Source organism: Puma concolor, chromosome C2 (genome assembly GCF_028749965.1).
Source record: "Puma concolor isolate L17-30 chromosome C2, mPumCon1.1.hap2, whole genome shotgun sequence".
In the NCBI taxonomy this organism is placed as follows: Eukaryota; Metazoa; Chordata; class Mammalia; order Carnivora; family Felidae; genus Puma; species Puma concolor.
In genome coordinates, this window is record NC_141675.1 from 61425674 (window position 1) to 61497762 (window position 72089).

General features: G+C 38.1%; 1 protein-coding gene across 3 annotated transcripts; it reads left to right on the forward strand.

Moving 5' to 3' along the window:
• The first annotated feature begins 16323 nt into the window (after positions 1–16323).
• Positions 16324–44127, forward strand: LOC147577282 (acidic leucine-rich nuclear phosphoprotein 32-related protein-like). 3 transcript variants are annotated; one of them, XM_086674670.1, is made up of 8 exons: positions 16324–16627; positions 24872–25013; positions 29242–29335; positions 34449–34567; positions 36842–36984; positions 40733–40930; positions 42744–42805; positions 43947–44127. In XM_086674670.1, exons 1-7 carry the CDS (start codon positions 16602–16604, stop codon positions 42790–42792), a joined length of 771 nt encoding a protein of 256 aa, XP_086530796.1. In that variant the 5' UTR covers positions 16324–16601; the 3' UTR covers positions 42793–42805; positions 43947–44127. The 3 variants fall into 3 exon arrangements, with proteins under 3 accessions (XP_086530796.1, XP_086530794.1, XP_086530795.1); XM_086674668.1 differs by lacking the exon at positions 42744–42805; XM_086674669.1 differs by lacking the exon at positions 42744–42805 and having other exon boundaries at positions 36863–36984.
• Positions 44128–72089: the final 27962 nt, after the last annotated feature.

Below are 72089 nucleotides of genomic sequence, written 5' to 3' on the forward strand. Positions count from 1 at the left end.
GTCTGGTATTCTGCATTCCAACAAGCTTTGGCTTTTTCTTTGTGGAAAACTTCCCAAACTCAGTCTTATCTTAGTCTCTGTACTTGCTGTTACCCCTGTCTGGGATACCTCTTCCCTTACTCAAACTTTACATTGTTCACTTTTTCAGGATGCAGCCAGAGCAAAGGCCCCAAGGCCAGATTATGTCTGGCACGTCAAAGAACAACAAACAGGTTAGTGGAGTGGGGACAGAGTGAGCTACGGGAAGACTAGGGATGGGTTCAGAGAAGTAATGGCACCAGATCCTCTAGGGATACTTTATGAAGGCATTAGTTTTACTCTGAGTGAAATAGGGAGACCTGGGGGTTTGAGCAGAGCAATAACATAGATGATCCACACTGTAAAAGAATCACTCTAGTGGCTGTGTTGAGAGTAGACTGTAATGGGAAAGGTTGGGATCAGGAAAACAGGAAAATATTGTGTATTCCAGGTAAGTGGGTAGCTTAGACCAGTGTGGTAGCTATGGAAGTGGTAAGAAGTGGCTGGAGTCTGGATATATTTTGAAATATAACCATCAGGAATTATGTATTGGAGGGAGAGGGGGCAACGATGACTCCATAGTTTTTATCTCCAATAACTATTAAGATGAACCTTTCATCAACAGCAACTGGGAAGGCTATAAGTTGACCACTTTTGAAGGAGAAAGGCCAAGAAATGTTCTGATATATTGTATTTAAAAGGAATTCAGACATCCAAAAGGAGACATCAAGTAGGCAACTAGATAAACATGCTTGGCGCTTGGGAAAGAGTTGGAACAGAGATATAATTATGTAAGTCTTCAGCATATATAGAGTAGTGAAAGATGAGACTTGATAATTTTAAGGGTAGAAAGAAATCATTTGGAGCACTTGAACATTAAAAGAGTAGAGAAGAAACCAAAAAAAGGAGACAGAAAGAGCGGGGGGAAAGTAACAAGCAAACCAGAAGAGAATGATGTTCTAGTAATGGTACTCAAGTATGCCCAAGTCCCGTGAAGTAAGGGTGGTTCAACATAAGGAAATCTGTTAATATAATCATATTAACAGGGTGCCGGGTGGCTCAGTCGGTTAAGCGTCTGATCTTGGCTCAGATCATGATCGACTCAGGTTATGATCTCGCAGTTCTTGGGTTCAAACCCATGTAGGGCTCTGTGCTGATAGCGCGGAGCCTAGAGCCTGCTTCAGATTCTGTCTCCCTCTCTCTCTGCCCCTCCCCTGCTCATGTTCAGTCTCTCTCTCTCTCTCTTTCTCTCAAAAATAAATATGCTTTGAAAAATTTTTTAAAAAATATATGATGTTAACATAATTATTTTGATATAATTAATAAAATACTAGTAAATTTAAAAAAGTTTCTCATTTTTTTCCATTCTCTATTCAAATATTATCTTCTCAGAGAGGAGTACCCTGGCTACCCTACCTAAAATAGCATCCTTCCCCTGCTCCCCAACTGTGCATACACCATACTATTGCCCTGCTTTATGTTTCTCAGAACACCTGCTTGTAATTGCACTCCTTACTCATTTGTTACTTGTTGCTGTCTGTCTCACCACTACAACATAAACTCGGAGCTCCTGGGTGGCTCAGTCAGTTGAATGTCCAAATCTGGCTCAAGCCATCATCTCTCAGTTCATGAGGTCAAACCCCACATCAGGCTTTCTGCTGTCAGCGCAGAGCCTGCTTCAGATCCTGTGTTCAGATCCCCACCCCCTTTGCTGCCCCCTCCCCCCACTCTCTCTCTCAAAAATAAAATAAACATTAAAAAAGATAGTATAAACTCTATAAGCACAGGAGCTTTGTCCATCAACTGCTGTGTCTCCAAGGCTTGAAACATTGCCTGGAACATAGAAGGTGCTGAATATCTGTGCAATGAATAAAGGGATGCTTTATCTTCATATTCCTGGAAACTAGCACAGTGCCATATTTTGTACAGTATAACTGCTCAATAAATATTGTGGGAGGACGGAAGAAATACATTGGAAGGAAGAATCATTATTTCCAAGTTTATTGGTTTATTAGTTCTATACAAAATAATAATGTATTTAATTCTATGTGATACTTTTAGTATCTAAAATATGATTTTAAAGTTAGATAAATTCTGCCAACATACTTACATTTATATTTTAAAATATATTACTTGTTATTTAATTAATATGGCTAGAAACTGTTTTTATTGGGTCATGAATGAGATTAAGGCTTAAATTGCAAGAATTTTTAAATCTTCTTTGTTCTTTTACTTTCAACTCTGATTTACCCTGCTAAAAAGGTACATAGACAAAATATTTAATTCTTTTCAGTTGTTATAATCTCTCAGGCAAAAGTCAAATTCAATTATGCTTTGTCAACAGATGACTGATTGCCCAATGAACACCTAAATGACATTTCATTGCCTTTGTTGATAAATATGACATCGTACTTTTATCTATCATGCATGAAAAGTGATAAAATATAATTGCTATAACTTTTGGAAAACAAGCACTTAGATCTCTTTAAGTGCAACAAAAGCAATGTTACATCTCAATAAGACTAGCCCTATTCTAATAGATGCTCAGTAAATATATATGCTTAGTAAATTTTTACATCTTTTATATTTGTAATTCAGAATACACACACTAATGAAGTAGCTGTTTTATTATGAATAAATTCACAGAGCCGGAAAGTAGATATAAGAACTCAAGGTAGATGAGTAACTTGGGAGATAGAGCTAAATGAGCATAGCTAAAGCAATATTCATTTTACCTGTTTGCAGTGTCTTTCTGAATCAGCGGTACATATTGAATTATACACCTTCAGAAATGGTCACTTCTCTTTGACTTAGGTTCAATAAATACTTATTAAACAGTTCACATCTGTACCAAGAACTATGCTAAGATTTAGGAATACAAGATGTATTTCTTGCTTTCTGAGGCTCCCAGTCGAGTGGGGAAATGAACAAATATATTCTTATTTCAAAAAAAACTACAATACCAAGATAGAACAAACATAGGCACAAAATTATAAGGGAGCAATGTGGACTAAAGTATCTTGAAAGACAAATAGGATAGAATTAGACAAAGCATTAAGGTCTGTGGAGAGTGCTACAAAAAGGGGAAACAATGAAACAAGACACCTGTGCCTTGGAAATATTCAGAGTGTTCAAAATAGGCAAGCGTGATAGTTAGGTACGTCACTGGGGGTGGGAGAGGAATAGGGGTAGCGTAAGAGATGAGGTTTTGAGGTAGACATTAGTCAAATCATGGAGATCTCTGGGTACCACACTAAAAGATCTTAGACATCAACCTATAAGCAACGGACAGCCACGAAAGGGTTTCAGGCAAGGAATAACATATAGGGCTGTGCTCTTCATACTTAAAAGCTTATACAGGGGCGCCTGGGTGGCGCAGTCGGATAAGCGTCCGACTTTAGCCAGGTCACGATCTTGCGGTCCGTGAGTTCGAGCCCCGCGTCGGGCTCTGGGCTGATGGCTCGGAGCCTGGAGCCTGTTTCCGATTCTGTGTCTCCCTCTCTCTCTGCCCCTCCCCCGTTCATGCTCTGTCTCTCTCTGTCCCAAAAATAAATAAACGTTGAAAAAAAAAAAATTAAAAAAAAAAAAGAAAAAAAAAAAAGCTTATACAAATTAGTTGGACCTTAATGTTCTTAACTTTGAACTCTGATTCAGTATGCCTGGTGAGGATGTGCATTTCTAAGTTCTCAGGTGATATGCTGGCTGCTTACTGGTCTGCTCTCTGATCACACTTTGCGGAGCAGTATTTTAGGAAGCTTTTCTTTGGGAGGATCCCACAGGGACAAACATCACGTCAAGATACCCAGGAGACTACTACAGCAGTTTAGATGAGGGCTGATGAGGGCCTAGGCCAAAGAAATGGCAGTCACTAAAGATATTTTGAGGGCAAAAGTGGTATGGGTTGTTTCTCAAGTTTATGCCTGATGACAAAGGATATAGAAATAAAAGCATATGGGGTGGACTGGGAGATGCTGGTGGGGTTTGACCCAATAACCCTGAATTCTAGATAGCAATTTAATGTGTGTTGTGCACGTATCGCTTTAGTTATATTTCACAGTTAGTGATCCAGACTGGGAATCACCAGCTGGTAGTTACGATAAAAGGAGTAGATGAGAGAGCTTCGACAGAGACTATAGAAAGGTAAGAGAAGAGAATAAAGGACCGTCTCCGGAGAAAAATGACAACGTAAGACAGGCACGGGGTAAAAAGATAAAATACAAAAGAGTAGGAAGAAATTAGGGAGGCAAGGGAGAATCAGCAGACTGGAGGATGACAGAAAACATTTCCTTGTAAATCTCTTCACTGCTTGGGAATTGTTGGTTTTGAAAATGCTGACACTTCATATTTATGATATAACATGCTACATATCCGTTTATGTTTTAAAATGCTGATGTTACACTTTGATAGTGATTGCCAACTTCACACTGCTGAATCTACACACCGATGGGAGTAAAGAGCTGTTCAAAGAAGATTATACTAAGCCACTTTCTCAGTTCTTACTGACTGAAATGTAACAATGTTCCTTCTTTTGCCCTGAGTGGGGACAGCATCTAACTGCCTTCCACCCCCACCCACTAACCATAGGCAAGTGTTTACAACACAGTGAGAAGTAATTTCCAATTAACTTGGACCCTTAGGACATTGGAGGTGGTGAGACTAAAGAAGATATAGTTTTCTTTAGATTCAAGAAGGAATCTAAAATTTCATTAAATTATTTTTAACTATTGTATTTTAGTTTCACGTGATAGCTATTTAAAGAAGAAAGAAAGAGTTAAAGAGTGGAAACATAGGAGAAAGAATCATGGATGATAGGAAGGAAAAATGAGATAAATCAAGCAAAAGAACCAGAGGAAAACATGGAAACAGGCAAAAATAAAGATCTTCACAAGAGGAATAAATTTGTGTTTCCCTGGAGAACTACATATTATATAGAGAGGTACAGTCAAGCTTTTCCTATCAAGGGTCAGACAGTCAATATTTTTGTTTTCCTTCTCTCACAACTACTTAATTATGTCATTGTAGCACAAAAGCGCTCACAGACGTTAGGTAAAAAATGCACATGGCTGTGTTTCAGTAAAACCTCACAAAAATCAGGCAGCCACCTGGATTGGCCCACTGGCATCTTTTGTTGACCCCTCCATTCGAGGAAGGGTCAACAAATGACAAAAAAACTCCTGTAAGGGCCACATATATCTCTGCTATTTACCCTTCTTTGTTGCTGTCAGGTGTGTGTGTGTGTGTGTGTGTGTGTGTGTATTTATTTTATAACCCTTTAAGAATATAAAAGCCATTTTTAGCTACAGGCTCTATAAAAAGTAACTATGGGCCAGATTTGGCCAGTGGGCAGTAGTTAGCCTGGCCTGTCTAGAGCACACCTTTCTGTGTTATCTGATTCTAATATGATGCAGGGTATTTTGCAACTCTGTAAATTGTAAGTAACTCACACAAAACAGAATAATTTTTGTCTGTAGAATGACATGCAAATTCTTTCCCATAGAGGTCCAATTGATTTCCCTTACTTACTGTGGAAGAAGCTAGTTTTGCCTCTATTTGCATGTTCATTTAAAATTCCCAATTATAAATATATCATTTTCCCTTTTAACTGATTATAGCATCTTGCCAATTTCATCATTGATGAGTTAAAAATACTTGACATATATTCCTTTTAAAATCTATATGAGAATCATGACTTTGCTTTTTTTTTAAAATTATCCTTTGAACACTGGTATGATCCTTATTTTCCACAATACCTACCAGGCTTCCCCAGAGACCTTAACAATGGAGTGGATTCTCCCAGCTACATTCAGTCTAATCTTTTATAGTCCCATCCATTCCCTGACACCTTCCTCCCTGATTAACAGCTGGCCACTCTTTCACAACCCTTCTTGATCCAAATTATTTGTCTGAAAAACCACCTCTCTCTAATCTTCCTTTTCATGTGGTTTTTTGTTTCACACACATGCATAATCTTACTCATAAATTTTAACTTTGGGAAGAAAAGATTATTGAGACAATTTTCAAAAATCATGGCAATGAAATCAATTGAAACTAAGAGCCCACTTTGACCTAAGAAGTGAATAATCCACCTCCTGTGTCACTGTAATGATTTAAATGTCCATTTGCTCATGGGCTATTACTCAAAAATGAAAAGGAACAAGTCCTGCTCATGTAGAAATATCCGTAAACCTCAAGTGCATTATAATGAAAGAAAGAATCCAAATTCAAAGGGCTACATGCTGTATGATTAGTTTTCATGGCATTCCAGAAAATGGAAAACTATAGGGACAGAAGACAAATTAGTGGTTGCCAGCAATGAATGTGGGGGAAGAGATCAACTAGAATGGTAGACAAAGGAAATTTTGGGACTAATAGAACTGCTTTCTTCTTAAGTATGGTAGTGATTACATGACCGTATATATTTTTCAAAGTTCATAGAACCAAACAGCCAAAATATATGAAATTATTATATATAAGCTATGCCTCAGTAAACATGAGTAAGCTTATTTATCAAATCATGACCTATATATTTATTTTGCTAAAAAATCTGAAGATCTAATGTCTTAAGTTGAAAAACAAAACCTAAACATACAACTTGCCATAAAAGTATAACACTATTTTAACTGATTTTAAAAATTTAAATTATAGCCAGAAAAAATACTTCACTTAGTTTGCTGAGAATTTGTGTGTGTGTGATGATGAACGGTGTTGGCTTTTGTCAAATGCTTTTTCTGTATCTATTGATTTGACTATGTGATTTTTATCCTTTATCCTATACATATGATGGATTACCTTAATTGATTTTTGAATGTTGAACTGGTTTTGCCTACCTGGGATAAATTCCACTTAGTCGTGGTGTATAATTATTTTTATACATTTGATTGTTGGATTAGATTTGCTAATACAGTTGACCCTTGAACAACATAGGTTTCAACTCTGTAGGTACACTTATATATGATTTTTTTTCAATAAATATAGTACAGTACTATAAATGTTTTTGTATTATGATTCTATTTTCTCTAGCTTTACTTTGAGAATAGAGTATATAATACATATAACATACAAAATACGTGTTAACCAATTGTCTATGTTGTCAGCAAGGCTTCTGGTCAACAGTAAGCTGTTAATAGTTAAGTTTCTGGGGAGTCAAAAGTTATACATGGATTTTTCAACTGGGCAGGGCACGGGGCTAGTCAGCACCCCGGTTCTTGCCTTTCTCAAGGGTCAACTGAACTTTGTTGAGAACTTTTGCATCTATGTTTGTGAGAGATACTGGTCTGTAGTTTTCTTGTATTTTCTTTGTCTTATGTAGCATTATGGTAATACTGTCTTCACAGAATAAATGAGGAGGCATTCCCCCTGCTTCTAATCTTCTGAAAGAGACTGTAAATAGCACATTTTTTTCCCCTAAAATGTTTGGTAGAATTCACTAGTGACGCCACCTGGAATGAGTACTTTCTGTTTGGGATGATTATTAATTATTGATTAAATTCCTTTAATAATAGATTTTGGCCTAGGCAAATGGTCTTTTCTTCTTGTTTGGCTTTTGGCATTTGGTGTCTTTTCAAAGACTTGGTCCATTTCATCTAGGTTATCAAATTTGAGAACATAAAGTTGTTCATAGTAATCCCTTATTATCCTTTTAATGTCCACAGGATCTTTAGTGATATCCTTTCTTAAATTTCTGATATTAGTAATTTGTTTCCCTTCTTTTTTTCTTTGCTAGCTTGGATAGACATTTTTTATTTTGTTGATTTTTTTCAAAGAACCAGCTATTGGCTTTCTTGGCTTTCTTGGTTTCCTGTTTTCAATTTCATTGATTTCTGCTCAATTTTTTCTTTTCTTTTTTTTTTTTTTTTTTTTTTTTTTTTTTTTTTTTTTTTTGGTGCAAAAAAAGCTGATTTTATTAAAGCACAGGGACAGGACCTGTGGGCAGAAAGAGCTGCTGATTTCTGCTCTAATTCTTATTGTTTCTTTTCTTCTGCTTACTTTAGATTATTTTGCTCTTCTTTTTCTACTTCTACTTAGATGACTGATTTTAGATCTTTCCTCTTTTTAAATATATGCACTCAATGCTGCAAATTTCCCCATAAGCACTGCTTTTGCTGTATTCCACAAATCTCAATAAGTTGTGCTTCCTTTTTCATTTAGTTCAGAACATTTTAAAATTTCTTTTGATATTTCTCTTTTGGCCCATGTACAGTTTAAAATTGTGTTGTTTAAACTCCAAGTATTCTGGAATTTTCCAGCTACCTTTCTGTTATTGATTTCTAGTTTAACACTACTGTGGTCTGAGAGCAGACATTATTTGACTTGTATTCTTTTAAATTTGTTAAAGTCTGGGGTGGCCCAGTTGGTTAAGCGTCTGACTTGATTTTGGCTCAGGTCATGATCTCACAGTTTGTGAGATCAAGCCCCACATCGGGCTCTGTACTGACAGCATGGAGCTTGTTTGGGATTCTCTCTCCATCTCTCCGCCCCTCCCCTGCTCATGCTCTCCTTCTCTTTCTCTCTCTCTCTCAAGATAAATAAATAAACATTTAAAAAAAATGTTAATGCCTGTTTTATGGTCCAGAATATGGGCTATTTTTGGTGAATGTTTCATGTGACCTTGAGAAGAATTATCATACTGTTAGATGAAGTGGTTTATAGATATCCATTACACCCAATTGATTGATGGTGTTGTTAAGTTCAACCGTGTTTTTACTAATTTTCTGCTTGCTGTTTACGTTCAGAGTCTTCAGTTCATCTTTTTCACTTGTTAATCTTTTCTCCATTTAAACCTTAGCCACACTAAACTACCAGTGATGCCCAAACCACAACACTCTCTCACCTCTAGTCTTCTGCTCATGCTGTCCCTTTCTCCAGAAGCATTCCCCTCCATTTCTTTTTCTACCCGACTCTTGCTTAACTCCAAGTGTCAGCCTAGGTGCTAATTCTTCCAGAAAGCCTTCTCTATCACGCCTCCATTCTAATGCATAAAGTGTTCCTTTTAAGTGATTCTGTAGTTTTACAGTTACTTTTATTGTAGCACTTTTCCTGCTAATGAATAATGTCCTACTTTTTTTACCTTCACAATAGAAGTGTCTTCTTTTAAAAAAATCTGACTTGTTTACTTTGTATTTCTGTCACCTCTAGCACAGTGCCTAGCATACATAGTAGGAGCTAAAATGCCTTTTAATCAACTATGATAGAATTTTTAACCAATCTGAAAAATAATTTAAGTACAGATGAAAGTTCTTTATAAAAATTGATTTATCCTATGATTTAATAAGCAATGACCATTCAGCAATTTTATTTCATTCACCAGAGCTAAGCCATCAAATTTTGCCACTGGAAAATGAACCCTGTTCATAAATGAAAACAAGAATAAAGGATTTAAAAAATATATATAATTTGATTTTTATTTGGTATCTGTCATAATAATTCTTTTTTTTTTTTTTAATTTTTTTTTTTCAACGTTTATTTATTTTTGGGACAGAGAGAGAGACAGAGCATGAATGGGGGAGGGGCAGAGAGAGAGGGAGACACAGAATAGGAAACAGGCTCCAGGCTCTGAGCCATCAGCCCAGAGCCCGATGCGGGGCTCGAACTCACGGACCGCGAGATCGTGACCTGGCTGAAGTCGGACGCTTAACCGACTGCGCCACCCAGGCGCCCCAATTCTTTTTAATCACTTCTCTAAGAGTTGCCAGGCTACATGGTGCTTTCAGTTAATTACAATGATTTCGGATTCAGGGTGCCTGGGTGGCTCAGCCAGTTGAGTGGCCGACTTGGGCCCGAGTCATGGTCTCACGGTTTGTGGGTTTGAGCCCCACGTGGGGCTCTGTGCTGACAGCTCAGAGCCTGGAGCCTGCTTTGGATTGTTTCCCTCTCTCTGTGCCCCTCCCCTGCTCATGCTTGCTCTCTCTGTCTCTCTCTCTCTCAAAAATAAATAAACATTAAAAATTATTTCAAATAAAATAAAATAATTTCAGATTTGATGAAATTACTTGATGCTTTTATATATTTCTAGATAACCAGACTAGACATCTCACATTAAAACATAAAGCAAGGTAGCAGTCTAAAAGGCATGCAACATAATAAAGTCAGAATTGCAGTCTTATTGCTAAGGATGGTCAATAAGCACTTAGCAGTGTTTTTACTGATAATGATAGGTTAATTGACTTCAAACAGGATAGTAAGAAAAACATTAAAAATTTCTAGGCATAAGCTACTTTTGCAAGTTGATGTGATATATGCCAACATCAGCATATTAACCAAAGTTTGGAGATAAAAACTAGAGTGCAATGAAAGAAGAAGTCATAGAGTATACAGTGGCTTCCTTAAATGTTGAACATTCATTAACCTCCTTTCACCAAAAGAAGCAACTTATTATGGTGAGGAAACATTAATAATTTTAACAGGCTCTGGCAAAATGAACTAGAACTCTTGGCACATATCATATTTTTTTTGCAAATGAAAATTCAAAAATGTGAATTTTCATTGGCATTTGGCTGGCTGCCATTTATACTGTAGAGAGAAAAATCTTTAGAACTCATCAGTTAACTTGTGTTGGGCTAAACATGATAATATCTATATGAGAAAAAATGTAATATTCCAAGAGTCAGCAGTGCTGTAACATCAGATTTGGGGCAACCCCAAATATAATTTAGTTTGATCTCTTGCACCTTTTATCAGAACCATTCTGTACCCGTATTTTTCTCCAGAGTTGAGATGTTAACTCATCCCATTATTTATCTGAAAGCAAGAAACCCTTCTTCATACTTCATATAAATCCCTCGTTTACACATGATGTTATCATACCACAACACATGAGTTATATTAGTATGACATGCCCTATGGCCTTCCGTGAGTTTCAGGATGATAAATCTGCTAAATAAATAGGATGTTTCTACTCTGTTGTGCACTCTCCAGCAGCCTATTTCCTTCTCTAAAATGAATTTCAAAGAGGGACTCCAAAGACCCAGAGACTGATCCACAAGTTAGTGTCAGCTAAGTCAAGGGCAAATGGGAAAAACAAAAGAAACATAGTAGAGTTTTATGAGGAGACGTTTTGTTAATGTAAAGGAATATTCTTTATTTAAAAATACTGTTTTTCCTATTTGAGTTACCTAATATATCTTTTCATTTTAGAAATGTTGATGAGAGTATATATAGTACTGTTGTTGTTGTGTTTTAGTTACATTAGTTGAAAAACAAATTGTCAATTCAAAGTCAGTTAATTAATTAGAAATTTGCTTGCGTACTTATAACATACTCAAATTGGAAACTACATTTTACAATATGACTTTGTAATAGGAGCTACTCTTACGTAAATTAAATTTTAGATGGAAAAATCTGTACTTTATAGATACACATATAAAATACACATGCAGCTAAATATATAGGTATATGTTCATACAACTGTGTTAGAAGATTCCATATTAAGCAAGGATTCAAAAAAAAAATCTAAACTGACAGGAACTTGAGCCATCTCATATTTTCTATCAGTTGTATTGTTGCCTAAAAACAATTTCTTCCAGTTTAAGTTTAGGGCTCTCTTTGGCTGCTTTTTAGTGGATACTGCTAAAGTCTTTGGTTTGCCCCATTTTCTTCGTAGGGGAGAACTTGTTCTCCCCTTGAAAAGTCAATCTTTTGAAGCACTTCCAACTCCTCGGTTTCCTTCTGCTGCTGAGTATCTATTATACGTCAGACCTGGGCCAGGTACTCAAAATTCTGTGAGACCAAGCACATAACTGCTCACCCCACAAGACAAAGAAAGAACAAAAGCTTAATTTGTCTTTAATTTACTCCTACAGGAAGAAAATGAAATCTTTTTATATGATTATTTTTTCCCCAAACAATGGAATGTGATGCTGCATCCATGTATTACAAATAGGCCATAGAATTTTTTTTCCAGAGTTTTGCCTGGTTTCCCCATCATGTATTCTTCATACTATTATTAGAAATATACACTTCTTGGGGTGCCTGGGTGGCTTGGTCAGTTAAGCATCCGACTTTGCTCAGGTCATGATCTCACAGTCTGTGAGTTCGAGCCCCGCGTCGGGCTCTGTGCTGACAGCTCAGAGCCTGGAGCCTGTTTCAGATTCTGTGTCTCCCTCTCTCTGTGACCCTCCCCCGTTCATGGTCTGTCTCTGTCTCAAAAATAAATAAACGTTAAAGAAAAAAAAAAAGAAATATACACTTCTTTTTTTTTTTTTAAAGCTTTCCAGGTCATTCTATTGGAAATTGATCTTCCACTGAAAGAAGCCTCTTGAAACCTTTTCCATAAGCAATAAACATGTAAACACACAAACATTTCCCCATAGTTACACTGTGACGTACTCCCCACCGTAATTGCCACCTCTCAGTTGTGAACTGTCTCCATCTTCCATATCAGCAGGATGACTTTAGACCCTGTACTTTCCCTCATTCATTTAACAAATACTTATTCCATGCCTATGATACTTAGTGACCAGCTCTGAGCTGTCAACACAGAGCCCGACGCGGGGCTCAATCTCATGAACCATGAGATCATGACTTGAGCCTCATGACCTGAGCTGAGATCAAGAGTCGGATGCTCAACTCACTGAGCCGCTCAGGCATCCCTGTACAGTCAGTTTTCTAACAGTATGTACCAACTGCTTAGTTGTCCTTAACTGATACAAACAACTTAGAGTTGTCAGAGAACTTTTGTCACTTTAAACCTTGATTGTTCAAAAGTACTTTCAGTCTGAGATAATACTTTTTTTCTTTTTTTGAATCAGATACATCAGTGCCATGCTGCTCATTGTAAGGATGCTAATCCTTTCTGAGATGGGTAACCATTGAAGTGTTTTGATCAGAACAATGACGTGTATATTAACAGAATGACTCTGGGTGCTGTTTGAGAATGGAATGTAGGGAGGTATGGCCTGAAGCAGAAGATCAGTAAAGGGTCTCTTGTAATGATACTGTTAAGAAATGTGGGGTCTCTGGAGTGCCTGTGGCTCAGTCAGTTAAGTGTCCAATATCAGCTCAGGTCATGATCTCACAGTTCATGAGTTCGAGCCCTGCATCAGGCTCACTGCTGTCAGCATAGAACCTCCTTTGGATCCTCTGTCTCCCTCTCTCTGTGCCCCTCTCCCGCTCCTTCTCTTTCTCTCTCTCCAAATAAACGTTAAAAAAAAAAAAAAGGAAATGTGGGGCCTCATGCCAGGCTAGTAGTTGTGGAATGGGTGAGCAGGAATCAGATTCTAGATATATTTTAAAGGTAGAGCTTACAGGATTTCTTCTGGGATTGGATGTGATGGTGGAGGAAAAGAGAATAGTTGAGGATGATTCCATGATTTTTTGGTGTGAATAAATTCAGGATATGAAAGGGACAGAGATAAATAGGAGATCCAGAAGTTTATTTTTGGACTACTAAGATTGAGATGACTGTAAAATACCCCAGAGGAACTTCAAGTAGGCAGGTGAATATATGAGTTTGAGATTCAAGACAGAGAGGTGGGTCTAGGATAAAGTTATATATTTTGGAGTCATTAGCATATAGATTGTTTTTAAAGCCATGAGACTGGATAAGATCATTAATGGAGTGAGTTAAGAGAGAAAGAAGTCTAAAGACTGAGCTCTGGGCATGAGGATGTCCAGAGACTGGGGGAAGGAGAAGAGAATAGCAAAAGAGATTATAAGTTACAAAGAAAATTGGTGGAGTGTGTGATCCTCAAAGCCAAATGAAGAATACTTCAGAAAAGAGAGAGAAACTCAGTGTTTCAAATGCAGTGGATGATCAAGGAAATGAGGACTAGGAGTTGGCTATTGAAGTTAGCTACTCGGAAGTCATTAGTGATGTTGCCAAATGTAGTTTCGGTGCAGCTGTGGCATGAAAACATGACTCAAATAAGCTCAAGAGAGGCCAGAAGGAGAACTGGATGCAGCAAGCATAGCACTTTCAACACTTTGTCCCATGCTGTGATGGATGTAAAGCAATAGGATAGAAATTGATTGGAGAAGTGGACCAAAGAGTGTTTTGTTTTATTTGTTTTAAATGGAGAACATTATAGCGTGTTTATACCTTTGTGGGAATTATTCAGGAGAGAGGACAAATTAGTGATGTAGAAGAATGTCTGATCAATGGCCTTGAGTAGAGATGAAGGGATAGGACCTCGTCCATGAAAGAAGACAGAAGCACTGATAAGTCATAACGTGGGAGAAAGCAGAAAAAATGGGCAGGTTAAGGTGAGTTGGTGGGTAAATGGATGATGGTACCCTCTGGAAATTCTTTTCTGATTGTTCCAGGGGGAATCAGAATGAGGTGGAGATCATGAGCTAGAAAAGAGAGGAGAAGGTATGAGAATCACCTGGGAGACTGAGGAGGAAAAAGCAACTGTGGATTCTTTTTTTTTTTTTTAACGTTTATTTATTTTTGAGACAGAGAGAGACAGAGCATGAACGGGGGAGGGTCAGAGAGAGGGAGACACAGAATCGGAAACAGGCTCCAGGCTCTGAGCAGTTAGCACAGAGCCCGACGCGGGGCTCGAACTCACAGACCGCGAGATCATGACCTGAGCCGAAGCTGGACGCTTAACCGACTGAGCCACCCAGGCGCCCCAAAGCATCTGTGGATTCTGACAAAGTCAGAAATGAACTGCTGGACTATTACACAGCTTTTGCCTGTGGCAGTGGAGCAACAGGTGAGTTGTTATGCTCTATAAAGCTAAAAAGATAAATTAAGACCACATGTGATTTATTTATCTTAATTAATTCGTTTTTGGGTAATATTGGTCTACAACATTTGGACTTGGGGAAATTCTGAGGAGGCTTCGAAAAGTCAACGGTATTTGTTCTCTTTATCCCCCTCATGGAAAAAAAAATGCAGAAGATTGAGGTGTAATATTTCAGATACTTGATAGCTTCTTAAAAACTATACTAACTTGGATAGAAACAAATTTCTGGATCTTTATCAAAATGTTAAATTAAACATTTTAACTTGGAAGGTTGTTATGTTAGGTTTGAGCCTAAAGCATTTTGGATGTAAAACTGAAGTTCTAACAGATACTTAATGTGGAGAAGAATATGTTTTCACTCTTTTGATATGAAACACATTCATAATATTACTGAAACATTTGCTGTCTATGAATGGCTTACCAATGCACGAAAAAAGGGAATAAAAAGGTGAACATGATGCTTTTTCCAAGATACGTCAAATATCTTGTTTTACTTTTTTTTGGAAAGTGTTACAAATTTTATTTTTGTGATTATTATTACTTGTATTTTAGTTAGCTAACATACAATGCCATCTTGGTTTCAGAAGTAAAATTCAGTAATTCACCACTCAGTGCTCGTCACAACAAGTACCCTCCTTAGTACCCATCACCCATCTAGCCCATCCCCACCCACCTCCCTCCATCAATGCTCAGTTTGTTCTCTATCATTAAGAATCTCTTGTGTTTTGCCAAATGTCTTGTTTTCAAACAAGGTTGTAAATAAAATCATTTCCTTAATGTCTTGTTCTCTGAAGCAGGGAAGACTATGGAAGTGTTTACTGTGCTTTTGGCAAACGATAAATTCTCAGCTCTCAGAAATGCAGCTAATATTTTTCTATTTTGGGAAAAGGAGACCCACCAGTTGCAGGTTTAGAGAACTTGTATTTTATCAGTGCATGCAGTAAACATTCACAGTGCTATTGATACACACAGTAGGTACTCTAAACAAACTTGTTGGACCAGGGCACCTGGGTGTCTCGGGTCGGGAAGTGTTGGACTCAGTTTCGGCTCAGGTCATGATCTCACAGTTCTCACAGTTCACGAGTTGGAGCCCCCGGTCAGGCTCTGCACTGACAGTGTGCAGCCTGCTTGGGATCCTCTCTCCTCCTCTCTCTCTGCCTTACCTCTGCTCACTCACTTTTTCTCTCCCTCTCTCCCTCCCTCTCTCTCTCTCTCTCTCTCAAAATAAATAAATTTTTAAAAACTTGTTGGACCAATAAAAGAATATACAATATAATATTCTCTGCTTTTTCTGTGAAAAGTTGTACACATTTGCTTTGAAATAAAAATCTATTATTCTTTCTCATGCTTAACAAGTCAGAATTCTCTGTCTTCAAAGTTTTATCTGAGCAGGTTTCAAGCAGGAGTTAGATAACTTCCCTTTTGCTCCTTCTGAAACTACAGAAGAGAAGCAAGAAAGCAAATACTGAGGGATATATTGCACAAGTACCACTTTGGCTAAACCCAAGCCCGATGCAAACAATTCAGGAAATAATGGAACGGAAGACCGCAAAGTTTTCAGGAATCTATGGTGGTTTGTTCCCTCTGCTGTCGTTTATGTTTTTGTAGTCAAGGTTCAGTTACACCGCAGTGTAGACAACTCCCTGGAAACAATGTTCACTGTTACCCTGCTCCAGCAGCACAAGAATTCCTTTGATGAGCTCTAAGAGATTGGTAACAATACCTCCTAAAAGGCCAGGTTGCTAGGTAACAGCTTGTGTCCTTGGTCACAGTGAATACATGGAAGACCCCCCAAAGAGGCAGCAGGTTCTTGGTGGACAGCTCTCATATCCCCTCCCCGGAACACGATGAGAAAGGTCTTTGGAAAAATAGCTTTATGAAGGCCAGAGGAAATTTATGCACCAGCAAGTCATGTCGGAAAGGTAAGAAAAACGAAATGTTAAAAGTAACTTTAGTCGTTACTTGAGAGAAAACAAACATAGATAGTGTTACTGGATTACATTTCATTTAAAAATATAAAGTCACGCAACCTGTGTTACCGATGATAGTTGCTTTGAGAGAGAAGAAAACCCTACCACCGCCCTCTCTCCCAACGCTGATGCAGCTGGCTACAAATGCAATTTATTTGATCATTGTAACGGAGAGAGGTGGCCTTACTGTTTTAGGAATAGTATGTCTCTAGATACACTGGGCTCTTTGGGAGGGCATGTGCGAATTTCCGTAGAAAGAGGAGAAAATAAAAAGGAAATAGCTATTAGCTGACATCTATTAGTTATTAGTTAATATTAGTTAATATCTATAAACTAATTAAATTTAAATGGAGAAAACAGAACTTTTACCAGCTCAATAGAGCCAAAGATCAGATTAAGAGGCCAAAACCCAATCCTTGTTACCTGACTCTTCTATTCTAAGATTCTAAATTTTTTTCTAAAGAGAGATTGAAAGCACGTGAGCAGGGGTGAGGGGCAGAGGGACAGAGAGAGAGAATCCCAAGCAGGCTCCACACTCAGTGCAGAGCCAATGTGAGGCTTAATCGCACAATTCTGGCATCATGACCTGAGCCAAAAACAAGAGTCAGACGCTCAACCGACTGAGCCACCCAGGCACCCCTCCTCACTTTTAAATTTCATAGCTGTTCCATAAATGTTTTCCAAACTATGCCAATTATTAGAAAATATACAATTACAGAGTTTTCAAGTTTCTTGAGCTTATTTGTCTTTCTATTGGTATGTAACTTGGCTCGCATCTTTCAAAAAGCGACATTTGCACCGTCAGTTTTCAGGATTATAAACACTGTGGTTTCGTAGGAGTGTGTGAAATTTATTGATAGCTTCTGTTTACTGCCTGTAGCTGAGAGAGGAATCTTGCTTAGGTGCAGGGTTTAGAGACTGAAGCAGCTCCCTTACCAAAGCTCTGCTTTTGTTAGCAAGCCGTGTATATCTCAAACAGTGCCTCGGTGTTGCTGATTTTTGTGTTAAAAACTGTCATAATTTGGAGAAATGGGCACATGAAGTAATAGTTTTTAAATGGGTAAGAAGTTCTGTGAGAAATTTTACACTTTATGTTTCCCAACTTGCTAACAACCTTTAATACACAATACCAGAGGAGATTTATTCGTGAGCCTGCCATGAAATGGTATTTATGACCAATATTATTATCTTTAAATGAGTAAATATGTACAGAATTATTTTAGAGACAGTGTAAAAAGTGATGAAGTGATGTCCAGCCTACAAGTTAAACTTTAATCTTTAAATTTTGAAGGAAGGAGGAAGCAAGGAGGCAAGGAAGCAAGGAAGGAAGGAAGCAAGGGAGGAAGGAAGGAAGGGAGGGAGAGAGGGAGGAATGATGATGGGAGGGACAGAGGAAAGAAAGGAAAGGGAAAAAAGGGAAAAAACTAAGTGTTTACTTAGTGCTAGTATTCATTCAATCACATTTCTGCACATCACAAAACAAGAGGCTTATTCATAGTACCTTCCTCTTATACAGTAAGTAAGTTTCATTTGGGATTTTACAGTTTTATCCCTGTTCACAAGATCTACTTCAATCACTTATTAACCTATAGTGTTTATATTCTTCTTCTCTCTTGTAGTGTTGTAGGTGGTTGAATTTTCTGCTACAACGCCATATAGAGTAGTAAAACATTCTCCAAGCATTGAAAACCTTCTAAGTGGAAGTTACATATGTGGTTACAATAAAGTTCTAACAATTTCTAAACATCCTCTCATAGAGGAAACATCGTGGTATTGCAATCTCTCTTCATTGCTTCTGGCGTTGAAATATATCTATGCTTCTATAAATGTCGGAACCCACTACTGTTTTTTGAAGTTTACAAGATTTCCCTCTGGAGAAGTTGGATTGATGTCTGTCCTTTTACTTTTGTTGTACCTTAATTTGGGGGCCTATTTGTGCTTATAAGAATGTTCACAGGGCTGGGGCGCCTGGGTGGCGCAGTCGGTTAAGCGTCCGACTTCAGCCAGGTCACGATCTCACGGTCCGTGAGTTCGAGCCCCGCGTCAGGCTCTGGGCTGATGGCTCGGAGCCTGGAGCCTGTTTCCGATTCTGTGTCTCCCTCTCTCTCTGCCCCTCCCCCGTTCATGCTCTGTCTCTCTCTGTCCCAAAAATAAATAAAAAACGTTGAAAAAAAATTAAAAAAAAAAAAAAAAAAAAAAAGAATGTTCACAGGGCTGAAGAACAGGATGAAAATGCATCCTGTAAAGAAATTCAAACTTTCGGGGCGCCTGGGTGGCTCAGTAGGTTAAGTGTCCAACTCTTGATTTTGGCTCAGATCATGATCTCATGGTTGTGAGCTCCTGCTTCGGGCTCTGCACTGAGTGTGGGGCCTGCTTAATATTCTCTCCCTCCCTCTCCCTTTACCCCTCCCCCGCTTGAGCTCGTGTGTGTGCACTCTCAAAAAAAAAAAAAAAAGAATAAAAAATGCAAAATGTAAAGAATACAAGTTCACATAAAATTTAAATCTGTCTCATTCAGAACAAGAAAAATGACAACTCTAGTTGTGCTTTTCTCAAGATATATTGTTATGTGGTTTTAGAATCAACAATCTAAGTAATTTAAGATATATCTGTTAAAATCTCAGGTTGTGGGTACTGACATACTTTGGGGATATCTGTAAAACACATAGTTTTTTGGAACAATACTCAAAGGGAAAAAAATATGGCACCCAAAATATGCTACTTTGGCATAATGATTACTTTGAATGAAGTTAGTTAGGAAACAGCCAGTACAAGAAAGTCACTCTGATCCTCCTCTGTCTCCCTGAAAGCAGGAAATAAATCTCCCATGTGAGGGACCCTCCCTGCACCGAGAGGGTAGAAGGCATTGTTATCACCAGAGAGAGGACTGTGTAAACAAATATTTACTACCCCAAGCCCAAACTTCTTTGACTTGTCAATTCTTCAAAAATTTATTATTTCTGCGGCACCTGGCTGGCTCAGTCAGTACAGCACACAACTTTTAATCTCAGGGTTATGAGTTCAAGTCCCATGTTGGGTGTGGGGCCTACAAAAAAAAAAATAGTTCTTAGTCTGGAAGAAATTTGGTCACGTTTTTGAGTCTCATATCTTCATGGGCTCCCGTATGTATGAAATTGAATCTTTCTCTCCTGTTAATCTATCTTATGTCAAATTGAACGATTAGACCAGCCAAAGAACCTAGAGTGGAAGAAGGAAAAAGTTTTCCACCCCTACATTTTATTGGTATATTATTATTTACTCAATTAATGGGTTTAGTTTTAGCAACTTCATTTAAAGCCATCAGAAATTTAAAAACCTGTATACCTAATTTGCCATTTTGGAAACAAACACACTATAGCATCAGATTTCTTCCTGATTTTATAAGAACTCCATTTAGAGTATTTCTGTTATCTCATTACCATCTCTACTATACAGAGATGCACAATCACTGTCATATTACAAATGAATAAAATACAGGCACAGACAGCACAGGGAGTCTGGATTAAAAAAAAAAAAGAAAATAAAAATAAAGGTCAAGGAAATAAGAAAGGCTAGAATAATATCTCCTTTCATCCAAAATTAATGCTCCAGAGTCCATGGAAGTTTTCTTCCAGGTCTTAGTTCAGAAGTGCCTGGTTTTAGCAAGATCCCACAAGATTTGAGAACCTAACAATACTTTTGGGAGAGACGGAGGGAGGTTGAGGATTTGGGAAAAGTGACCTTGGCTAACTGAGAAATAAGACTGAGCTTCCTTCCTTCCTTCCTTCCTAAACACAAAGTTCTCATGATGCGGCAGTGAATATAAATGGGATGTTTAGAAATTGAGTCATATAAACACAATTTTGACAACCGTAGGTGTCTAAAAGGAGTCCCCTGGCCTTTCGTATGATGGGTGCCCAACAATACCTCTTTCAACCCAGGAGCTCAGCTTCTCCTCAGAAATTAGGCCATCCGCCATTTCCCCCTTCACTCGCCTTACATAATCACCAACTTGACATTTTAATTAAACAGATAGCACCCACTGCAGCTGACAATTTATGAGGCTTATAAATTCGTGACTGAAAAAGGACGTCGCAATCTTCTGACGAAAGGTGCTCATGAGTTGATAAGTTACGTTATTGTTGCTTTCTATCCAGCACCCTCAGCTCACCTGATTCCTTCTTGTTAGCCATTCTACACTTTTTAAAACTAAGAATAGATGGCCAATTCAGATAATGCCACCTATTTTAAAGACACTATAAATCACTGCTGACAAATGCTGTATACTTTTAGCCATGGCACCTTCTCCATGGCAGCTTTATATTGGAGCATTAACAAAATTAATTGCTCTTTCATAAGGGCTGAGATTTGTAATTTATGATAACTGTTTGTTCACTGCAGGCAGAAAGATTAAAAATGAGTAAACCAATATACCAGCTAAACTGCATGTGTCTGGTTTTATTTTCTTTTGTGGAGGGGGAATAGGAGAGGGTTTTAAAAACAGCTTGATGTTATCTGGAATGGTGTTCTCATGGGTTCTGCTACTCAAGGCTTAACTTTTGTTTTCAGTAAATAATAGCTGCTCAGATTTACATGTCCTATTAACTAGCGCTATTATTTATATGTAGTTAGGCGGAGCGATCCGAATAAGAAAATCAGTATTAATGGTTTTCCTTCATAACAGTTGCACCCTCATGATGATACAGCTTTACAGTTATTTAAAGAATCGCAGTGGCTTATGTAAAGCTAATCTGAATCATCATGGTAAGAATACTTGATCATTTCTTAATGTGCCTTGGGTAAATTACACCACCTCTCTGTGCCTCAGTGTCCTCGTCTATAAACAATAATGTTCATTGTGTTATAATAATACAAACAAAATAATCATGTTGATCACTTTATTTGGTAACTGTGATGCTTACATGAGTTAATCCATGTAGAGCCCTCGGTACAGTGCCCAGCACATAGCAAGTGCTTAATAAATGTTAACTATAAAACTATTATATTGTAATAGTCGTAGTCGTCATCATAGCAGTGATGTTACAAAACAAACAAAAACCACTATCAGTCAGAGTCTACATTGTCTTCTGAATATTAAACATAAGGAGCTGACCATTAGAGATGCTAAGTGCCTTGGCTAAAGTATCTGTTCCTCAGATTCCTAGGACTTACAGGTCTTGCAGCTTTGACTTCAGCGATGTACACATTACAGATGGGGTGCGTGGGTGGCTCAGTCAGTTAAGCCACTGATTTGGGCTCAGGTCAAGATCGCACAGTTTGTGAGTTCTGGCCCCACGTCCGAATCTACGCCTGCGGAGCCTAACTGCGATTCCCGCTGTCTCTCTCTCTCTCTGCTCCTTCTATGCTCTCTCTCAACATAAGTAAGTAAACTGGGGCACCTGGGTGGCTCAGTCGGTTAAGCGTCCAACTTCAACTCAGGTCACGATCTCGTGGTCCGTGAGTTCAAGTCCCACATCGGCTTCTGTGCTGACAGCTCAGAGCCTGGAGCCTGCTTCAGATTCTGTGTCTCCCTCTCTCTCTGCCCCTTCCCCGTTCATGCTCTGTCTGTCTCTGTCTCAAAAATAAATAAACGTTAAAAAAAATTAAAAAAAAACCCATAAGTAAACTTAAAAAAGTTGCAGATGAAGTAGAAGTTAGAAACATAACCTAAAAGGTGCCCCATTTCTTTTCTTTTTTAAACCAAAGATTCAGAAGTTATCTTACTGCTGAGATTTCTCCCAAAAAATCAGACCAAAGAAAAATTTTATTTGAAATTGAAGACAGAAGTAACAGAACAAAGATTTTGAGAGTGCCCCTCTGGTTTCTACCACAAGATTCCAGCACACCACTCTTCAGACACTGCCCCCTGGTGTGGGTCCGGAGAGCAATGAGAATGTGACAGATAGAAACTAGACTTTGGAGCCTCAGAAAAAATTTCACATGAATAACAATCAGACTGGTCATCTATTGGTTAGAATCTTCTCAGATAACCTGAAAGAGACAGAGACAGAGACAGAGAGACAGACAGAGAGAGTTTAGGGATGTTAGCAGCCTATTTATTTGTGTTACCAAGCTTTAATTAACTTCTATTATTAATAAATGTCTAGTAGTAATCAGGATAATGGCATAAAGAGAACTTCTACTTTAAATCCCCAAGTCATCTAATGTAAACTAAGATGATGAGATGATTTTGAGTTATTTTTAAACTGAATCTCACATTGAAATGACTGTACTTAATCTGTAGCATTATACAAGATAAATACAGTAAAACCCGGTCAAGTGGCTCTCTCTTGTCAGATCTTTTAATTATGTGACTTTCTTTTTTTCCCCTGTGACTTCTTTGGAGAGATTGGATAAGTAAACTATGACCACTTCTCATACATTAGATTAAAAACAAGAGAGAAGAAGACCTCCAGATTTTTTATTCACACTGTGTAACCATCAATGGAGTTTAGAGTAACACGACAACAATCACTGACGAAAGATTCAGCCACGTTCATTATCCTAGTTTCCTAACTTCATTGTGGCAGAAAATAGCTAGAATATTTTATTAAAAACAAATGAACCAAAAAAGTCAGCTAAACTTTCATCCTGTTCATCCCAATATGTTATTCCCTTTTCTCCCAGTGCTTTCCCCAATTGGTGACCAAAACTCCAGTTGTCAATCACAGGATTTACCTGCCTCAGGAATAATAAATTTCACACAATTTGCTGTCTTTCTTCTAGTGTTTGTTAACTTGTTTCAATGGCAAGGCACACTTTGCGAATTACAAGAAACAATATCCAAACTATTAATGAATTGCTCAAGTGGGAAAGACATGAGAGACATACATTTTCTGACTTTTTCACATAATTAAGATAAAATTCTTGATTTGTTATTTAGGTGCAGATGAAGGAATAATTTTCTCTTTGATAATAGGGTATGGTTTTTCAAAATGTGTATTTATTTTTGGGAGAGACAGAGAGACAGAGGGAGAGAACATGAGCAGGGGGGGAAGAGAGAGAGGGAGACACAGAACCCGAAGCAGGCTCCAGGCTCTGAACTGTCAGCACAGAGCCAACACAGGGCTCGAATTCGTCACCTGCGAGATCATGACCCGAGCCAAAGTCAGACGCCCAACCGACCCAGCCACCCAGGCGCCCCCAGTTGTTTTATTTTTAATGACACAGCAATGCTATTTGTGGAATATGATGTAGTGGCTATGCTCTTCTAGTATACCAGCTCAGCTAATACATGGAAAATAAAAGACATATTAAATTGTACTTTACGAAGGCAACCTCATATACAAGAGATGTGTAGTTTCTTGTAAGCAAAATTGCTACCGAGGCATAATTGTGCCATAAAATATCGAGGGTTGTCTCTTAAGATTCTTGAAGCCTGAAAAATGATCTATCAAGAGTAAAAAGAGGTCAGAAAGAAAGAGAGATATGTATAGTTTTACTTAACATTAAAAAGCATATTTAGATATTATTTTAAAATTGTCTTAAAATAATGTACAGCGCCAATTACAGAGAGAGAAACTTGCAACTATTCCTGAAGAGATAGGGAAAAGTGTAAGAAAAACAATGAATAATGAACCAGAGAATTACTCTAGGAGAGCAGAAAGGGTGTTTTATATCTCAGGGGTATAAAAATGGGGATACAGAGAGCACTGGGCTGTTGTTAAGCAAAATGGTCGAGTAATATTTCAAAGTGAGTAAAACTGATTAAAGAACCTGAATTTTTTATTTGTTTGCCACCAATTTGTAGAAGTATAAGAGGTTTGGGGAAATTTCAGGGAAAATGTAAGCCAGATTAATGGGGAAACCAAGAGAAAGTTTAAGGATGCCTGCTTGTACAAGTCTGCCCCGGTAGCTCTATTAGGAATGATGTCTTACTATGAGGGCTGACCTCCTCATTCAGATCTTGAAAGGATGTATGTGCTTTTCTCTGTACCATTAGATTTACTTTTCTAAGACATACAGTCTAGGCAGACCCTCTTATCTTTGGGGAGAATTTGCCTCAAGTGACTATTAGCCATAAGAAATGTGCTTAGGACTATGACAAGACGTCAAAGTCCCTCTGAGATCTAGATAAATTTCTAGGGTATCATTTATCCTCTCAATGGAAAGGTTGGTGCTTATAATTTGTTGCTATGGCTGCTATATACAAAGAAATTTACATTTAAAGATTTTAAAAGAGATACACAAACACTTTAAGCATTGTCTTTGGCTCAGCTCCTCAGGTCGAAACACAAGCAGTCAGATTTGTGCATCTGATTCATCGTATTGCTCCAATCTGAGTGAGTCATACACTCGGTCAGCTCTGTCAAGGAACAGAAGGTTTCATCCACATTCAGATTCTGGAATATCATCCCTGGTAAATACTTTTCATTTGCTCTTTACCTAATGCGAAGTTCATAAAATGTACTTTATCTTGCATTGAACTTTTAAAATTTAAATCCAAGTTAGTTAACATATAGTGTAATAATGGTTTCAGGAGTAGAATTTGGTGATTCATCACTTACATATAATACCCAGTGCTCATTCAACAAGTGCCCTCCTTAATGTCCATCACCCATTTAGCCCATGCCCCCACCCCACACCGCTCCAGCAACCCACAGTTTGTTCTCTGTATTCAAGAGTCTCTTATGGTTTGTCTCCCTGTTCTTATATTATTTTTACTTCCCTTCCCTTATGTTCATCTGTTTGTATCTTAAATTCACATATGTGTGAAGTCATGTGATACTTGTCTTTCTCTGACTGACTTATTTCACTTAGCATAATACACCCAAGTTCTATCCACGTTGTTGCAAATGGCAAGATTTCATTCTTTTTGCTTGCCAAATAATATTCCACTGTGTGTGTGTGTCTGTGTGTGTGTATACATATATATATATATATATATATATATATATATATATATATATACATACATATACACCACTTCTTTATCCATTCATCAGTTGATGAACATGTGGGCTCTTTCCATATTTTGGCTATTATCAATAGTGCTGCTATAAACATCAGAGTGCGTGTGCCCCTTTGAATCAGCACTCCTATATCCTTTGGATAAATACCTAGTAGTGTAATTTCTGGGTCATAGGGTAGTTATACTTTTTAATTTTTTGAGGAACCTCCATACTGTTTTCCAAAGTGGCCGCACAAGTTTGCATTCCCACCAGCAGTTCAAAAGTATTCCTCTTTCTCCGCATCCTCACCAACATGTCATTGCCTGAGTTGTTAATTTTAGCCATTCTGACAGATGTGAGGTGGTATCTCACCGTGGTTTTGATTTGTATTTCCTTGATGAGTGATGTTAAGCATCTTTTCATATGTCCATTAATTAGCCTTCTGGATGTCTTCTTTGGAAAAGTATTCATGTCTTCTGCCCATTTCTTCACTGGATTATTTGTTTTTGGGGTGTTGAGTTTGATAAATTCCTTATATATTTTGAATACTAATCCTTTATCTGGTATGTCATTTGCAAATATCTTCTCCCATTCTGTACATTGCCTTTTAGTTTTGCTGATTGTTTTCCTCACCGTGCAGAAACTTTTTATCTTGATGAGGTCCTAATAGTTCATTTTTGCTTTTGTTTCCCTTTCCTCTGGAGACATGTCGAGGAAGAAGTTGCTGTGGCTGAAGTGAAAGCCCTTGTTGCCTGTTTTCTCCTCTAGGATTTTGATGGCTTCCTGTCTTGCATTTACGGCTTTTATCCACTTTGAGTTTATTTTTGTGTCTGGTGTGAGAAAGTGGTCCAAGTTCATGCTTCTGCATGTTGCTCTCCAGTTTTCCCAACACCATATGCTGAGGAGACTGTCTTTTTTCCATTGGATATTCTTTCCTGTTTTGTCAAAGATTAGTTGGCCTCTTACATTGAACATTTTAAAATAAGTGTACAAAGTTCTTAAATCTACCCTTGTAATTGGGAAGGAATGAAATGTTGACACCCTCAGTCCCAACTCAGAGGGGAAATGGAAAGAAGCTGGAGTGGGAAGGAAGGCAAACTGGAGATGAATAGAAAAGGCAGTGACCACAAAAACAGAAATGGCATCCCTTCCTTTCCCCTGCTGAGTTCAAATTCTGTCTCTGGCCTAAGATTTATCTCCTTTCTTTCTGGAATGTCCTTTGTCCTCAAGATGAAATGGTTTCCTGCCAAACTCACCACTTCCAAGACTTTCCCCTCTGCCATCTCAGTGGAACCGTATGGGCTTTTCCCTCCTTTCCTTCATTTATAATTGTTTCATCTAGCCCCTGGATCATGGGTTACTCAAATATCTGCCTCTCCAATTATAGGAAACGAGTTTTTCAAGCACAAATGCCATATTTTATTTAACTTTATATCCCCAGTGCCTGACACACAGCAGGGTACAGTATATATTTTTGAATAAATGAGTGAAATGAAATGAAGCAAACCAACTTTGGAAATATTTATTGAACCAATGGATTAATCACTTCTTCCATCAGAATTAAGAAAGGAACAACAAAAGGTAAGACACAAGTATTCACTATTCCTTTAGGAAGAAGCAATGGTCACACAACTGCAGCATATTGACAACCTCACATAAACATAAACAGAGAAATGTAATAGCTCATTTTCCTAAAATATCAGAAATCCCCAAATCAACCACAGAACTCCTTTAAAAAGGCAAACAGTATTTTGTACAAAATTAGATGTCGGTTGAAAAATGGAAACTTTCTTCTCAAATACAGCTTTAGCTTAGATTCTTCTTTTTCCAGTAAGATCATCAGGAAATAGCACAAAAAGGCAATGGGGTATGGCAACTCCAGGGAATTTAACTTCTAATATATTTTTATTCTGTGATAGAAGCAAGAAAAACAATCCAAAAGCACATTGGAAATTGGGAATGAAGCTTCCATAAACATGTGAACTCAACAGCCAAGAATAGTTCAGGGATCACATTCCTCAATAATCTAAAATGTATGTTTCTTGGTTTTTTAAATAATATTTCCAAAGAATGAGTGAATTCCTTAAAATCATATTAGCAAATCCTCAGATTATCTCAAAGAATTGCTCAAGCATTCATTAGCTTTTTAGCTTTTTGCTATCAATAAGGTAGAGAGATTTTGTTACTCTATTTTTAAATGAAGATATGGAGGTATTTACTAGAACAGGCATGGTCATTAGTGAGTAAGCAATGAAGATAAAAAAATCAACGCTAAATGATTATTAAAAAGCTACCTCTTATCAATTTCTTCTGAGTCGGCATGTTCCAAATTCTGCTTCAAAAGATGCACGAGACCCCCGTGCTGCTTCAAAAATAAAAGTTTTTATGGTTTAAAAAGTCCAGGGGAACACTTTGTGAGTAGAGACTCACAGTGTATATTAGCAAATAATGGCTCTGCAGAGTCCTGTAGCAAAGGGAAATGCTTCACTTAGTTCAGTCCAGAGCCTCAGAAGCTTATTCAGTGGTAGAAATGTTGTTTTTTTTTTTTTTATGTTAGTATTAGTCACACAAATTTACAGCTCAAGCAAAACATAAGCTCTGTGCAATGCTTCTCTGTGAGATGAAAGTGGTTGTTCCAAATACTCTAATGACATTTCTTTATATCAAATATTCTGGGTTTGTTTGTTTATGTATACAACACTGGCTAACAGAAGAATGAATGTATGGTGTCTGTATTTAACAGAACACTCTTTTCCGTGTAATATGCCTTTTCATTTGTGTTAACCTTGAGACTATCATATACCATATAAGATATGGGGAATTTTGATTGACTACAGCCTCCATAATGGTAAACAATAAAAAATTGCCCCAAATATGATGTTGGCACAAAGTCTGGTTGGTAATACACTGTCCAGAACAAGGAAGATGACCAGACCTACAATATTTCTTTCAATACTGGCTACACATTTTAAGAACAATGTCAATAAATTAGAACTCTTTCCAAGGAGAATCATATAATGATTTGTCAGCCATGATCTGTGAGTAATAACGGTACGACTTAGGAAGAAGATGACAATCGTTACGAAACACTTAAAATAGTAGCCACGTGTGACTTCTATGGAGCCTCAAAAGGCAGAACTTTGACAATTGAAGCAAGTTAGAGAGGCTTGGGGTCCCGTATAATAAAGAGCCGCCAACAATTAGAACTGTTATAAAACGGAAAAGGGAATGAGATCTCTCAATCTAAATAAATCAGGTAGTTTCATTTTATATTTTTACCAAGCATTTTAAATTTGGTACAATAAACCAATATTTGACTATTCCTTTATATCCTATCAAATTTTATAAGTGTCCTAGTGTGACTGCAAAGAATTGTTATCTGTAGCCCCTAATATACATTCAATAAATATTAAAGAATGATTTATCAGAGGTGCTGTAAAACGGATTCATGAATGGGTATACATATGTATCACTATTGTCATTTATCACCAGATGTAAATCAGTTGCAGGTGTTGGAGATGCTAATCTGTATAAGAATACATAATTTAAAATGAACTAAAATGACTTCTATAAGGACACCGTCAGGTATTTGCAGTTCAATGTGGCTGAATGTTTGGCGATGATCTGTATTACTTTTACACATAAAAGTACATGAATCGCATATGACCAGATGCTATTTCTCTTCTTATTTTAAAGCTTCCATCAGACTCCTTTAAGTTCCTCACTTGGCACAAGGTAGAACAACATGACATTCAAGGAAGTCAGCTGCGTTGCCCAAGAATAAGAGAAGGTAAAGAACAAACGTATGTGTTCTTTGTATACGTGCTCTGAGTTGATTGTATCTGTGGATTAGAAACATTACTTGGGGAAACAAATATATTACTTGGAGGTAGAAAAATTTTCTTTATCAAGACCACAGAATTATTAATATAGTTAGTGAAGCCACTTTAAAGCACGGTCACATATCTGGTTATATAAATAATGAATGTTCCGTATTAAATACTAGAAAAATAGAAAGATGAAAATGAGTTTGTAATTCAATGATACACAAATAACCACTGTGATTTATTTTGTTTCTGTTTAGCCTTTTTTTGAAAAATATATTCACATACTTCTTCACGGAATTGTACAAAAAAAATTGTATCTTGAGTTTTTTTGCTTATCTCGTTATTGGGAGCATTTCTTCCATGTTATTAAATATTACCCAAAACATGTTTTTTAAAGGTCGTTTATCTTTCCATCATATGGATATTACTAAATATATTTAACCAGTGATCTTTGTTGGAATTTTAGTTTATTTACAATATTTAATGATCATGAATGACATTGTCACTTTGATGAATCACTTTAACCTGATTTACTTCTATCATTGGTTTTTAAAACATCAAATGGGAATCTAAATAAACGAGGGATTTTCATTTTATATTTTCACTAAGCATGTTAAATTTGGTAGAATAAACCAATGTTATTCTATTCCTTCTCATTCTGTAAGACTTCACAAGTGCACTACTGTGACAGTATGAAGAATTGTTATCTGTAGCCCCTAATATACACAATGTTTAATTTTTATAGCTTTCTTTTTTTTAATTTTTTTTAATGTTTATTTACTTCTGAGACAGAGAGAGAGACAGACAGAGTGCAAGCAGGGGAGGGGCAGAGATGGAGGGAGACACAGAATCCGAAGCAGGTTCCAGGCTCCGAGCTGTCAGCACAGAGCCTGAAGCCAGGCTCGAACTCAAGAATAGTGAGATCATGACCTGAGTTGAAGTCTGACACTTAACCGACTGCACCACCCAGGAGCCCCAAATTGTTATAACTTTCAATGGATTCTATATTATGTAAGAATAAGCACCATGCATTTCTCATGTCTCTTTTGCATATCCCATAAGCTGATGAAATAATATTAGACATAATTTCGGCTGCAGTGAGTATTTAGTCATTACAAAACATCAAATATCTTGGCTATCTTCCATCTGTATTTACAGATTTGCAGTTATATTGTGCACTGTACCATTGTAATACTGATTTAGAAGAAGTTGCTTTAAATATATTCGCCTGCTTGTTTCCCTCTCCCAGTAGCATCACTTTACCACACAATGCCTTTCTTCTTTCACTCAAATTCAGTTGACAAAGATAGACTAAAATAGCATCATTTTCTGAAACTTTGGGTAAAATATGTTCTTATGTTTTAACTCTGTCAGCTTTGTTTGCCGCTAAGCACTGACTCCTAGTTTTAAAATATTAGTAGATAGTACTACTAGAGGTAAACTCAAGTTGCTCTGTGGGGACTGAGAGAGAATACTTTTCAAAGAGCAAGAAATGATGGGGAATTAGGAAGGTGGGAGGCCAAAGGAAGTAGAGACCGTATGTGTCACATGAATAAGGAGTCCATCAGTAAAAGGAAGAGAGGTCTTACCAGGGTTCAAAGTGGGCAGCTTCAGCTGGTTCTTAGACTTCAGTGTATGGACAGATTACCTGGAGGCCTGTGGAAAAAGCACTTTTCCAGGCCCAACTCTCAACAAATCTGATGTGGTTAACAGGAAGTGGGGCCCAGGAATCTGCATTTGTAAAATTATCAGGAAATTCTGTTGCAGATGATCGGAGGGCCATACTGTAAAAATACTAGTTTCAGAAGTCTGGAGGGAAGAAATTTGAATAGACAGTGGAAAGACTGATACAGTAAGGGTGCTGGCGTGTGTGTGTGTGTGTGTGTGTGTGTGTGTGTGTGTGTGTTTGTGCTGGTAGTGGTGGTGGTTGATGATTGTGCCACAGTGAGGCAAAAATAAATTGTACTCTGAGCATGGATGGAGAGTTGAGGTTTAGAGAGAACTGAACTGAAGACACTGAGGGATGACGGGGGAATCAGATGTAGGAGTAAACTGACAATGAGTATGTGTGAAGAGAGCACGGTGGCCTCTCTCCTTCCCCGGTTTAAGTGCCAGGTCATGTGCTAAGGTCATCAGTCAACAAAACTAATCCCGCATAAGGACCACAGTGGCCATTCATGCAGAGGGTGCATCGCTCTGCAGAGATAAGGCACATTTGCCTTCCATAGACCATTAACAACACCCAATCTCTTGCAAGTGACTAGTTGTAAAAGGAATGGAGCATGATCTAGGGGATTGAAAACATGGGGAAATCTCATCACCTCAAACCGTGAAGGAAATAGATGTCCCTTGTTCACTGTCCTTAATTTAGTTTAAGTTTTGTGTGTGCATATGTGAGATAGACAAGTGCTTTTCAAAAGCATTCTTGTAACAATTACCCTTCTTCTAGATTAGATCCTGAAACACCCATCCAAACTACTTCAGTTCATCTCAGTTGCCCCAATTGTACATCCGGGAAGAGTTCTTAAGAAAAGAAAGGTTATCTTGCGTGTGATAAACAGCAATTTCCCAAAGCTTTGATGGCCAGATCAAGACTGACTTGACTCCTCCCAATTAAATGAAGCAAAAGAGCCAACTGTTGGCAGAATTCTTTCAGATGTGGATGCCTTCTATTTGAAAATCCCTCAGCAAGTCAATTCAGTCACTGCTGCTAAGTTACAAATCCAGTGAGGGGACAAAGTACCAGCTCAGAGATGGCAGGTAAAAGTCGACATTCCAAGGATGTCAGATATTCCAGACTGTAGTTCTCAACTGCTAAGATATATCTTCAATTACCAACCAAGTCCGAGTTTAAAAAAGAAAGAATCCAATTTAATATAATTCCTCACAGTGGAAGTGACCTTTGGCTTCCAACTTCAAAGAGATCTTTGAAAGCTGTTTAAAAAAAAAATAATAATTGAAAGAACAGAAGATCAATAGAACTCAAACAAACAATATAGGGCAGAGTTTAATAAGTCTGGGGATATCTCTTGCACAAAGCAAGCTACCAAATTTCGGGTGGGTGTATTAAAGATAATAGAGCCCAAGGTCTGCCCAATTAGGTGATTATCCAGTTTTTTCCAGTTCTGTGACTTTTAATTCCAATCGGCTTAATCAATGAGGAAGAAAATTTAACACAAGGATATTTTATGTGTAAATTGGTTGGGATACTTCAGGGTTATGTGATTTCCTGGGTGGAAACTGTACAGTTCATTATGAGAGAAATACCAGAAAGGTCAGGTTGCACCTAATCTTCCACCTGCACCTGATGAAAGAAGAGATGTTTGTGTCAAAATAATGAAATATTGGACTCTTTTGTTGCCTTCCATAAATCCTTCACAAATGGACTCATTATCTCCCAGCAAAGCCTGAACAAAACTTCCACAAAAAGCAAAGTTTGTTCCTGATGCCTTTAGTCACCTTTTCTTTAGTATATCTCTTTCTTTTCACCTGTGAAATAAGAATCATGCATTCCAGAAAAATGGCATGGGGGAAATGTACACAAATGATTCCAGGTAGGATTCATAGAAACATATTGTGGAGTGGGAGGGATTTGAAATCACTGAGCTTAGGATTGCTGTCAGGGGCCCAGTTAGCATCATAATAGACTGTAGTTTTCCTGGGCAACACGATAGAGTTATACTTGCTAATAAAGAAATACATTCTAATGGAATTGGAAATTGGTATTTTTATAAAGCAGTATGAACTTCAAACAAACATAACTTCTCATCATATTCAACTCACGTTGGGCCCTTGATTCTAGTCTTTCCTGTATTTTTGCTGACATGGAAAAGTGAAGCTCAGAAAATTAAAATTAGTCATCTGGAGATACACAATCACCTAGCACCCAACCTCAGACTGGATATCTTTTCATTAACCATGGAAATTTTGTGCAAACCTGATTTGGAGGACAACAGGGTTGGGAAATAGTGGGAATGAGTGTGGAAATGGAGGTTGAGATAAGATTGTCAAAAACTTTGGGGCGCTTGAGTGACTCAGTCGGTTGTCTGATTTCGGTTCAGGTCATGATCTCCCAGTTTGTGGGTTTGAGTCCTGCATCGAGCTTTGTGCTGACAGCTCAGAGCCTGGAGCCTGCTTCAGATTCTGTGTCTCCCTCTCTCTCTGCCCCTCCCCCACTCATGCTTTGTCTCTCTCAAAAATGAATAAACATTAAAAATTTTTAACTAAAAAAAAAAGATCGTGGAAAACCTTGCTTGACAAGCCAGGATTTTCCATCTCTAATTGGTAGGCAGTAAGAAAATTCTGAAATGTTTTCAACATGGAAGTGTGGCAAAAAGCTGTGTTTCTAGAAGGCTAGAAAAGTCTATCATTTATATTGAAGGAGTGAAGATTTCAAACAAGGAGATCCACAAGAAAGTAGTTATTGTTCAGGGAGGAGATATGAGGATCTAGACATTGAAAAGGAAGGGGACAGATTCTCCAGCAGAAAGGTTATAGAACCAAGTGGCTAACTGAGTTGAGAAACAAAAGAGAGGGAAAGTCATGAGTGACTTCATATCCCCAAAGAGAAAATTATGTGAGACTAAAGTTACTCTACTGGTGATTTTCTTATGTGAACAAGAAATAATTTATGTAAGGTTAAACGTTAGCTCATTTTTTTTACTGCTCACACTATTTGGGCATATTACAGACCAACTCATGTTTTCCTCAATTTTGATGTCTCGTGAGAGTTTAAAAAAACTGGCCAAATGTCAAGAGAAGGGTGCCTGGATGGCTCAGTGAGTTAAGCATCCGACTCTTGGTTTCAGCTCAGGCTATGAACTTATAGTTCATGAGTTCGAGCCCTGCATCAGGCTCTGCACTAACAGTGAGGAGCCTGCTTGGGATTCTCTCTCTCTCTCTCTCTCTCTCTCTCTTTCTCTCTCTCTGCCCCTCTCTCTTGCTCTCTCTCTCTCTCAAAAAAAAAAAAAAACCACAAAAAACAAAAACAAAAAAATCTCACAAATATCAAGTGAAGATGTCAGTCCTGCTGCCCTAAACCTATTTCCAAGATCTCACCTTGTGATTTTTGCCCAGGACCCTCCACAGAAGAGTTGCTCTTCAGACAGGAGGAGTGTGTCTTACCCGCTCGGAAAAGAGTCCTTGAAAAAAACAAATGGGAAACATGGCTACAAGAAAACTGGGAGGACTGCACGGTGAGAGCTTAAAAGACAGAAAAGGGTCTCTTTTCCACATTGATTCTGTTATGACCGCCCCCCCCCCCCATTTTAAGGGCAATTGCTAGCATAAATATCAAAACTTTCAGCATTTCCTCGGAGTTTTCTCTAAAACTAGTGGTGTATGGGCTTCTCTATCTCTTTGTTCACCTCTTCTTCATCATGACGTTACTTATTTTCTACCCTGTGTCTTATCCTAATATTGCTCAATTTTGGAGAAGTTTAAAATACCCCAGAATGAAATTGTTCCGTTTGACAATAATGAATATCAAAGGGTTGGACAACATTCCTTATCAGTGAATTTATGATGCCATCTAGAATCCCTTGAACAATGCATTACGCCAAAAATTTTCATCAGCTGGAGCAGCCAGCTTGGTCTGAACACAACTATCCTGGAACAATAAAACTTTTGCAGTGAAAAACAGGAGCTGTGATTTCTTGGTGCTGAAAATGACCCAACTGATGGAGTCACTATCATTGAAAACAGTGCCTGTAATCAGTCAGCCTGGGCACTACAAAGCTATGGGGCTGTGATCCTTCAAGCCTCTAATTCTGGCCTGATCAAGTCATCTTGGGCAGTAAACACGTAAATGGGAAGGCTGTGTTGGTAGCAATGAAAGGGCAAATCAATGTCTCAACAGAGCGGGATGCCAATATTTTTGTTTCTTAGAGTGACCAAATTGTACATGAAGAATTTAGGAAGCCTTCCAGAAATAAGACTGAGTTTAAAACCTGCTCAGTGGGGCCTCTTGATGGCCTCTTTTGTTTCACAGATTGGCCATTTATGTTTTAGAATTATGGAATTAGGAGGTGGGAAGGAGCTTTGGAGAGGGTCTGGTCTAAACCCTTTCCTTTCAAAAAGGAGAGGGAAGTTCAGAAAGAGAATTGATTTGCCAAAAGTTACATATCTTGGTAGTGGAAGATATAAAAATAGAATATTGTTTCCCTACACAGTGCTTTCTTTTCTTTTTAAAAGTAAAGTTTTCATATATAATGGATGGATACATTCTACTCTTAAAAATTGACACCATAGGCCTATTTATTAAAAAATTTAACTAATACACCTGAAACTTTGACCTCCACTCCCAGAACTATCTTTAGAGGTAATCATTTCAGTGTATATATCCATTTATTCTTTATAGCTGCCATTTAAACCATGGATATACTGCAAAGGCCAATGGAGACTTCATCATAAATTATCATAGAAAATTTAATTGGCCTTGAGATAACTGTAGTCTAGGAGAATGGCTAAAGAAACTCTAACTAACATAGAAAACTTAATTGAGACATAGTGGTCCAAAAAATGCCTCTCTGAGGTGGTGGCATTCAATATAAAATGATAGATATAATCTTTTATCATTTCTTAAGTTTTATGTTGGAATTAAGACGTTTTATACTTTTGGAAAATGGAACTTAAAGTGTCAAAGTTTATAATGTTTAATGCCTAAAAATATCAAGACTTTAATGATCTTTTTAAAGATAGAGATACCTATATTTCTTTAAAATATTAAATCATTCTGCTTCATTTTTTTTTAAAAAGGGATGGCCATTTTATTCAATAATTTTATTGACAGAACTTGATGGTAAAATTGCAGAAACAAAAAAGTTAAGTTGACTTTTAGGACTAGAGTTTACAAGAGCAATGCTCTTGTAAAACCACCACAAGTGGTTTTAATTTTCTTTAAATTGAAGTTGACTGCTGTTAAAAGCAAACATAAAGTATCCACTATCTGTGAAATATGCTAAGTCATCGTTAGGTATGTATTCCTAACTACTTTAAAAGAAAATCATAGCTTTCATCTTTTGAATGATGGTAGTTTACTTTGAAATCTTTTTAAATGTGATTTCTGAGTATTTCCAAGGAGGCTAAATGGTAACTCATCCTTCAAATCAGTAATTCCAAGATAGAATGTCATCCTTTCCTCCCTTAACCCCTAGAGAATTTCAGACTCAGTTTCAGGATCCTGCCTTCCCCACCTCCAACCTTGTATGTAATTCTAATCAGGATTAGGTCAGGATCTTTACCTCCCCCATCTTGAGAATGAATCTCTGCAAGGTAATTGTGAGTGTTTGGATGTGTGAGTGTTTTAGAGGACACACAAAAAAGGTGAAAACTACTGGTTTAAATAACATATTTCACACATATTTAAATAACATAGTTAAATAACATACTTAAACACATTTTTAATGAAGAACTATTTTTAAAAGTTGACAAAGAACTTGCCTTTTCTTTTTATTTATTTTTCCCTTCAGAATTTGAACCTTTCATTTCAGGATTTGGGGGACCCTTATCAAGTTGCAAATTTTAACAGGATTCTTAGAAGACTAATTCGAGTCGAAACCCTCTGGTTAGTGGATAATTCACTGGTGGACTTAAGTGCCATAAGACTGCCAAGGTACTTGCTTTTTAGCATGTCTAGTTACTAAGTTAGAGTCAAATCTTTGCTATGTGGGCATATGTGACGATTGTCTGCACATACCGTGGCCATGTGGTCAGATCTTAAAGGTGATAGTGCTAAATGATGCCTGGACAAGGCAAAAAGGGAAATTTATATGTCAAAATGTCACACTTTAGAGGACAAAATCTATTCTTTTCTAAATTAGTATTATCAGCAAATTTTTAGGGGAGGAATTTGCAATCGTAGAATCATATTGGCAGAAAAGTTTGCCATAATCCTTATTTTGTACACTGGAAATGCAATTATATTATATAAATACTGTTGTTGTAAGATAGAGATTTTTAGTCAGTCATATTTGTTGAGCACTTATGAGGAAAGACTCTACAGATAGTTGGCAAGAATCTTGGCTTCAAGGTCACATTCTAATGGAAGGGTGAGAATAGAGACAGAAACAAACTAAAAGTTTTTACAAATATGCAGACTCTTTGGTCTTCCAAGGATCCCAAACTCCTGATGTTAGAAGATAATCTGCCTTTTTGCTCAGGATTGTAGAGAGCCTCTGTCAGCTTCACCAGGCACAAAGATAGGTGCTGTGAGCTTTGATAGCAGTCCAAGGAACAGACAGAGGTCTTCAGGAGAGAAGTAGAAGATGAAGGAAATCAGGCAGCCACAAGAGGGAAGGGTAAATCCTAGAGCAGGTTAAGATACATCCCTCAGGGGGCGCCTGGGTGGCGCCTGGGTGGCGCAGTCGGTTAAGCGTCCGACTTCAGCCAGGTCACGATCTCGCGGTCCGGGAGTTCGAGCCCCGCGTCAGGCTCTGGGCTGATGGCTCGGAGCCTGGAGCCTGTTTCCGATTCTGTGTCTCCCTCTCTCTCTGCCCCTCCCCCGTTCATGCTCTGTCTCTCTCTGTTCCAAAAATAAATAAACGTTGAAAAAAAAAAATTAAAAAAAAAAAAAAAAGGTACATCCCTCAGCATAGATTTGAGACAGGGCAACAAAAAGACCATCACAGCCACGAAGGAGAGGGAAACAGTTGGAGACAGAAGAAGGGTCAGAATATGCAATGTGCCTGGGTTATCTTCAATCATGTTTAACACCCCTTGGAAACTTTAGGCAGATTTGCCTAGCATTTGATTTTACCTATGTTGTTTTTAACAAATTGTAAAATATCTAAGTAAAAATTCTCAAAAGAAACTTAATATCACTACTATAAATAAAAACTCAATGGCAGTTGATATTGATTCATTCAGGTTTTGAGGTTTTGAGGGTTTTTTGTTGTTGTTGTTTTTGTTTTTGCCAGACTCTCTTCTAGGGATATAATAGTGATACATTAGCTATATATTTTTAAATACACATACAACGAAAAAACTTTTTAATAACCACATGGCATGCTCTAGAAATACTGAACTAAAAGATGCTTGGAGTATCTGAACTTTACTTGATCCAGATCAATAAACTTCCAAATCTTTGCTATCTTACGTAAAAAAAGAGAAAGAGAAACCACAATCACTAAAGAAAAGACTTAACCTAACTTTAGTGTTCTCTAGATGTATTCTTTTGGCTTTTCTTTCATTAGAAATAGGATATATAGGGGCGCCTGGGTGGCGCAGTCGGTTAAGCGTCCGACTTCAGCCAGGTCACGATCTCGCGGTCCGTGAGTTCGAGCCCCGCATCAGGCTCTGGGCTGATGGCTCGGAGCCTGGAGCCTGTTTCCGATTCTGTGTCTCCCTCTCTCTCTGCTCCTCCCCCGTTCATGCTCTGTCTCTCTCTGTCCCAAAAATAAATAAAAACGTTGAAAAAAAAATTAAAAAAAAAAAAAAAAAAAAAAGAAATAGGATATATAATATGAAATTATGTAACTGCAATTCAAATTTTACAACTGCCAAATCAACATGTCAAAAAAAGGAGAAAAAATTTGATGGCGTGTATATTCATAGCCTCCTTCCTTCTGCCCCAGGGAAAACACCACACTCGGTTTGCAGCTCTGCTTGCCTAACATCCTGCTAACTGGGGATCTGTGACAGGGTGAATCTGAGAGCCTGGGAGGGATGGATGGATGTTGAAAATGAGATACCAGTAGTTCATTTTTGCTTTTATTACCCTTGCCTCGGGTGACATGTCTAGTAAGAAGTTGCTGCAGCCGAGGTCAAAGAGGTTGCTGCCTGTTTTCTCCTCCAGGATTTTGATGGTTTCCTGACTCATGTTTAGGTGTTTCATCCATTTTGAATTTATTTTTGTGTGTGGTGAAGGGCATTAAGGAGGGCACTTGTTGGGATGAGCCCTGGGTGTTCTATGTAAGTGACGAATCAATGGGTTCTACTCCTGACACCAATTCTACACTGTATGTTAACTAATTTGAATTTCAATAAATAACTTTTTAAAAAATAAAATAAAATGAGAGAATGACTGGCAGCTAAAAAAAGAAAAGACTTCATGGACAGAGAGAGGGGCAGAGACAGGAACTGCTTGGGCTGGGTTTTCAATTATAAATTGTCATAGTACTGAAGTGCTTCTAAAGATTCTGTGTAACCTGGAAAAGAGTAAAAACCCCAAATTATCAAATGTATGATTAGGACGGTGTGAAATATCCATATGGAGGTGGAGTGGAAGGAAGAAAGGAAATGAAAAGAACAGATGTGGAAAAAAATTACAATGAGATCTGGGGGGGGGTTCAAACTGAATTTTTCTAATACCATTGTGTAGAAGCACTCTGTTTAGCACCATCTTTTTTTTTTTAAATTTTTTTTAATGTTTATTTATTTTTGAGACAGAGAGAGAGAGACAGAGCATGAATGGGGGAGGGGCAGAGAGAGAGGGAGACACAGAATCGGAAGCAGGCTCCAGGCTCTAAGCCATCAGCCCAGAGCCTGACGCGGGGCTCGAACTCAAGAACCGTGAGATCGTGACCTGAGCTGAAGTCGGATGCTCAACCGACTGAGCCACCCAGGTGCCCCTGTTTAGCACCATCTTTAACATTAGCAATAATTATTTACTCAGTGTCCTTATGGAGTACAGGGCCCATAAGTAAGTTCCCTGTGCTTTTCTCATAGTATTAAATTCCAACGTGTACGTAAAGGAATTTTTCCTCAAGGCAAGGTGTCAGTGACAGATTTGGAATCATTTCCTCTATTTGCATGGTCTTACACAATTAAGGCAAAAATACTGAGAAACATCATATGTCAGGAAAATATATTCACCTTAAATGCCTAACACACATTTCTTCTCCTAAGGATAACTTTTATTCTTTTTTTATATAAAAGACTTTTTTTTTCGGACTTACAATGCTATTTTTTTCCAATATAGCATTTAAGTTTTCATTTTCATATAGCATTCAATATAGCATCCCGTCAGCTAAGAAAAAAAAACAACTGTAATCTCAGTACTTGGAGGCAATACTCTTCACAAGTTATTATGTGTCTGTGTACTACTATATCACTGAGATTATATGCAGCCATTCACTCTTTCATTTGGCACATATCGTGAATCCACCATGGACCAAATGTTATGCCAAGTACTAAATGTATACACTGGAAAAGAAAACAGATTCCTGCACTCAGCAAACTTACAGTCTCATATATTCTGCTTATTTTCTCTGAATATTTTAGTATAAATCTTTCTCTTCTTTTACAGACCAAACTTGTAGAAAATGTCATTGTCACTCCTTTGAGGGGTTATGGTCGAGATTTGGTAGTTAACCATTCTTTTTGGGAGACAAATGACAAGTGTTTATATTTTTTTTATCCAGATGCAGAGTTTTAAATATGAACAAAAACCATCTCACATCTTTTAAACAATTGCCAAAGATACCCCAGATACAGCATTTATCTTTGGCTGAAAACCATATTGAGTCTCTGACTGGGCTCTCCAGGTTACAGTGCACCCCACTAGAATCCCTCATGCTCAAGAGGAACCCTTGTGAGTTTCACCAAAATTACCGGAAACGGTAAGGCCCCTAACACCTTTGTCATCTATGTTCTTTATTGAATGTTACACTTTAACAGTTGTTCCCCTCTAGCTTAAATTCCCTTGGCAAATATTTATCATATCTACTAAGAGTTGAATGTTTCATGCTTCTGAGCTCAACTAAAGAACTTTAAGCTGATCTTTAAAAAAAAAATCTTTAATACACTCTTCTCTGAGTTAATTTATGATTGCTTTAAAAGTTTAGGCTTCCCTTGTAATGTGACTTTACATATACAAAGATGCTTCATTTTAGACTTTCAAATCCTATGCATTTTCTATCTAATGTTTGAAAGATATTATGTCTTTAAAAAATTTTCTATATGTAGAATCCTATTGAGGTCCATGTGATAATTTTATAAATTGTTTATTCTCCGGTTTTATTTTCACCCCTTTGGACCACAAGGGCACCATTAAGTGAATACAAAGAAATAATTGATTCAATCTACCCTAGTGGTTGAAAGTCCTTGAAAACCTGTGAAGAATAAACCATTTAATTTCTTTGTCACTACTGGGACATTCCTAATGATAATGATGCAATCTACACCTTGGAGTGTGCAGGAAATTCTATGCCCACTGATTTCTCCCTAGCTAATTCCCAGCACCACTTGCGGGAACTTAAGATAATAAGCGACTGAGTTCTAGAAACTGTATTTGCCCCCAAATGACAAATCAACTCATGTCTTAGTTTGAATCTATCATACAAAGCATTAGATCATCTCTATGTGCCATACCTGGTCTATGACTACTTCCTTCATCTACATTCAACTTCAATAAAAGACATAGTTCTTTCTCACTACCTTCCTTTCTGAAGCTGCCATTTTCCCATGACAACAACAGTATTCCAGAGGCCTACCTAATATTAGACTCCTCAACCCCTGATGTACAACAAAAGATTGTCAAAATAAAAATTGTAATCTCTGTTGTTCCTACATAAATCTCATTATTGCCGTTGTCTCCCCCATGACTATAAACCGAAGGCAAAATTCATGTTCTGTGATAATAAATTCTCAAATTGCTTTTACGTAAGTGAAAACTAGCAGAACATTTGCTTTACAACTGAACTAACATTTAACCATAATAACATTTTGAAGTTTAAAATTATATTTGCAACAGTCAGAGGAGGGTTAGCTGGACATTTCAACACCATTCCAAAAAAGGCACATTTCTAGTCATAAAGAAAATTAGCATTACCTTTTAGTTTTGTTAATTTATATGTGGGGTTTTACCTTGATCCCATGTCAGTGATTTGCCTCCCTTCAAAGGATGCCTTACAACAATAGAATTAAGATTCACTGTCTGAAATCTGATATGCCCTGAGGTCTCACTATGAATCTGTCTTCACTATGATGTGGTATAGAGTTATGTGAGAATGAGGGATATAATGAGGCTCTTCTATTTTCTAACATTAACTCCATTGGACTGAGTCCAAGGTGGATATAGACTGGTGTTCAAGCTATAAAAAGTCAGGTTGTATTGACTTGGGTAGTACAGGGTTACTTTAAACAGAAAGATACAGACATTTTAAAGCATGAGGAAAGGACTTAAGTATCCACTTCTGCTAAGAAACTAAACTGAAGTCCCAAGTTCATCCAAATTTGGGCTATAACCTGGTCCTGAATTCACACTTTTAGGATCGTAACAGCATTCATTTTGTTTCTGGGTATCTCTACATCAAGATTTGGACCAGACTTTCAGTGACCCTTTACAACAGGATCAGAATGATTTAAGTGTAAGATTTTCTGGATCATTGTCACCTAGATTGTGACTATGTTCCCCTTCCTCCTTTGTTTCAGATCCTTCAAAAAGAAGAGAGCACAGTTCAAAAGAGAAAAAACTTACTGATAAAGCTCATAGTGTAAGTCCCAGTAGGTAGAAGCTAGCCCCATTTCCTGGGACACCCATAGGCAAACTCTTCTACTGTTCTTCAGAAGAAAATGTGATCTTAGTTCACCATAGTTTGACTTTTTGAAAGGAAGTAGTGGTTAGGGTTTCCTGTCAGCTAAGTCTAAACATTAGGGCCAGAAGACTTAGATTTTTATCTTTGCTTTGTCACCTACAGGCTTTATGATCTTGGATAAGTGACTTAAAATGGGGGATAAAAACCAACCTAACAGAACTGGTGTGAGGAATAAATATGATAATGTGCAGGAAGCATTTAGTGCTAAGCAAATCATGAAGCCAGTGACAGCATTCCAAGGAGGTCAACACCACCCTTAGCTGACACGGCACGTCGGTGTCTTTCATCCCGGGCGAATCCCAGGGCCACAGAATTCCCAGATCTAGAAAAGCTGCCCACTTGAAAGGAAACACTACTTTCTCATACTGCTAGGTATTTGACTACTGTGTAACAAGGCTGACGTGCAGGCCCCCTCCTGAACCTGGAAGGGGTATGTGACACCTTCCTGAACCTGGAAGGTATAAATTTAAAATATGAGCTTCAAAAATGCTATCATGAGAAAATCATGCAGCACAAGGTTATTCTCGACCCCCTCGTCTTCTTATAACTCACAGTGAGAATTCTTCCTTAATTAGCAGTAAACAATATGTGCTTTCTTTACTTTTTCCATTTTTAAAAACTTTTAACTTCATGATGTGTACATGTCTCATTATCTCATTCTTTCTCTCGTGGTTAGTTGGCTAAATTCTCTCATTTTTTTTTTCTTTATAGGGTTTTGTAGAAACTGGACTGAAATTCTCTTATAAAAACAGACTGTAGGCAGTCCTACTTCTCTGATCTATATTTATAATAGGCAGAACCATACAGTAGCTCCTGAGAGGGCAAGCTACAGCAGGGTGATCAGTTCAATGCACATAAATAGTATTTTATTAGAACCCTATTGCATAGATTAAAAACAAAACAAAACAAAATAAAATGATAGCCACTCAACTTTCTTGTAACAATAGGCAAAGTGCACTTATTTATAAAGACAGTAAGTAAAATACAATGCTTTTGTTCAATACGGTTACTTTTTCTTTTTTTTTCACGTCTGCTTTAGAGTGTTCTCCTGTTTGCCAAACTTAAAAATGCTGGATGGAATCCTGAAGCTACCAGAAGATTCTTCACCACCAGAAACCAATATTTTTTCACAAATCTGTGTTATATCCTAATGCAATCTGTATGGAAAGAAATCACCATTGTCTCTAAAAGCTGATAAATATAGGCGATGCATAACTAAATATTGTTGTTTACTATGTATATAATATATTTATATATTGTTTTCTTTTAAACGGGTGACCTCCAGGTTTTTTTAATTCTATACCCCATCAGTAAATAAATTTTGAGCATACATATATAATTAATTTTTATTTAGAAATCTTATACATAAAATACTAGAGAAATATATTATGTATATTTTAAACATTGAAAAGAGAGATTGTTAAGTGATGGAATAAAAACAACATGAATAAGGGCCCTAAGGTTTCCTACATACTCCAGGGACTCATCCATCCAGCGTCGGGGCTATGAGTCTCTTACTGTGACAGCACTGCTTTAAAAAACCTGACCTATCAAAAGGAAGAGGGGCAACTTGTGGTTTTAAGCCACGTGCATTGGATTTTTCATTTTAAACATTGTCATTCATTAGTGGCTTCGATATAACAGAAATTTAGGAAGGTCCTAGGCCATTCATTAGATATTTAGAAAATAAACAATAATGGTGAAGTTTCTTTTTGTTCAGAGAATTTCATAAATGGGATTTTAAAACTGTCTTCCCTATACACTAGAGAGAAGGAATACAATTCAATTTAGTTGCTTTCAAAATGTAGAGAAAAGTCAACAACTAGACCAACTTATGACCTTACAGTTTTCCTTATTTATAAAGATCAACTTAGCTGCAGAACTAAAACTTTCCCGAGACAGTTCATCAATTAGATGCTTCCCAGCATGAAATAAGGAAAATATTTTCTAGACCATCCTGCCATGAGTGAATGCTGCCTATCAAGTTATATAGAAAGACTCTGACAAGACAAAGGTACAGTCCCTTCTCTCAAGAATCTTATGGATGTCTGAAGTAGACCAAACATACCTAACACCTAAAATACAATGAAATATGTTACAAATACTGTGGGAGGAGGAGATAATAATTTTCAATTATGTGAAGCCAAAAAATAAATTGTGGGAAGCCACTTTGAGGACTTTATAGAGAAAAGATGATTTGAGATGGATGTTAAAGATCCACAGATGGCAAACAGTAGCAGATGGTCCCAGTCAGGAAGCACCGCATGAAAAGGGGCCCAGAGACCAGAAAGTGTGTGTTAGGAATGGGCCTGGCTGCAAAAGTCAATTCAGATTGACAATGGCTTAAAAAGAGTTAACAGTAGGAGCACCAGGGTGGCACATCTGGTTAAGGGTTGGACTCTTTGTTTAGGCTCAGTTCATGATCTCACAGTCGATGAGATCGAGCCCTGCATTGGGCTCCACTGTGGAGCCTGCTTGGGATTCTGTCTCTCCCTCTCCTTCTGCCCCTCCCCTGCTCTCTCTCTCTCTCTCTCTCTCTCTCTCTCTCACTGTGTGTGTCTCTCTTTCTCTCTCTCAAAATAAGCAAACTTTTAAAAGATTTTTTAAAAAGAGTAATAGAAATAATAATAGCTACAATTATTGAGCACGTGCTGTGTATCAGGCACAAGACAGACATTGTACATCGATTATTTAAATCCTCAGAAAACTATGAGGTTCCAACTATTCTCATCATAAGTAGGGATATCTGAGGCTCAGAGAGGTTAAATAGTTTGGTTAGGGTGACCCAAGGTAGGTCACACAACTATTCCATGGCAAAGGCAAGATTCAAAGCCTTTCAACACCCTTGCTGTATCTTCTAATAATATAGTTCTAATTTTAAAATTCCAGATGGTATTTTGTGTTTCCAGGGACAGCATCATCTCCCATAATCCATCACAAATACCTGCATTTAATCATAAACAAGTATTCACCATTCCTTGAACATACCTTAAATTTTCCTTGTTCAAATCTTTCCTACTGTCTGCAATATTTTTCACTGGAAGGTACCCTTAAGAAAACCCTTTTTTTCAAGGCTTATTCCAAATACAATTTCCTCCAAAAGTCTTCCCTTATCTTTTCAATCAGATGTTTCCTCTGCAGTTCCAAAGTGCTTAAAAAAAATATTGGTCTTCAGGCACATTTTCTTAATAATGCCTCCACTTGATTTTTATTTAAATGTATACTTTGCTTGCTTCCCATAAAAGGACTGTAATCCTGAAATAAGAGAGTGGATACATTGCATTTTAGATGTTTATGCATGTATCCTTCTGCTTTTCTAAATCAGGGTAGGAAAACATCTTCTGTAAAGAACTAGAGAATAAATATTTCAGTTGACCATATGGTCTCAGTCTTAACCACTCGACTCTGCCATTGTAGTGCAAATGCAGCCATTGACCATATGTAAATGAATGGGTGTGGTTGTGTCCTGGTGAAGCTTTATTTACCAAACCAGTGGTAGTCTGTAGTTTGCTGACTCCTGCTCTAAATGTTAAAGTCATGTGATTGATTGCTTTACTCTTAAACAATATCCATTGTCTTGTTGGCCTCGAAGAGGTGTATATTTCCCTACTCCTTGAAGTTAGATGTGTTAAACCACTTGATTTGGCCAATGAAATATAAGAGGGTATGATATAGGTCACTCGCAGGCAGAAATTTTGAGAACCAGTTTGTGCTTTCTCACACTTTGATTTTTTATGCCATACCAGCAGACAAATTTCCATATAGAGGCTGCTCCACTGTGAATATATCTGGCACAGAGTGACAGTCATCCTACGGGGATGTATACAGCAAGATAGTAGACCTATGTTACCAACCTCTGTGGTTCCATTTGATGCTATACCATAGCCTAGACTTTCCCAATAAACACAGCTCCTTCAGTTTAAGGACAGCAATTTAAATTATTCAATGATGTGCTTTGCCTCCAATGTAGTATAGTAGGTACTCAAACGTTGAATGAATGAATAAATGTCTATTATAGGAAAACATGAATGGGGCGGTAGAATGACCAGGTAGGACACAACTATAATAGTTTAGGTGAAATGTATTAAAAACTTGGATTCAGGCACCAGTAGTAGTGAGAACAGTTACAAAAAAATGAGGGCATGAACAATTGACGATGATAGCCACCAAATTGTTTTATTGCTTAAGCTGATTTGATTACCTAGGCAAGAATATTCTAGCTGGCAAAGAAAATCATGGGTTTCAGGGCACCGGGGTGGCTCATTGGTTAAGCCCGACTTTGGTTCAAGTCATGATTTCTTGGTTTGAGAGTTAGAGCCCTGCGTGAGGCCCTGTGCTGACAGCTTAGAGCCTGGAGCCTGCCTCAGATTCTGTGTGCCCCTCTCTCTCCGCCCCTCCCCTACCTCCCTCTCTCTCTCTCTCTCTCTGCCTCTCTCTTACTCTCTCTTTCAAAAATAAATAAACATTAAAAAAAAATTTTTTTTTTTTTAATTTTTTTTTTCAACTTTTTATTTATTTTTGGGACAGAGAGAGACAGAGCATGAACGGGGGAGGGGCAGAGAGAGAGGGAGACACAGAATCAGAAACAGGCTCCAGGCTCTGAGCCATCAGCCCAGAGCCCGACGCGGGGCTCGAACTCACGGACCGCGAGATCGTGACCTGGCCGAAGTCGGACGCTTAACCGACTGCGCCACCCAGGCGCCCCTAAAAAAATTTTTTTAAAGAAAATCATGGGTTTCATATGTGGAAGTTAAGCGGTTCTAGGTGCTGGGTAGCTATGAGGAAGAATGGGTACCCTCACTGGTAGGTAAGGGTCTCAAAGGTAGACATCACATTATTCCCAAGAGATAGCCTATGTTGGGTTGCAATCTGATATTCTGGTCTTAAGAGGCATACAGGTTTTAAGGGTAGTGTCACCAGAGAGGGTTGATGAAAGTTAGTGATGCCTACCTACCTATGTCAGAGGGGAATTGATTGGAGGGAGGTCAATAAACTGAATAACATTAAACCTAAAATTGAGTTTATCACTCATTGTATGGTAGCATCTTTAGTAGCCATCATCGTGGCATGTCCAACAATGGTGTTGCTATTATTTCAAATAAATCTGCTCACTTGACCTGTGTAATACTTCCCTGCATCTTCTATAATATCTAGAGATCTGAGTTACTTTCTCCCATGGCCTAAGCAGACACATGGTCTTGGGAAATACTGTGTTGGGAATATACAGGGATTTTTTAAATCAGCAATAAAGTTCTATTTGTGGGAATTTTGTGCATAGGCAGAAAAGATGGCTGACTTCTAACCATATTCTATTTAACTAAACAGGATCACATCAAGTTCCTGTTCTAAAACTTCAGATACATCCATCTTTCTGAAACAGTCGGTTCTCCTCCAATCCACTGGAGGCAACAGGCATAAAAGGAATGACTTAATGCCACTTAACATCTTACATCTAATTTTGTGTCTCAATTTCATTCTTTTCCTAAATGGCATGTGTGTGCAGTTCATGATTATCTGCATGGCTCAGTTCAAAACAGTGGCAGGGATTCAATTGTGCAGCTAGGACAGCTTTCTGACAACAGGAATGATGCAGGAAACTCCTTTGTTAAGAAAATAATTTCAATGAGGGAAGTTCATGCAGTGCATGACAAAGTCTTATGCATCGGCTAGCCCACCTCCTCACCAGTACTCAGTGAATGCTCGTATCAACCCTACAACATCCAGGAAAGGATTTTTCAGTCCACATTTGATAAAATTGAGGAATTATAAACATTTGAGAAAAGAATGTTTGATCTATCCTAACCTATAGAAGTTAGTTCTTCCTTATATTGAAATGATAACTGCCTTCTGCAGCTTCCAAACAATGGTTTAAATCTCTCCAATAAGTATGATTAATTCCATCTTGTAGGGAATTTCTCTCAGCTTCCTTGTCTTGAAAGTACCCTGCTATTTTTCTCTTCTATTACAGTGGAAATGTAGAGTTTGTGGGATGAGGAGGGAGGAAGGGTAGAGAAAAGGTAACTAGAAAGAGCCAAAGCAAGAAAAAGGACTTTATTTTCTTCAAGTTCTGTCCACACCCAAAGAGGACGATCCCTAAATTGAATTCTTTGTGCCAAATTTTAAAAGTTAAGTTAGCAAGTTAAAAAAAAAAAAAATAAGTGAGTTTTCAATTCCTTTAGAGGTCATCTACTTTCAATTGTTATTTCTTTCCAGGATAGAACAATTTATCACTAATTGCTTGTCATTATACTATCAAACCGTGTTAATGGATGCCCATCTTTTTAAAGGCTAATTGCAGACAGGAAACAAATTTCTAATTAGTTTTAGAGCTTGGGAGCAGATGCATCAATATTTGAATCATGCAGGTGCGTATTTGCTTATCTGCATTTTTTTTTCCTCTTCAAAAGAAGAAGTATTCTATGAATTCTGTTTGGAGTTTCTAAAAGGTCACTCCAAAACTTGTTATATTACTTTATAAAATTCAGAGTGGAATTTGCTATTGCTAAAAAATGTTATTTTCTCCAAACTCTCAGTGTCCTTGAACTATGAATATATAAGGTACTTTGCACTTTCTAGTTTGTATTCTAGTTATTTTTGACAATATCTAAAATATAAGCTCCTTCAAGGACAGGAGTCATGTTACTTCCTCTTTATTCCCCCTCAAAAACTAAGCATCAGTGAGTATTGGGAAAATGAGTGATATCTGAGTCTATCCTCCTTGAGGTTAAATCTGTAATTCTGGGGAAAATTTTTGAAAAATTGCATCTCAGGAGTCTAAAGAACTACTGCTATAGGGCTGAAAAAAATATTTTGTGGGAACCAAAAATCTCACTGAGACATGAACTTCACTATGAGATGGAGGTTAGCCTTAGGGTTGCTCTGGGCCTTTTTTCTGCCTCTTCCCTCACTCCTTCCCCTGACCAATCAGACCTCAGGCCAGCAGTTCTGCTCCCTCTGTCTCTCCACCCAAGGAAGGAGGGCTAAACTGCTTGGATCTAGATTATGGACTATGAAGAGTTTTCTATGGTTGGGGCTTTCAAGAAGGCTTTTTCTTTTTCCTACTCTTCCTTCCACATTTGGAAAGTGGTAAGGGCACCAGCTTTCTCTCCCCACCTTTACCTTTCCACTCCTCACCTCTCGCCTTCTTCCTCCTACACCGCCCCTCAAACACACACACACACACACACACACACACACACACACACACTCTTACACACTTTGCCTCTCCCACTCTCTTGCTCAGCGGAAGACTTCACCTGGGTCTGGGAGGTATGCATGTCAAGTGGTATAGGACAACTTAGGGCTAGGCACTGGAGCAAATGCTCTTCTCCGCTTGCTTGTTTCCATATTTTCCTGAGCTGGCAAGTGTAGCTTCTTGTTTTATGGGCTCAATAGGATGGTGCCTATGCCTATAACTAGCTTGGGTGTAAGTTCTACTAGATCCCAGTATAATTAATTAGACTTTGTCAATAGCTTTGGGGACAGAGACCTAATTTGTAATTAAATGTTATTTTGTTTAGTAAGTGTTCTCTGCATTAATCTCCTTCCAGAAAATGATAGAGCATATTTTTCTGAGGAAGGATTATGATATTCTGAGTCCCATGGCCTAAGTGCCATTCTTAATAGCATGCCAGTCTCAGTTTATTCCCAACACTAGGGAGTATGTGTTTGCATACATACCTACAAATATACTGATAGATTTCACATTAAACATTAAGTTGAATTTCAACTAAATAAAAATCTGCTGTAACCAATTAAAACTGTATCTTGATTAAGTTCTATGGATTCTATTCATACAGATTTTCAATCTGTTCCCAATATGGTTGGAGTTAGTTAATGATATTCCCTCTGTACAGAGAAAGTTAATAACATAGTAAACCTTTGTTGTGAAAAGTAACGATTAAAATAAGGAACAAATATGAATGTATATTTATTCTCACACAGAGCTGTGAAATTCAAGCAAATAGCCGAATATTGGTCTGTATTATTCAGAAGAATTATGGTCTCTCTCTTTGGCTTTCTAAAATAAAAATAAAGACAAAGCAATTGATCACTGGGTAACAAGATCTAGGATGCTTTTCAAATGAATTTATATTAAGTATCCACAGGGTGTATTGCCATCATTTTTTAAAAGTAAAGCTCATTTTGATGAAAAATTGTGTTTTAAAAGGTTCATTTATTTCCCTTTTGCCAAGCACATACCTGTTCAATGACTAGATGTATTTTTCCTGCTTTTAAAACCATTATCTGTCTAAAACACATTTTATAAAACGTTTGTCTTTTTTTCTCAGTAAATTATTATGGATAAACATAGAAAACGGCCCACTGATGAAAGGAAATAAATTTATAAAAAGCAAATGAGTTTTATCAAGCATTGTTGTTTCAATACTTTAAACTTTGGGGGAAAGTTTATGCTCATTCCTACCTCTCGTCTTCTTTGCTTAACACTCTTCAGCTCCTTCATGGCTACAAAAGGGCACCTGTAATCTAGTACTGATTTAAGAGTTGTAACAGCAGGTGAGTCACTGCATATGAGTCGAATACTTCATCATATTTCTAAAGCAGCTAACCTTTATTTAGCAGCCACAACATTCAAGGCCTTGTGCTAGCATTTTCAGGTCCCATATTACCAAGTATGCAACTTCTACCCCGTCCTTTTTTAAAAATGTAATTCTAGCAGGAAGTAAGGCTTTGGGATGTGAGGATCCTCATACTGGCCCTCTAGTCTACTCAATGGTCTCCTGGATTACTTTTGCATTTGGGCCCTTAAATAGATCTGGGAGCAGATATTCTTCTCTCTTGAGTTCTGAGTGGGACATAGCAGAAAGGAGACAGAAGGAGGTATGTATAATATAAGCACAACTGAGTGTATACCAGGTGTGCTGGTTAATTTCATGTGTTAACTTGACCGAGCTATGAAGCCCCAATATCTGGTCAAACGTTATACTGGGTGCTTCTGTGAAGGTTTTTGTTATGGATGAAATTAACATCTAAATCAGTGCATTCTGAGTAAGGCAGATTGCTCTCCATAATGAGGTATGCCTCATTCAATCTCTTGAAGGCTTAAATGGGACAAAAGGCTGCCCCTGTCTCCTCCTCTCCCTCACCTCCCCATGCACCCCTCTACCCATCCACCTCCCAAGATTCTGCCAGCAGAGAGCTTTCAGACTGAAATTGCAACAGTGGCTCTTATCTGACTCCCTGCAGATTTTGGACTTGCCAGCCTCCATAAATGTGTGAGTCAGTTTCTTAATAATAAATAAATACACACACACACACACACACACACACACACACACACACACACACTCACACATCGTATTGGTATCATTTCTCCAGAATGCTAATATACCAGGTAATCACCCTAAAATGTATATCTTTTATTTGCTTCCAGTTCTCTCTGAGCCCTCTGCCAGCACCCCTCCACCACATCTTCACCCCAACTCCCCCAAAAGTGGTCATCATTATTGTTTTTACCCTCCTTTCTTTACAGTTGGAAATGACTCTTTCAACATAGCCTTAATCCTTCCTCTTTTGGGGTTCACTTCTTATACTCCATGCTTGAGGCCATCAGCAACTGACTTCTGATACTTAATAATTTTGAATTTAGAAAACCTTTTCTTTTTTTTTTAAAAAAATGAATGTTCGTTTACTATTTTTGAGAGACAGAGAGACAGGGCATGAGCAGGGGAGGGGCGGAGAGAGAGAGAGAGAGAGAGGGAGACACAGAATCCAAAGCAGTCTCCAGGCTCTGAGCTGTCAGCACAGAGCCCAACGCGGGGCTCGAACTCACAAACTGTGAGATCTTGACCTGAGCCGAACTCAGACACTTAACTGACTGAGCCACCCAGGCACCCCTCAGAAAACCTTTTCTCTATCAAGTACTTAGTCCTTGCCTTTGAAAGTCTAGTTTTTAAAACTATCCTTTCTGCTATATACTTTTTGAAGTTTATCTTGAAAATCAAAGCCAAACACTGATTTTTCTGTCCTTGGTTTTTATCTGCTCACCCTAAAGCAATAGATGCTTCATCATCTACGCTTAGTGAACAAAAGGCAAATGAATCATGAAAAAAAAATTTTTTTAATTCATCAGGTAATATTTGCAAATATTTTTACTCTGCAAGAGAGTAGCATAAAATGAGAGTCAGCCCTGGCTTCACAATGGAATTGTCTGGGACCTTTTCAAAACCATCAGTGTCCTAGCTCCACCCTCCACAGATTCTGATTGAATTGATCTGGGCGAGTTTCAAATGTCACTATTTTTGCTAACCTCTTTGGGTGATTCTAATGTGCAACCAGAGGTGGAAATTGGTGGCGTAAGGGAAAGGCTGGGCTCTGGTGCCACGAACTACCTACGAGATCCAGGGAGATGAACTTCACCTACCTGGGTTCAACTTGCTCTTGTGAAAAATGTGGAGTAGAGTTTTAAGGTCTCCGTGGAACTTTCTCACGCTAACATTCTGTGAATTCACCACTGTCAGAACTAAAAGGGTGACTTTGTTCAGTGAGTAATTATAGTATCAAAAAAAAAAGAGTTGGTGTAGTCACCTAAATAATGTTTCTATTTTGCTTTGAAGTAATACATAGCAACTAAAAGAGCCCAGTGCTCTTTTCAATACACAGGTCCTCCTGCTGCTGTAGTCTGTTGGATCGTTTCGGTACCAACATCAATTTAGAAACACCACTATAAGCAGCTCTACACCGTCAGTTGGTCAGCTAAGTTCAATGAGATAAGCCTCAAATACTTTTTGTGTTGCAAGCATGTGTCTACACATGTAACAAGTGACTGACCAGCTCTTACCAGTAAAGCGTTTTGCGAAATATAGACTGTGTACAAGGAATTTCAAGTGGTTGCATTAAATCACAGTGAATCGCAGGGGTAGAAGCTTTCTCCTTTTTAATTCTGTTTTATTTCTCTTGGTTAGCTTAGCCCTGACTCAGGTTAGCACCGGGATATCATTATCACATCTCTAATACTTGCTAATGTATTTGAAGAAAGATGGTAAATTGCAGGCGCAAAGCCTTAAGCAGGTAACAGTACTTAGCTAATATTTAACAGCAATGTTTGATTTTCCACTCTATTTAAAATATGTTATATAAATGGCAGATGGATTTTTATCTAAATAGATATAAGACTCCCTTTTAAGATGTTTTTATGTAAGAAGCTGTCAAATAAAGATTCAGATGAAAATATTGAGAAAGCCTTTATTTGGGAAAGGGTGCATGAGAGTCAACTGTCAACTGGACAGACTAACTGAATGAAAATTACTAATGTTTAAAGGGGAAAAAGGAAATTACCAAGGTCATATTATTTGGGGGTTGAAATATTTGATTCTGTCATTGCTGGGTCTGCAGGTAAAATTAGTGGTTCTTTTTTTTTTTTTTTAATTTTTTTTTTTAACGTTCTATTTATTTTTGAGACAGAGAGAGACAGAGCATGAACGGGGAAGGGGCAGAGAGAAAGAGGGAGACACAGAATCGGAAGCAGGCTCCAGGCTCTGAGCCATCAGCCCAGAGCCCGATGCGGGGCTCGAACTCATGGACCGCAAGATCGTGACCTGAGCCGAAGTCGGACGTTTAACCGACTGAGCCACCCAGGCGCCCCAGTGGTTCTTTTTTTCAATTGGACGAATGGTAGATATTGACTGGACAGATCTTACTATTATTCTATCTTATCAGTAAATACATTATTACAAACAAATCCAACACTCTAGTCAAAAGGCAGATAGATTTTTTAAAAAGGATCCAACTATATGTGTCTATATGAGACATATTTTAGATGCAAAGACACAAATAGGTAGAAGATACAAGCATAGAAAAAGATGTAATACGAAAGCAGGAACCAAAAGAGGGCTGATGTGACAATGCTACTGGAGGAAAAGAATAGACTTCAGGACAAAAGCTGTTAGGGACAAAGTATGACATTTTATAATGATAACAGGGTCAATCCATCAGGACTCATGGTAACATTAAAGAGCTTTCTTTTCTTTCTTTCTTTTTTTTTTTTTTTGAGGCGTTACATGTTCTGATACTGCCTATCTAGTTATGTGTAATGTTTATTTCCCAAACAAGTCTGCTCTTTTCACTGAAATTATTTATAGTGAATGGGGATCTTAAGTGAGGTTCTGGTACCCTGACATAAGGAATTTATCGGTATACCCATCAGTATGTAGGCACAACCTCTGATTTGCATGGTGTTCAAGGGGCTCACAGAAGGCAACCTGCTTCTGGTTTGTACTGGAGGCAAGAGTGCTAGACTGAAGACAGTTCCAGTGGGGCCCCTGAAAGAATAATCTCTGTAAGTGAGGAAAGAGCCTGGCATGACAGACCAGCTCCCGCAGAGCAGTCGGTGTGAGGGAAAACTGCGGCAGTCCGGGAGGGTAATGGGGTCACTGGGAGGTGGAACTGTGGGGGAAGTCCATGAGAACTCTCCAGACCTATACTCCCCCGCTAGGAGACCTTATTCCTCTTTCTTGACAGAAGAAAGTGAAGGGTATAATATTTTCTAACCAACTGAGAGAAAGGCGTAAATTAGATCCAAAGACAAGGTGGAGAGCTGGAGGAGAGGGCAGGTTCCCAAAGGGGTACCAGAGGTCACGTTAAGAAACAGGGCCATAGAGGGAGGCCCACATAAAGCCTGAACCAGGGCATCCTGGCGTAGCATGCACCAGCAACTAGCTCACAGCAAGAGCAGATTCCTGAGCAGAAGAAAAGGCAGATGCGTTGGAGAGCATTCAAATTAAATTTGAAATGATTCTCCCTGGGGAACCCAAAAAAAGGAGACTCAGAAAGATTTTTTAAATGTTAAGAAAAAAATCTAAAAAATTACACAGAGTTCAAAAAAGGCCATTTCTCATTGAGAGGTACTGGTTGAAGGAGCAGCCTTAGGAATAAACTGCAAAATAAACCCAGGAGTGGAACGTGGAATACTTATTATGAGGTATACACCATGTAAAACATTTCTCATATTATTGTAGGAGATCTTCACCACTTGTCTATGAAGCAATATTATTCCCCTTATATGGTTCAGGAAACTAAAATTCAGAGCGGTTAGAGAGACTTCCTGGAGAGCCCCAGTAGTAAGTGTTACTGACTCAATCCCAGCCCTTGTGACTGCCAAACCAGTGAGCTCGTTACGCCACCTCCATCTTACAGCCTTCAGTATGATTCAGCCGCGCCCCATTTATCCACAGCCTCCAGGAGCCCAGAATGTGTTTTCATCAATCGGAGGGGACTTCACAATCGGCCTAGTAGGAAACTAGTCACATGCTGCCTGGAAGGCAAGATTACGTTCACCTGGGGCCTCAACCCGACGTTCATCCTCCTCCTCTGTGTATTTCTAAAGCCCGGATACTGCCATTCCCTACTGGAGACTCAACATTGGAAGTCTTTTAAACCTAAAAAAGTGCATTATGTGGAGAGATGCATTTCACATTAGGGTGGCAGGTGACTAGAGGGAGGTGGGAGACAAGGGTTGACTCAAGATGAAATGTAAGAGATTGACCTTCTTATTCTCTAGTCTATAGGCTGGAACACAAACTTAGAATTAATAAAACTTCTAATATCAGTTTCTGCTCTAATACAGACTATTAAGTTGGATTCTGGCACCATATACCTGTCCTAATCATCAGAACAGAGTGACTCCTCCTTTTTTTCAAGAGAGTGAGGATTAGAGAACCACAGTATAAACCTTCACAGGTTCATAAGGATTTGTTAAATGAGTAAATGAATCATACTTTTTTTTTTTTTAACTGCAGGTCTCACGCTGGAGAATAAAAAAAATAAAAAGTGGTCATTCAGGCAAAAATTTGTACTTAACTGTAGCTTTTGGTAGAATATCTTCCGATTACCATTTTAAAAGATTTTATGGCATTATATCAAGATATCTCAAAAGACTAAATTTGTCACTTTCAGTGATAGTCGAATGGTGCACTTGAATGTACAATCTGGTATTCCAGGAAGAGAACAAAAGAGACGCATAGTTTAGATTTTTCAATTATGGTCATCTATAATCACCAACATCACCACCATTATCAACATCAAGGATTATCTAGGTGCATACGGCAGAATCAAAAAAATTGGATCTACCAAAAAAAAAAAAAAAAGAAAAAAAAGAATACCAAAGGAAGACTGCTTTTAGCAAAGAAAAATACTAAATGACACACTTAAAAAAATTCTACTACCTAATCTTTCTAGAAATTAAACAGACGGGAACCATGTAAGACAGAAAAAAAAGCCAAGGTGAATAGAATAATAGTAATTGCTTATATAATAGCTGTATATCCATATCCTAAAACAAACATGTCCCATTCCTCGTTTTCTTTTTCTTTTTTTTTTTTTTCAACGTTTTTATTTATTTTTGGGACAGAGAGAGACAGAGCATGAACGGGGGAGGGGCAGAGAGAGAGGGAGACACAGAATCGGAAACAGGCTCCAGGCTCCGAGCCATCAGCCCAGAGCCCGACGCGGGGCTCGAACTCCCGGACCACGAGATCGTGACCTGGCTGAAGTCGGACGCTTAACCGACTGCGCCCCCCAGGCGCCCCCCATTCCTCGTTTTCTACCTCTAAAAATGGCCTATGGAAATTCGTTTAGTTGATTGCTTCATCAAGATCATCACCTACTTCATAAAAAACTGTTCAGTTATGAGACATGCCATAGCAGTCTATAGACACTCTATTCTTCCAAGCCTCTAATGTCCATTTTGGCCTCTGATCTCATCTTCCATTGGAAAACATGTTGCATTCTTTCCTTACCCAGGAAAATTAAATATCTTTAAAACTGTTAGTTTTTATAAAAAGCCGCACAGTTGTAAGACAAAGAAATGAGCCCTGGCATCTTATTAAACATCTTTCAAAATTCGAGACGACACTGGTTTCTGACAGTGTAGAAACATTAAGAGTTTGTTCCATAACCGAAGCATCCTGACAGAACTTGCCCCCTCAATAACCATCTGCCACCACGTATAGTTGTTGTTTGTGATGAGCTTCCTTATTATCATATAATAAATGGAATAATCCTGAATTTAACATATCTGCTTTTATGTAATTCACAATTTTTACTAGTTAGCTTGCTGCTTAGTTCAGCTGACCTTTGTTTCCCCTTGGGGTAAGAGTCTACTAAGTTTGGAAGTGCCAGTCTGGCACAGACTCCTTAATCTGGGCAAGTACTCCAGATTAATAATATAAAATATTTTAATATAAAATCATTTCTTACAAAATACTTTTAATATAATACATACAATATTTTCAATATAAAATTTTTTAAAATATAAAATAAAGGGGCACCTGGGTGGCTCAGTTGGTTGAGCATCCAGCTTCAGCTCAGGTCATGATCTCACGGTTCGTGAGTTCAAGCCCTGCATCGGGCTCTGTGCTGATGGCTCAGAGCCTGGAGCCCGCTTCGGATTCTGTGTCTCCCTCTCTCTCTGCCCCACCCCCACTCGTGCTCTGTCTCTGTCTCTCAAAAATAAATAAATGTTAAAAATAAATTAAAAATAAAATGAAATATAAAATAAAAAGAAATGTTTCAGCATCTCTGTTCCCCACCCTACATGAGGAGAGACCAACATTACCTTTGTAAGGGCTTTTAAACAGAGTTCACACAGGACCGTTTTAAGGGGAGAGAAAAAAGGTGGTGGCAGCCCTTGGGAGAAATTAGTTCCCTGGATTTCAAAGGGGAAGATATTTGGAGGTTTTGTGAGAATTAGGAGCTCATGCCTCATTTCCCCTGCAGCAACCATGGATATTAGCAAAACTACAGAAGGCATGCCATGGTGAACTGGGGGAGCCTACATCCAAGCCACCAAGGCTCTAAATTAAACTCTGCTGTCAAACTTTGGCAGAGATGCCGCAGAGCAGACTGCCTCCAAAGCAACAGACAAGTGTATCAGCGATCATCCCAGGGGAAAGAAACCGAATGGTCCTTGCCAAATTTTCTGGATTTCATCAGATTTCCAGGACATTTACACAACTCGGGCAAAGGAGAAGGAGGCCCAATGATGAAGAATATTGGATTTCCTACCATTTTGGCCAGACAGAAGCTCACTACAGAAATGTGACTTAGAGAATCAAAGAGCTGTAGAATTTGGAAATTAACACCCGCTACACATTCAAATTTCTATAGAATAACAGCAAGCAAACAAGTTTCATATTCAGGAGACTTATAAAATCTTTTTAACGCTTTTGGCTTTGTGATAAGCAATTTCGATATGTTCTGCTCCTAGAGAGATCTCCATAGTATTCATTCAATTTCCTGTTTATTCCCCAAATGTACACTGCGTTCCTTCTAGAAACTGTTTTAGGTGCTTTGGATATAGCTAGAAACAAAAGAGACAATAGCTACTGCACCCTATGGAACTTCTATTTTAGTCATTTAGACAATAAGATAAGTAAACATAACATGTAGTATGTTAGAGAGTGATATGTCCTAAGGAGAAAAATAAAACACCAAAGGACAACCCCGAACCCACGGTGTTCCCTGCTCATAGTGCTCCCCCAGCTTGGTTCTACAGAGGAGCAAAACCGCTGGTTGGGATTGTTACTTGAATTCCGCAGGTATGGACGTGGTTGGCCAAGATCCACATTTTGGTTGTTGCAAGCCCCTCCCCACTTCACAATCACAATTCCAATGGTTGAGCCACACAGATTCCCTTGCAGTCCTCGTGGTGCAAGATCAGAGTTGGTGCTCCCAAAAAGAAATCTACAACTCATTCGGTGGAGGGGGGGGTGCTGGTTTCCTCCCGTGGGGTCTCTTTCCCCACTGGAGGAACCAGAGGTTTAGGGGCGACCTCTCTGCAGTGCTGCCTGGGGGAGGGGCAATGGTCCAACATGTGGCTGCTTCTCTTAATCCTTCTAATGCAAACTGTCTTGGTCTCTGTGGTACAGGGGATGCTTCAGCCTCACCTTTGTATGCCAGGATTCTCAGTGATGCCTTTTCCTTGAATAGTTGCTTTTCTTGTGATGGGGAACAAAGTCAGAGCCGACCTATGCCACCATCTTTAGTGAGTCACTTCCCTACATCTTAGTTTTGACCCAGGGACTTCATCACTACTGGTGAAGACATGTAAATACCTCTTGCTTTTGATCTCATTAATGTCGTGAAAGAAAATACACTTCCCCAGAAAGAAGTGGCTCCCAAGCTTCAGAGATGCTAATGTGTCAACTGGGTGGATATGATTTCTGTCTACTCAATAATTACTTCTTGAAATAGAGTGATGCGAAATACACCTTGAAGGTCATAACCTAGTGCAGTCACTTCATTGCAAAACACAGCTCACAGTCATCGAAACCTATGAATCTCTTCTGAAATTGTTTATTTCCATACAATTACACTATTCTGTTTTAGATTCTGTTGGATTTCAGAGAATTCTACAATAGGAAATGAGGCTTCTCTACAGTAGCTATGTGCATAATCTACATATAATCCATCTGTATTAGTCTGGTTTCTCCAGAGAAACAAACCAGTCTCTTTATATATAAGGAGATTTATTATAATGAATTGGCTTATGTGATTATGCAGGCTGAGAATCCCACGATCTGCAGTTGGCAAGCTGGAGTCCCAGGAGAGCCAATGGTATAGTTCAGTCTGAGTCCAAGTCCGAAGGCAAAAGACCAATGTTCCAGCTTGAAGACCATCAGGCAGAAAGTAAATTCTCTCCTGCTCAGCCTTTTTTTTGTTCTAGTTAGGCCTCCAATGGGTTGGATGAGGCTCACCCACACTGAGAAGGGCAATCTGCTTTACTCAGTCTGCTGATTCAAGTGTTAATCTCAACCAGAAATGCAAACACACTCAGAAAAACGTTTAACCAAATATCTCACCATGGCTCAGTCAAGTTGACACATAAAATTAACAATTGCACCATGTTTTATTGGACAATCTGCCCAGGATGCTAAATGAGATTATAGTCATTCAACACATTTGACAAATATTTGTTAGCTCCTATTATGTATTTGTTCCCAGTGTAGGCTCTCCGGATATAATAGTAATTAAAACAGACAAAAACCCACCTCATGAGTTGACATTGAGAAGTATCTTCCATATTTCATAGGCACTGGCTTTCCACTGTCTAGTGAAGGAACTCCAGGGTCTTACAAATCTGTACCACATATTTGTGGAACATCCAAATATTCTAGGAATCTAGTCAATTAGTCAACAATTGCTTGTTGAATAAATGAATGTCAGCCATTTTCTTCCTTTCTTACTTCTTGGGGCTGGTTTTTATCTTTGTAGCCAGGTGAAAGTTCCTCATATCTGAGAATATCTGAGGCTCACAGTTGACTCAGCTCTTGATGGTTATCACTGTGACCCTCACAGCTATCCCACCACTGTCTAGGACACTTAACTGGCCAAAGGGATCTTGGTTCCCTTGATTGTTCAGCTCAGGAAGGATAGTCTACAGTTCATGCAGAAGTGGAGATGTATGGATGAGGTTTGAGGACATCCCCCCCAACCCTCACTCTTTGGTGTTACACCTTAAAAAGCTGTTTTTTTTAAACATTTATTTATTTTTGAGACAGAGAGAGACGGAGCATGAATGGGGGAGGGTCAGAGAGAGAATGAGACACTGAATCTGAAACAGGCTCCAGGCTCTGAGCTGTCAGCACAGAGCTCGACATGGGGCTCGAACTCACGGACCGCGAGATCATGACCTGAGCTGAAGTCAGACGCTTAACCGACTGAGCCACCCAGGTGCCCCTTAAAAAGCTGTTAAGACAAACAAATTTGTGATTAAAAAATAAAGGTTTATAGTCCCCTGAACTTGTGTGAATCCAGGAATCGGAGGAAGGTTTGGAGGGAGGTTGAGAATCTAACATCAACCGTGCTATATTCAAAATTGCCTGCTGGGTCACTGAGTCATTGCCGTTGGACCAGCCCCATGCATCGAACTCCACTTTTCCTTAGGATGACTTTTCTTTTAAGAGGTGATTCATTCCTAATATAGATTTCTGGTGAACCAGTGCCTCGTGCTCTGGACATGCCCTGTCACGTTTTAGCTCCACCAGCACCCACAGCTGCAGATCAAACTGGCATCCCAACTACACACATAATCAGTTTAAATCTGAACTACTACTTCCTTGAACAAATCAATAAAGAACTTGTTTGCCTTCCCTGGGTTTTTAAGACAAACGTGTCCGATGTCTTGCCATCTCAATAGAAAATTCAATCTTGTGAGTCATAAAAGACCTGACAAGTTGGTTAAAGTCCTTCCATTAGAGGGCTTTAATTCTGAAAAGTTCTTGATTTGAAAACACTCCTTTGTAGAAGTTTCTCCGATATGTCCTATTTGACTAAAATTTAAAAATTATATTCCTTAAATGTGCTTTCTATTCTTTGAACGAACCATACAGGTATTTCTATGGCAATATTTAAAGGCCTCTGATAGTATTAAAAGACCAAGCACAAAGAAAAGTTTTAAACTTGATATCTCCTTTCCTGTCACACTGTACAAAATCTGACTTGCAATGTTCCCAGCACAGAATCTTCTAACAAAAGATACAGAAAAAGTGTGACATGCCAGCCTCCTCTCTGGCTTAAGTCGCTGAAATCTTCCCTTTCTCCTTTTGGTTACAAATGCTCTGTTTGTGATAAATTAATCCAACTCTTCCAGGTCTATAACACATTTCTCGAATTCTTCACTGAAAATGAGTTAGCTCCTCCTGGTTCTTGTGTTCCTATATACGTAATTTTATTTTGCTTTGTTTTTGTATTGAATAGATTATCAGCAACTACCATTTATTGAGAGTTAGATGTGGTTGTAAAACCACCTTCTCTGATCTTCATAAAAACCTGCAAAGCAAATATTCTTCTTCATCTACCACAACTGAGGTAACAGTGGCTGAAGAGATAACTTTACTCACTTGTCCAAGGTCACCCAACCAGAGACTGTAAATTGAGGTGTAAAAAAAGGTTTTCCTGAGTTTCTCATGGTCCCTGTGTGTCAGTAGTAATGAATAATGAATGTTGCCATTACAACACAGCTATCGTTAGAAAGAAGGAGTGAAATTTTGTGGTTTAGTTAATGCTTTGGGAAAATGTTTTGAAAACCAACCTTCACACAGTTTCCTGTGTTCTTGTTGCTGATAAAGTCCTACATGAAGAGGAAACAGTGCTATTAGCTTTCTCCCTTGGATATGCACAAAACAACTTGCACATGACATTTTGCCCCATATTAACTGTAACCAAAGCCAACCCTATTTGTTCCTGTTTGGCATCAGATTTTAAGTATGATCATAAATATATATTGATGTTTAATAACAACAGAGATGATGTTACAATGGCGGCACTGTTGACACCAGCCAGACCCCAAGACCTGACCTTTACTGCCCACCTGCTTGTATTCACTAACCTTAGTTGTTGTTGTTGTTGTTTTTAACATTTATTTATATGAGAGAGAGAGAGACAGAGACGCAGGGCGTGAGCAAGAGAGGGTCAGAGAGAAAGGGAGACACAGACTCCAAAGGAGGCTCCAGGCTCTAAGCTGTCAGGGAGCTGTCAGCACAGAGCCTGATGTGGGGCTTGAACTCATGGACTGTGACATCACCACCTGAGCCGAAGTCGGACGTTTAACCGACTGAGCCACCCAGGTGCCCCCCCCCCTTTTTAATGTTTATTCACTACTGAGAGAAACAAAGCATGAGTGGGGGAAGGGCAGAGAGAGAGGGAGACACAGAATCGAAGCAGGCTCCAGGCTCTGAGCTGTCAGCACAGAGCCTGACGTGGGACTTAAACCTCAGACCACGAGATCATGATCTGAGCCGAAGTAGGATGCTTAACCAACTGAGCCACCCAGGCGCCCCTCTAACCTTAAGCAATTCTGCCAGCTTACCTCTTAACTCAGGCAAATGAAACCTGAAACCACCCCTGAGGTGATGGCCACTGCCCTCCCAAGACCTCCTGGTGGCTCAGACCACCCAGACCTTTTGAGCTAAACCCCTGACCTCACGTGCACAGATCATCCATGGAGTGATCTCTGGAATGACTAATAATGACCTTTACTTCATTATTATACTTAAAATCTCTGCCCAAGGAGGAGCACCAGCCTCATTTACATAATGTGCGATGTAAATATAAGTACGTTTTCTTAAGGGGCATGTGCAGCCTTATGCCTGCCTCTACATAGGATGATGGGCTGTCCTACTTAAATATTCATCCTAACCCTCAACAAAAGGTCCCCATTCACCCTTTCTCTCAGGGAGGCAGGGCTTTGGAAGCCATTCCCTATGATCTCCTTATTTGCTGCAGATAAAGTTTTCTTTGTGCCACAGCTCACCGGGTTTCTGTGACTCACCAAGGAGCAAACTCATGTGGGTTCGGTTACATTGCCATAACACCATATTCAGTGTTGCTATAGATGTTGGAATATGTAAAAAGGGAAAAGTGCCATGTTCAAAAATTTTAAATTACAGAAGTTTTACCCTTCATTAATATTTACCAAATGGGAAGTCAATGATTAGGAGGAATAAAAAAAAATACAGTTGGGAAAATATATTCAAAAAAATTGTTTAAATGAGAAATTAGATAAAACTGGTAATATTAGCAATGCTTTCTATTACTATAGCTCTTCATTGATATTATTCTGTAAAAGTTCTCATGAGTGGTTCGTTAATGACCACTTCTGTCCAATTGTTATTTCTCTGAATATTCAGCCTACATTTCCTCTAGAAACATTTTGAATAAACTTGATTATTGTCTGATGTTTAATTTCAGACAAACTTACTTCATAGTGCCTTATCCCTCCTCAATCCTGAATTTGTCACCAAGTTATCTTTTCAATAAGTTGTTTTGCAAAACTCATATCTTTTGTTTTGCAAATGTTGACCACATATAACTCCTCTGGAGAGTAAGTGGCAATAAAATGTGGGAATTAACTTGAAACAGGAAAAATACCACAAATCAGAGCTCTCAATGTTATCTGTTGACATCCAAGACCTTCGGAAGAAACCTATTGCTCAAGCAAAGTTTATTTATCAGTGGTATAAAAAAGCAAAGCCTACCATGGGAAGGCTATTGTTGATATCTAATCAAGAATGAGGAGTATTAGCATGGAGTTAAATACCAGAAGAAACAGCTGAAAGGGTTGAAAGTGATCATCTTTGAAAGCATTACGAATGGGAAGAAACTTCCAGGACTACAGATTCTCAAGAAAACCCTTGTGGGCTCTTCTTCCGCTCCTTCCTTTTTCTTTATTCATCTTTCCCTCCCTTTTATCCTTTTTAAAAATATTTATTGGTTAGCTTCCTTTAATTTTTTCTTTTGAGGAGTCATGAGTCAGCAATTTCTGTGTGGAACAAAGTCCAAATATGGATAGGATAAAGGCTGAAATGAACTCTGTAATGTTGGATTATAATTGGACATATTAGTGTAAGCTCATTTTAAAAAATACACATATGGAAATAGATATAGATGTAAGTATTTATGTACGTGTGTGTCTGTGAGGTTATCTTTCCTACTTTTGTTGTCTGAGAGGCTTCTGTTGTCTGAAGTAATAATACCTCAGTAAAAATGTGAACATCTAGGACTTAGATCTTTGTTTCTAAATGATGTTCTTTTTTAAAAAATTATTTATTTTTGAGAGAGAGAGAGAGAAGATAGTTGGGGAGGGACAGAGAGAGAGGGAGAGAAGATTCCAAGTATTCTCCACACTGTCAGCACAGAGCCCAATGCAGGGCTTGATCTCATGAACCATGAGATCATGACCTGAGCCAAAATCAATAGTTGGATGCTAACAGACTGAGCTACCTGGGTGCCCAATTTCTAAATGATATTCTTAATAAAAAACCCAGCACTCCTTGAATGAATGCCTGATCCCAGGGCTTAAATAAAAAAAAAAAAGTACAAGACAGGGGCACCTGTGTGGCTCAGTCAGTTGACTATATGACTATACCAAAATATTCAAAGTTATAATGAGTAATGGAGTAAAACAACATTGCGTGTCTCACTGAGAACACAGAACCATTTCTGTGGATTTCCTACCAAAAATCATTATCTAGATCTGATCATGAGGAAACATCAGATAAGCTCATGGTGAAGAATTCTACCAAAAGAGCAGCCTGTACCCTTCAAAAATATCAAGGTCACAAAAGGTGAGAAAACACTGAAGACAACCACCAGACTAGAGGTGTCTATTGAATTATTATTGGTATACGCAGAACATATACTGGATTGAATCTTGGATCAAAAGAAAAGAAAAAATGTTTTATATAGAAGCATTATTAGAAGATTCTAGACAGGTAAATTAGGCTTTTCCAGAAGAAAAATAAAAGTAAAATAAAACTACTTCTGTTTGAAGGTAAATAATCTTTTATGTAGAAAATCCTAAGGAATCCACCAAAACCTACGAGAGCTAATAAATGAATTCAGTAAGATTACGGTACAGGAGACCAATATACAGAAGTCAATTGTATTTCTATGCACTAGCCATGAACAATCTGAAAATGAAATTAAGAAAACAATTTCGTTTTTAATAGCATCAAAAAACACTTAAGAATAAAAATAATAAAAGAAGTACAAGACTTATACATTGAAAGTTATAAAATATGGTTGAAAGGAATTAAAAAGCATGTAAATGGAAGAACAACATCTATATTAATGAATGGAAAGACTTAATGTTAAGATGGGGAAATTTTCCAAATTTATCTGCAGGTTCAATGTAATCAAAATCCTAGCTGGCTGCTTTTTTTTTTGTTTTGTTTTAAATTGACATGCTGATCTTAAAAATCAAGTGGAAATAGAAGAGACTCAGAGTCGCCAACACGATCTTGAAAAAGAAGAATAAACTTGGAGGATTCTACAGTTACTATAAGACTGCAGTAATCAAGAATGTGTGGTACTGGCATAAAGAGAGACATATAAGATCAACGGAATAGAACTTAAAGCCCGGAAATAAACCCAAGCATTTATGAGCCATTGATTTTCAACAAGGATGTCAAACAATTTAATGGGGAAAGAATAATCTTTTTAACATATAGTGCTTAGACAACCAGATATCCACACACAAAAGAACAAAGTTGGACTTCTACCTCACATGCTAAGAATCAACCCAAAATGGATCAAAGACCAAAATGTAAGAGCTAAACTATAATACTCTTTGAAGGTGTAAATCTTTATGGTTTTTAATTAGGTAATGTTTTCCTGGATATGACACTTAAAGCACAGGTCGCTAAGAAAATAAAAGAGATAAACGGAACTTCATCAAAATTTTATTTAAAAAAATTTTTTTAATGTTTATTTATTTTTGACAGAGAGAGAGAGGGACAGAGCATGAGCCGGGGAGGGGCAGAGAGAGAGGGAGACACAGAATCAGAAGCAGGCTCCAGCCTCTGAGCTGTCAGCACAGAGCCTGATGCGGGTCTCGAACTCACAGACCGCGAGATCACGACCTGAATCGAAGTCAGACGCTCAACCAACTGAGCCACCCACGTGCCCCTCAAAATTTTAAATGGTATGCTTCAAAGGACACCATCAATACATAAAGAACTCTTGAGTATAAAAGTTACTTACAGCTCAAAGACAACACAATTTAAAAAGGATCTGAATAGACAACTCTATAAAGAAGATATACAAATTGCCAATAAGAACATGAAAAGATGCTCAGTGTCATTAGTCATTAGGGAAATGCAAATCAAACCACAACAAAATACCACTTCACACACTCTAAGAAAACTATAATTAAAAAGACAGATGATACCAAGTATTGACGAGGATATTGAAAAATTTAGAACCCTCGTACATTGCTTAATGGACATGTAAATAGTACAGCTGCTTTAGACAACAAATTGTCAGTTCCTCAAAATGTTAAACATAAGAGTTATCATGTGACCCAGAAATCCAACTTCTAGATATCTACTCTCAAAAATGAACACATATGTCCATAAAAATATGTATAAATGTTCACAGCAACACAATTCCTAATAACCAAAATGTAAAAACAGTCCAAATACTTATTGACTGAAGAATAGATAAACAAAATGTAGTACATCTATAAGATGGAGTATTATTTGGTCATAAAAAGGAGTTACGTATGGATAGGTGATGTAACATGCATAAACTCAGAAACGTTATGCCGAATGAAGAAGCCAGTCACTGAAGATGTTCTGTTTTGAGTACAGAGTTTTGATTAAAGTACAGAGTTGTTACATGGTGTATATTTAAAGAGCCGGTAAAAAAGGAAATGGTCATCAATTCTAGTTATACCTAAAAACAATAAAGGCCATTGAATCCCAAGGAAAACAAAGTTTTTTTCATAAATAAATAAATAAATAAATAAATAAATAAATTTAAATTTGGAAGATTTTTAGCAATTTATTGATGTCAGGAAAATAAATTCTGAATATATTAACTAAAGGAAACTAGATATCCCAGAAATTGTATTTCAAAGGATTTAGAAAGAATGCTTTATAAAGTTAATATCACATTATTTGTTAAACTGGGACTTTGACAACTTCTGGTATAATTTCATCCCTGAACCAATATCATGATAAATTACTCAGTAACAGCATATTCCATCTACATGAAATGGCCAGAACTGGCAACTCTGGAGAGATGAAAAGTAGATTTGTGGTTGACTGGGCTTAAGTGGGAAGAGGAAGAGAATGATTGGTAATGGATACAAGGTTCCTTTGGGGGATAATAGAAGCATGCTAAAATTACAGTAATAATTGCACAACTCTGTAAAAATAACTGAACTGTGTGCTTTTCCCCTCTTTTCCTCCCCTTGAATAGTACACTTTAAACAGGCAGATTTTATGGTATATTATATATCAACAAAGTTGTTAATAAATAATATGCACATAGAGAGAGATCAATAAGGTAAATAGGGTAAAATACTAACAATTAGGGAACCTGGGGTACACTTGGGTGGCTCAGTCGGCTAAGCATCCGACTTCAGCTCAGGTTATGATCTCATGGTTCTTGAGTTCAAGCCCCACGTCGGGCTCTGTGCTGATAGCTCAGAGCCTGGAGTCTGATTCAGATTCTGTGTCTCCCTCTCTCTCTACCTCTCCCCTGTGCTGGCTCTCTCTTCCTCTCTCTCAAAAATTAATAAACATTTAAAAAATTAAAAGAACAAAAACAAAAAACAATTAGGGGACCTGGGTGGTAGGTACATGGAATTTCTAAATGTTGCAGCTTTTCTGTAAGTTAAATTTATTTCAAAATAAAAAATAAAAAATAAGCTTTTATCGTGTCCCCTAACTTTTTAAACTGAATGTATCATGAGGGTATATTTAAATGTATAAATGTATACATTTAAACATGTATCACGAGGGTAAAATTTAGAAATGATAGAACAGATGTGGATGAGGCGTATAGAGGCATTCTATAGAATGCCTATAAAATGAGGCAACAGATAATGTGGTCTGGTCAGGATGACTCCAGAACTCCAAGAGGCACCATTCAATCATACAGTGGCCAGATATTCCCCTCTCATCTGTAGCTTTAAGTTCAATATACAGGGCTCTAGAGCTGGGCAGTTTTGATAGTTTTTCTACTGCAAGCAGAGAAAATTCCAAGATCAGCTGCAGTGACTCTTGTATAATGCCCTCCCCCTTGAGTGTGAGGGTAAACTGTGAATATGACAGGAAAGTCCCTCCCACGGCTGGATTATGCCATATGGCATAGCTGACTTTAATAAAGGATAGTCCTGACCTAAACACACGAACCTTTTACATCTGGGTCTTTATGTTAGAGACAAAGGAGTTGGAGATTTGACATGACATATTTGCATTGCCTGCTTTAAAGATGTAGGGGGCCACATGGCGAAAACATGCGGGCAGCCTCTGGGAGCTGAGGATAACCGCCAAGCGAGGGCCGGCAAGGAAACTGGAACCTCAATTCTATAGTCTCAAAGAATGATTCTACCCACAGCCTGAATGAGGTTGGAAGTCGACTCTTCTTCAGAGGCTCTAGATGGGGAAGCAGCCTGTGGACAACCTTGATTTGGGCCTTGTGAGATTCTGAGCAGAGACCCAAGTCATGCCAGGCCTGGAACTTATGCCCTAGAGAACTGTGAGCTAATAAATAAGTGTTGCGGTAAGCTGCTAGGTTTGTGGTGGTATGTTACAAAGCAAAAGATAACAAATACACAGATTCGTCGTATAGCAAACGAGAATAATAGCACTTCCTGCCTCATAACAAAGTGAATTCTTACCAACTAAAACAATCATATAAAATATTTAGCAGCCTTTCCTACTTTAGGTTAGCTTTCATTACCATTACTTTTACTACTGTTGTTGAGATCAGATAAGGCCAAATACTCAAAAAAGATCAGCATCTTCTCTAGTAAACCCATAATACACTTAATTTATTCATTAATATTGCAACCAATATATTTTGGCATACCCAGGATATGAAAATTATCCCTTATATCGTTCAGAACGAAAGCTCTGGCTTTTAGTCAAGATCTGATTTATCCCGATGGTAGCATATCTTAGTGAAAGATACCTTTCTCGGTCCTATAAAGTATTTATCACAAGGCTGCCTGTCAGGTTTTGATGATGGGTGGAAAATGATGGAGACAGCAGGGAAGATTCTTATAAATGCTCCCTGAATACGGCATTTAAAATTTTATATGTTAACTGTAAAACTGAGATACCCCTGCCAACTAACAGAGTCAAGGTGGTATTCATGAAACAAATAAGCCAAACCACCTGAATAAAGTCACACTTGTAAAGTGGACTGAATAGTTTGTGTCCCCTAATCCCAGCTATAGGCTAATACTCAACATGGCTGATACCCATACTCTAAAATTGACTGTAGATGTGCACCTGTGCGTATGTGACGCAACATAGCACTTATTCCTAGGTGGTATTTATCTTTGGCAGTGAAGAGCAATCACCAACCCATGGAGCATGAGGCTAGCTTTCCCTCAAACACTTCATAGTTTCCATTTACGTTTCATAATATCACAAAGATGCCATGGATTAATCCTCCTTGCTACCGAGTAAGGATGGCACTCACTCCTTGTTCCTCACTTCCCGTCAAATTTAAAGCTGTAGCAGCATTTTAAGATCTCTGGAATGCACAGAAATGCACTGCTGAGTTATCAGAGCAGTACAGAATGTCAAGGAGATCCATGGATCTGCAATAAACTTCTACAAAACAAAGAAATGATAGAGAAATGAAATTGGAACACACCTTCTGAGCAAAGTGAAACTGTCAACTAGGCTCTATGACTGTGTCTGAAATTAAGACCTAATTTTGAGAAAATCATTAATCAAGAGGCATTAAATCCCTGACTGTGCTAAACAACTTTTGATCGCTGACATTTCCAGCTAAGAAAATTAAGTTTAAAATTTATGGAAAGTCTCATCCAACTCTCCTCACCTTAGACATAAATCCACTCTAACTGGAGTCATTTCATATTGCCTTTTATATTTTGAATCCTAGCAACATTCTTAGTTTAATCATTCTTGAAGCATTACTGATTTTTGGAAAGATGTCTTATTCATTATTTTTCCAAAACACCTTAGCTTATTAAAAAGAATGCTGACTTACAAAGTTGTTTTATTTACATATAATTTGTATCTTGATTATTTATTAACACATCACATTCAAAATACACTGCTAGATGAACAGAGTGGCATGTCAGTAAATCAAATGCAGACTTAATCCTGATATCTGAATGATGATGTAGGTCACATCTTCGTATACTGGGCCGTGGGGGTGAGGGAGATGACTTTCCACATTAAAGTACACCAGTTAGTTGAGAACTATTTTAATATATTTAGTCAAGAATTAGTAAACTTGTTACGCATAAATGGGTGTTTGAGAGTGCAATTCCCAATACAGAAAAGTAAATATAAGTTGGAGTTGCATATTTTTTTTATTATTAAATATCATTCTTTTCAATGACATTCTTATAACATAAAGAAAAAAAGCTAGGGGGTTTGTATGTTTTTTAATGTTTATTTATTTATTTGGAGAGAGAAAGAGAAAGAGTGTGAGGAGGGGAGGGGCAGAGAAAGAGAGGGAGAGAGAATCCCAAGCAGGCTCCACCCTGACAACACAGAGCCCAATGCGGGGCTTGATCCCACAAACAGTGAGATTTTGACCTGAGCTGAAATCAGGAGTTGGATGCTTAACCTATTGAGCCACCCAGGCACCCTTTTTTTCAAAAGGAAAGTAGTCTCTTCACTACATAGCAGCATTTCTAAACCAGAAATGCTTCCAATAATCAAGCACT

Bases quoted from the DNA above. Each gene is read 5' to 3' on its own strand.
- LOC147577282 (XM_086674668.1), top strand. From the start codon at position 16,602: ATGCACCAGCAAGTCATGTCGGAAAG. The intron at 25,014-29,241 runs GTAAATACTTTT...CTTATTTTAAAG, and splicing joins ATTCTGGAATATCATCCCTG to CTTCCATCAGACTCCTTTAA. The intron at 36,985-40,732 runs GTACTTGCTTTT...TTTTTTATCCAG, and splicing joins AGTGCCATAAGACTGCCAAG to ATGCAGAGTTTTAAATATGA.